The sequence below is a fragment of the Melozone crissalis genome, unplaced genomic scaffold (genome assembly GCF_028551555.1).
Source record: "Melozone crissalis strain CALT ecotype California unplaced genomic scaffold, PUWL_Pcris_2 ptg000042l_1, whole genome shotgun sequence".
Lineage (NCBI taxonomy): Eukaryota > Metazoa > Chordata > Aves > Passeriformes > Passerellidae > Melozone > Melozone crissalis.
In genome coordinates, this window is record NW_026535820.1 from 8134755 (window position 1) to 8206518 (window position 71764).

The 71764-nt window shown below is 39.8% G+C and overlaps 2 protein-coding genes across 2 annotated transcripts; one reads left to right on the forward strand and one right to left on the reverse strand.

Annotated features, from left to right (window-relative positions):
- The first annotated feature begins 1510 nt into the window (after positions 1–1510).
- Positions 1511–40591, forward strand: NSMAF (neutral sphingomyelinase activation associated factor). Its single transcript, XM_054284617.1, has 31 exons — positions 1511–1580; positions 11188–11277; positions 11376–11454; positions 11546–11613; positions 11699–11735; positions 14486–14536; positions 16975–17046; positions 17410–17457; positions 17583–17635; positions 18141–18270; positions 20064–20135; positions 20947–21055; positions 23106–23282; positions 24245–24324; positions 25709–25799; positions 25889–25952; positions 26073–26124; positions 27079–27199; positions 27467–27598; positions 29372–29414; positions 29852–30015; positions 31309–31417; positions 32764–32822; positions 33272–33339; positions 34945–35012; positions 35245–35368; positions 36105–36188; positions 37199–37349; positions 37737–37839; positions 38793–38902; positions 39851–40591. The coding sequence occupies exons 1-31, from the start codon at positions 1528–1530 to the stop codon at positions 39943–39945; spliced, it is 2757 nt and encodes a 918-aa protein (XP_054140592.1). The 5' UTR covers positions 1511–1527; the 3' UTR covers positions 39946–40591.
- Positions 40592–44054: 3463 nt separating this feature from the next.
- SDCBP (syndecan binding protein) lies at positions 44055–55007 on the reverse strand. The gene is made up of 8 exons (XM_054285304.1): positions 54905–55007; positions 51914–51992; positions 49289–49398; positions 48816–48974; positions 47647–47822; positions 46273–46444; positions 45625–45716; positions 44055–44769 (listed from the first exon to the last, which is right to left on the reverse strand). The coding sequence occupies exons 1-8, from the start codon at positions 54953–54955 to the stop codon at positions 44715–44717; spliced, it is 894 nt and encodes a 297-aa protein (XP_054141279.1). The 5' UTR covers positions 54956–55007; the 3' UTR covers positions 44055–44714.
- Positions 55008–71764: the final 16757 nt, after the last annotated feature.

The window sequence follows — 71764 nt, forward strand, 5'->3', positions numbered from 1 at the left end:
CAGACAATCTCCTGAGGTCTAGAAGCCAGTAATTCTTTTAATTCCTATGTGAAAAATTATATCCTCTCCATGAATCCATTTTTCTAACTTATGCAAAAAGCAAAATTTTTCTACTGCACAAGATATTGTGTCTGTAAATGCATAATAAATTGTTCAGATACAGTGGCAGTTTTATCAAGTGAAGGAGTTTTACATGAACTAAGAGATTTTACTTAACTCTTTGTGAAAAATGCATATTTTATGATTGACTGTTCACAAATATTGAAATGAATATTATATGTGTTGTGTTAGAAAGTAATGCTGTATTAATTCTCTTAAGTAGTGTGTTAAATATAGTTTTAGGTTATAAGAAATGTTAAAATAGAAACTGTGCTATGTACGATACATTTTTTTTAAGAAAGGACTTGCAGTGAGATAGCAGCCACAGGACACCTAAATCTTTCAGAGAAAAAGAATTTATTGACCTCTTATCGGAAGAAACGAACTTCTTCCCATCTCAAAGGCGCTGTTAGGATTCAGAGGAAGAAGTTGACGATGACCAGACAGAATCCTGTATTTGAATGGAATTTATGCATCATGTATGATGAGGTGTATGAATATGCAACAAGCCATTGTTTTTAAGGGTTAATCCTTTGTTAAGGATTTCGAGCTTGTGCTGCCCAGAAAATGGGTACCCAGACATCCATAACTCTTTGTTTCTACTGTCTCATATTGTCCTAATTCAAATTGTCCAAATTATTATTACTCTAATTGTATTACTATTTTTATAAGCATTTTATTACTATTAAATTTTTAAAATTAAAAAAAAAAAAAAAAGCGGTTGGCGTTTTTGACACTGCTCTTTCCATAAAGGCCTTTCTAGGCAGTGACAAGACTTGAACAAACGGCATGAAGCTGAGTCAGGGGAGGTTTCTCGGGTTGAGTATGAGGAAAAGGTTGTTTAGCCAGGGGGTGGCTGGGCACTGGAACAGGCTCCCCAAGGAAGCGGTCACAGCCTCAAGCCTGACAGAGCTCCAGAGGCGTTCGGACAATGCTCTCAGGGCAGGCTGTGACTCCTGGGAATGCCCTGTGCAGGGCAGGGAGCTGGATCCCTTCCAGCTCCGCACGTTCTGTGATTCCAGGCTTTGAACACACCTCCTGCCCGGACAGCTTCTGTCACACGCATTACGGGCACAATGATCTCACTGCAGTGGCACTACATTCAAAACTTTTATTTCAGTCCACGTAAGGAAGTTGTTTCACAATGTAATACAGCGTGCGCTTCCCTCCGTGCGCGCCGCGGAGGCCCCGAAGGCCCGCAGAGACTGTGCAGCCCGGGCGAGGGCGCAGAGCCCTCGGTGCCGATTCTCTCCGTTCACCCGGCCTTGTCCCTGTGCCGCCTCCCCCCGCCTCTCCGGCGGCACGAACGGGGCGGGCCGGGCTCCCCAGCCCGGCTGCGGCCGCGGCCGGCCCGCTCTCCCCGCCTCCCTGAGGCGCGGCCTGGCCCGGCCCGGCCTGCTGTGGCGGCGGCAGCGGCGGCTCGGCTCCATGGCCTTTATCCGCAGAAGGCGGCTGGAGCGGGAGCTGTACTCCAAGGAGAGGTGAGCGGCACTGCCCCACCGGCCCCGGCCGCCCCCGCTCGGCCCCGGCCCCTCGGAGGGCCCGGCGGAGCTGCGGGCGGCGGGGCCTCCGGAGAGGCCGCGGCGCCGGGAGCAGAGCCCGGGCGCTGTGCTGCCCTCGCTGTTGTCACTGTGGACGTCAGGTGGCTGATGGGTCCCCTGAGTTGAGGCTGAAAAGGGTGTAGAAGGGACCTGGAGAAACAGGAATGCTGCTTGCCTTGCATAAATTGCATGAAAAATAGCATCTTGTAAATTTTTGTTTATGAGTTTGTTCTCAGTTGCGCTTGTGGAGTAGAGCTGTGCTTCACTGTCGTTTGTTGTAGTTTGTTGTGATATTTTTTCCTTTTTTTTTTCCTGAACGCTATAGTCAGTGTACTGTCAGCCCTTGAATTACAGACTCTGTGTTGTCTCTTTAAAGCGTTAAATTCAATTTACGCGCTCCTGTTTGCTGACTGTAATCTTTGTTTTGTTCTGAACGTACAACAAAGGCTTATCACACATACTTGAGTGTATCCTAAATTTACTCTCTTATTTTTAGGTAGTGTCCTCCTTCCTTTTGCCTGCCTTCGCTGTATCTGTCTTGTCAAAAACTTTCAAAATCTTTTGCAAGCCTGACATTTCCACATAGGAAATCTCTGTGGGAGCAGTAGGTCGGCATGGGTCACACAGCAGGACACCACTTTCTATGGAGGGATCAGGGATCCCCAGGTGTCTCCTGCTGCAGGAGCCAGGGAAACAGCAGACTGGTCCCGGGTGAGCCCTGCGCAAATTCCTGCTGCAGGTCTCTGCTGGTTACACAGCACTGCTTATTGTTGATGAGAAAACCACATGATGAAGAGCTGGACTCACTCTGTCCATATAAATTCTGATTCATAGCTGTATAGCCTATGAAGCTACCACATCCTCTGAAGTGTTTTGTTGGATTTTTTTGCCTTTTTTTTTTTTTTTTTTTAAGTGCAGATGTGTTCTGGATCACGTTTTGTCTTCTTGTATATCTTTTATGTCTTGTTGCTTTGGGGGGGGCTGCTGTGGTTTCAGATGTGTGCAAAGGACTGCAGGCAGAAAGGACAAACTTCCGGTATTGAAGGAAAAGATAAATATTTTTAATTGTAAAGAAACCATCCTAAATGTAGGAAAACCAAGTAAAATGACTGTGTTAGCTGTGTTACGGATTTAATGTAAACAGCCTTTTTTGGGGTTTTTTTGGAAAGCTGAAAAAAAAAGGCCAAAAATCAGACTTGTCCCAAAGAACCTAAATAGGGTCCAAATCTCTTCTAAAAAGCCCTGAGAGCAAACTCAGCATATCAATGTCAGTATTACTGATCTACCGTTGTTGATGAGAACTTTTTTCTTTGCTCCTACTTGAAAGCATATCAGGATCTTATTATTTGAGCTTGTAATTTGAGCAGTTTATGAAAGGTCAGTCTTATTCTCATTTGCACTGGCAGCTTTTCCTGTATCTGCAAACCCATTTCTCTGTTTCTTTCCCTTACCTAACAATTGATATTAGTATAAAATCTAAGTAAATGTATAAGTTTTGTACCCTATACCACGTCACTCCCTCTCCCTCTTTTCCTGTGCTTTTCTCAATTAGGAAACCTTAAAAGCATTTAAGTGATTTAAAATATTTTGAACTTAGCATTATCAGATCAGAAACACTGTATATTTGTTACTTGTTGTCCTTATAGTTCTATCTTAAATCAGAAAAAAATAACTTGTTATGACTTAATTGAAGGGACAGGTTCTGAGAATTTTTTTACCTAGGTGCTGGGTAGCTGTTAGAGAGCTTTTCTGCTTGAAAGTTTGGCTTGATCTTTGTATCCTTGGGGCAGATATTTCTTAGTGAAATGAACAGGACTTCTGAAGTTTTGTGGCAAAAATTGATTTTCGATGCGTATTTTGGTTTGGGGTTTGTTGGGGTGTTTTCTTGTTGTTGTTTTTTACTTGTACATTGCTTTCTACGAAACTTTAAGCTGTAAAAGTTCCAGTTAAGAGTAGTGTGAAACTTGGTAAGTAAGAAGTTAATCTTCTTATGCACTTGCTTTGGAGGGAAGGAAGATCAGATTAGTTCTAAGTGATCTGAAAAAAAATATTTCTTCTTAACTCATTAGTCCACTTTAATATCTAGTTACATAAACCTTCTGAGTATATGCTATTTTCTAGAAGAAAACAAGAAAATGCTGAAATGTCCTGTGTCCAGGACAGTTTGTTTAATCCCCAAAATATTCATCCTTCATGAACAGCAATCCTTTTTTACAAACAATTGTAGTTACAAAACATCAAATTAGATGATGTGGTGTTTGGCTCAGGTCATCGCTTTCTTTATAAATTGCTTTCTCACTTCTGCTGGCAGCATGCCCAAGTGCAGACAAGTGCAAACACTTGGTATGGGGTCTCTCTGTGCAGTGCTGATGGTTTGTCTTGCACCCTGCTTGGCTTCCTAGGGGAGGGGTTCATCTCTTTGCTGGAAACATCACTCACATGAAGCAACCTCCTGGCAGCATGTAGGTGCTGCAGATGGATCTTTGGTGTGATGATTCCTTGGGCATTGGATTTTTATACATATATTTATTTTATTTTTAGTCAGTAGCCTTATCTTACTCTCTTGAGACAAAATATGCATAATGAAGGCTTTTAACCAAAGATCAGCAAATGAGTCCTACAGCTGGCCTACAGATAATTTGTTCTTGTTGGGAGGAGGTTTAATTTTAGAGTTGGTTTTGCATAGCTGTGTGCTGCTGCTAGATTGGGCTGCCCTGCTTTTTCATCCCTGACAATTTCCTTCTGTTATCAGGACTGTACTTCTAGTTTCAGGTTGAGTGATTGTGCAAGGTGTGTTGGATCAGCCACTTGAAACCCTTGTGTCCAAGTGGGTTTCCAGCATGTGCTTTTCTGATGAAAAGACAAAAATAGTAAGGCTTCAATCACAGATTATGAATTTAAAGCAGGATCAATGGGTACCTTTCCTGAGTGGTATAAACAAGATTTTGCCATGGCACTGGTCCCTGCATGGTCATTCCTGTGTCCAGTTTGAGTAAGTCCAGTGCTTCAGTTGGTAGGTAAAATTGGTTTATGAAATAAACTGTGGACTTGTTTTGTTTTCTTTTTTTTCCCCTCAGATGTTGTCGAATGTCTGAGTCTTTTGCAGACTGAAGTATAGAGGGACATGCACATCAAGCAGAGGGACAGTAAAATTCTCAAGTAGACTAAGCCTGATGCAGCACACTTTTGTTTGGAGAATATTTTGCAGCATCTTGGCAGGAGTTACAAACCCAGGTTGTAGTTTGTGAAGGGTGATCGGCTTCTTGGCTGCATACTCAGAACAATGCTAGGAATGTGTGGGTGCCTTTGGGTTCCCAAACCTTGTGTATTGGGAATGACATCATACAAGCTGAAGTCTTGCAAGTGTTTTCTTGTTACTTTGTGCATCTTGGGTGTGTTCTTGACTCATATTCCTCAGACCTTTTCTGAGTGGCAATTATATGCCAGCTCTTTGAAAAAGGAAGTAAGTTCTGTTTTTCTTGGCAAGATGGTTACCTTTTTCTTTTTTTTACCTGGAGCTGCTTCTCAAAGGAATACTGATTCCCTACATAAGAAAATACCTTCCCACTGACTGGAGTATGAATTTTTCAGTTATTCTTAATATAATCTTTCTGGGAGTACAAAAAAACCAGGAATTTGAAATAGGTCTTTAAGCTAAATTATGTTGGCATGCTTTAATTTGCCTCTCCCCTTAAGTATAGGTGCCTACCTTTTAAGCTCAAACAGCTCCTTATAGACTGTTAAAAAATTAACTCTTTACCAGATATTGTGTACTTTTACCACTGTGTGGACATTGAAGGTGTTCCAGCACAAAAGCTCTTAAAGCCTCCATTAAAGTTATCTGGGGGAAGGTAGAGATGTGTGTGTCTACACTGTACCAATCATCTCTTGCTGTAGCTCCCACTGCCCCAGCATATACCCTTGGACAGACAGGCACAACTGTGGCTGAAAATCTTTTTCCATTTTGGAACTGGGAGATTCCTTGTGTTATTTAAGTTGGTGGTGTTGGTTTTTCCAGCTGTGTGAGTTGTTATAATAAAAGATATTCCCTTATCTAGCATGTTCTTCTTTCTTCCTTCTCCAAGATGCTGCTGCTGTTGATTTTTGGATGCAGAACACCACACTGTTACACCTCAGGTTTAATGCAAGTGCCTTTCTACCCACTCTAAAACTCAAAGCTTTGCCATAGTGTAGTGGTGGCTGCCGATTTATTTTACACTGGAAAGGGAAACTACCTCGTTCCTAGCATCTCTTGATAGCAAGAAAATAGGCTGTGTGGGTTTGCTGCATTCCAAAAGGTAAATCTTCTTCCTGACCACCTTGTTCTTGTGCCTGACCCATTCTCATGGTACTGTTTCTGGTGTTTTGTGTACCCTTCCATGTATAAAACTATCCTGGGAAAACTCCACAGCTCTGAATAGAAGCTTACATTATGGACTGTCTGCTAATGTGATAACTTTTTAAGTCAAAATTGGCTGGTCTCCACAACTGGAAGTAGTTTTTAAAGCATTACAAGTGTGTGGGACCAGCAAAGCTACTGAAGCCTCTTTTTTTTTTTTCCTTCAATTTCCATTTTTCAAGTATTACATGTAGTAAGAAAATACAGTCATCTTGGAAGTTCTCTGGAGCTTTGTTTGCTGTTGGTGAGACATTGAGGATAAAGGCTGGGCTGTTAAGAGGCTATAGTATAAGGCATTGAACATCTTGCAGACTCTCAACTCTTACAGCTACTTCCATGGGGTTTGAACTTTTTTGAAAATCTTGTCTAATTTGTGTCTGTGTCATTTTCAAAAGATGTTGGCTTTTTTTTTTTTTTTTTTGTATAGCCTAGTATGTAAAGTTCATTGTAGAAGAAAAAAAAAGGTCAATGATCCCTGAAGACGTGTCTGTGGCTTGCTAACTTAATCAGTGTGTTGCAAACCATTGAATGCATAGTGGCCACAACATTTGAGGGCATAAACCTGTCTTTATTAGGGTGTAAGCATAAAAACATCCTGTAATAAACTTTAGGGTGTGAGTTTTATGGCTGGATTTCAAAGAATTTTGTGTCAACAGATTATTGAGTTGCTTTCCAAGCTATAGCATTACCTTTCTCTAAGTAGATTTTTAATAAAAAATCATTAATTATTTATACTTGGGAAGTTTTGTTTAACAACTGGGCTATTAATTTTGAAAATGAATCAAAATTACCACTTGCTGGTAATGAGAAAAATGTCTCAAACTGGATTCTTTTCTGTTTGTGATATTTGTTTGTTACTGTGTTAGAGGAATACAAAGTTTTAGAGCACCAGGCAAAGGTGTTTAGTAGAAACTTGAAGGGATCTCCTACGAATATGTAAGAACCCAAACTGGGCTTTGTTTGTTTATTGATTTATTTGTTGGGGTTTTTTTAGATGCTGCTTCTTGCAGATAATTTAAAAGTGGAAAAAAAAATCAAAACCCTTTTTCATTTGAGATACCAAAGCATTTTTGTACTTTACCAGTTAAAACTTTTGATTTGCCTGACTAACTGCTTAGATTGAGAGGTTTTTACGTCTTGGGATTGGACTTGAAGGCAAGGAAGGGTAGACTGGGGACAGACTTACTTATTGTTACTTGTGTTGGCATTGATTTTTTTGATCCAGGTTGCTATTCCAGGTCAGTGTGATAAAGTCATGGGCTTACCATTTGTGCTGTTAACTACACAGCACTGAGAACAGTACAGCTGCTCAGTGGCTGAAAACCAAAATATAGTTTTCAACTCTTACAGGTTTAACCAGTTTCTTATACAGGGTACCTCATGCATTCTCTGCCTACTGTTACTTGTTGATTTTTTTTTTAAATCTTCCTGTCTTGTGCAGAATTATGTAACTATTTTAAAAGTATGCTAAATTTTAATTTTAAATGTATGCATACAAATTCTTGTTGTAGGACCACACAGCAGTTGATAGTATATAAATTTGGTGTGCTGATCATCTTGATATCACAAGTGTCTTTGGAATACTTCCTTTAGCTCTTTGGAAGGCAGTCAGCCCAAAGGCCAGCTGCTTAGTTGCATGTTGAAGATCCCCATTGCTGTAATTTTATAGCTATTATGATTGATCTCCTATTTTTTCAGGCCTTCACAACACTGTTTGCCTACTTATGCAACATGCCAGAGTTGTGATCTGTGCCCTTGCTATCTGTAGATACTTGTTAAACCTCCTGGCAAGCCTGAAGCATCATTATGTGCAGTGATGGTTCTCCAGAGGGACCCTGTTGATACAATAACTATCAGTGGCTCTATTTATTTATGTGAAAGATACTACTTCTGTGAAGATAAAAAGCTCTGACTGTACTCTAGTAACATGTGATGAAACTTGACTTTTCTTTGACAGCTCTATGGATCATTAACACAGGCAAATTAAATTTAAATACTTGAGCAGTAAATACTAAAATGAATTGAAAAATTCCAGAGATCACACATCATAATTCTTTAGAGTTCATTAATAGCAGTAGCTTGAACTGGTCTACATTTGTTAGCCAGTAGTGGGATGCAAGTCTGAAAATTTTGCTTTCACTTATGGTATCATATTAATTTAAAAAGGGGCAGGTTTTGTGACATTTGTGGAGATTTGATATCTGGGCTCTGTCTGCCTGCAGAAGTGACTTGTTGCAGCCTGACAATATAGGAAAATGCAGTTGGAGTAAGTGGTCTTGCAAGTTGAGTAGCAGCAAACGTAGAAATGCCGGGAAGAGGCTTCAGAACTACATGAAAGGCTCTGCAGAGAGTGAGAGGGGGAGATAAATATGCAAAATGCACTTAGCCTGTATGATGGACAGTGTTTGAGGAAAAATGCTTTAACAGCTTCCAGCACAGCAATACAACCCATTTTCCAGACAGCAAAGCTGAGGTCAGTGGGCAGATCATTGCACAGGAGGTTGCTGGTCTCCAGCAAGAAGCTCTACAGCCATGCTGTCTCTGTAAGCATGGAGAATGAGTACTCATGTGGGAGAGACACAGAGAGAATAGCAGAAAGATAAACTGGATACTGCTAGCAAACATGGTATTTAAGAAGGAGTAAACCTGCAGTTTCCCCACTGTACCTATTTAGCCTACATAGATTTTTTTTTTTCCTTCTTGACACCATCTGGTTCAGCAGCAGTAAGTGTTATGCTGGGGAAAGCATATCTCAAATCCTTGCCTACAGCTTCTGGTTTTGGGGAGGTGAATTGATTTATAAAATGACAAGCATACAAAGATACAATAGTTTCATAGAGGTATTTATAAAGAAAAATTTCAAAGAGAACTCTCTTGTTTTATGTATTTTGGCTTATGTTGAGCATATTATAGTTACTGTGTATAACAGCCAATGTTTTGATATAAAAAACATGGTTTGTCTTGAATACATGAAGGATGCCTGCACTTACCAAAAACTTAAAAATATAGTAAATACCAGTGCTGTCAACAGGTGAATTTGGAAAGAATATAAAAATGTGAGGAGTTAGTTAAAAGAATAGGTGGAGATAAAAGAAAGAGACCAAGCATGAATAATTTCAGACATGAATTCTTATTAAACAGGCATTATAGTTTTCTTGGAAAAAAAAAATTTGGGACCATAAATGCCATTTCTCTGAAGCTCATGTCAATAGTGGTTGTTTCCTGATGAAAGAGGATAGACTTTTTCCAAACAAACCTGGATGCTACCTTTGTTCTTGACTTTTATATTTTTATTACTTAAATAATAATAATAATTATATGTATAGTATACATAGTGCGCTTATACATACTAGAAAGAAGAGCATTTTACTGGTGAATTGCTCTTTATACATCCTAACATAGCTTTGTTAAACAGCTTTAAAAATGTGATAGAACTTGCAAGATCTGAGTTTGCAAAATCAGAAATTCTAAGTTTGTCCTTGATGATTTCAATGGGATGCTATGTTGAAAATTTGGATATAATGGGATATGAAACATAGTAGCTTCCCCACAGTAACTGAGTATAATTCCATATGGCACAGAATAACCCTTGGTCAGTTGGGGTCAGCTGTCCTGGCTGTGTCCCCTGCCAACACCTTGTGCACCTTCACCTTCCTCGCTGGCAGAGTGGGCTGGAGCAGAAAAGGCCTTGACTCTGTTTAAACACACTCAGTGCTTAAGTCATTGAATTATCAACAGTTTTCAGCACAAATCCAAAACAAAGCCCCATACTGCAAAAGAAAACCACCATACCCCACACTGCAAAGAAAACCAAGCCAAGACCAGCAAAATGGGATCATAAAAAGATTGTTTTCAAGAAAGGAGAGTTAAGATAAGGCCATTTTAAAAAAGCAGCAGAGCAGTAAGACAAGGTATCTTGGAAACACAGTTTTGAGTATATAGAGCCACTGTTACTTGTAGTTGCAGTAAAACCTGTATTGTTATGTTCTGTTTAAGATAACAACCACAACACAATCTTTAAGTACACAAGATACATTTTCAATATTGTTATTTTTTCCATTGTGAAATCTGCTTTTTTAATGAACAGGCTGTTCGATTCACTCGGTTCATTTTGTGAACTCCTGACATATTTACTGCTGTTTGAATGCTGCTCTGGGGACACTTGGTGTTTATTAGTGTTTTCACAGGCATTTCTAGTGAAGCGTATCATGAACGAAGTACAAAAAGCTCAAAATGTGGGTGTAAATAAATACTAAGTACTTGTGCAGATCAGCACTTCACACAAACAAGTTGTACTTCCAACTGAGGTTGTTTTTGCTCCTCCTGCTGTGCCAGTATCCACAGGCATTCTCTACAGCTAAAACACTCAGTGACTGAGTGTTCACCCTGTTAGAAAATTGTTGAGTTTTGATCACTTGCAGCGGTTTTACTTAAGTTGGTAGAGAAAGCATTTCCATGTTCCCCCTAACCTGGCCTATTTGCATTTGCTTGGTACCAACACTGGCATTACTATGATCCTGCAATTAAATCTTTTCAAAGACTTCAGTTTCCTGTTTTTGGTTTGTTGTTGTTGAGGTTTGTTGTTAATCACATTAGTCCATGAAAAGGCTTCCTGGGGGCTGAACAGAGGTGTGGAGGAAGTACAAAATGTGGTTGGTGAGGAAGGTAATGCTTCCACAGAGGGCATCCATTGAGTGACTCACTCATGTTATAAAATCTATGCCAGTGTTTTCACTTAACATTTTAGACCAGTTTAATTTGGCTTTGCTTCAAAACAATCTTATTCCATCTCTTCTAAGTGATTAGTTCCTGCCCTACCTTTTTGTGTCATTGCATATTTTACCTGGCATACATTGATCAGGGCTAAAGCAGAAAGCCTGGTTATATTAGAATAGTTTCCATCTAAGACATCAGAATCAAATATCTAACTTTATATGTGTTGGAAGAGAATTTGTTGATCTTCTTCACATGTACACAAATTTCCATATAGGTTGTTATTTTAAAAAGTTAAATTAATTCATTATTGGGGTGTGGGATGCAGCAAAGAGATCAGAGAAAACTTTCCGAACACCTGAAATGTTTTATTAAGAGTACTAACTGTTATGGTATTTTCTCTTAGAATAAAAGATTTTTATTTTTTATTTGTAGGTTTTCGCTGCTTCTTCTGAACCTGGAAGAATATTACTTTGAACAGCACACAGCTAATCATATTATAAATAAAGATTGCAAAGATGAAAGGTACAAAACTCTTACATACCTTCACTTTTTGGAGTCGTTCTAGGCTCAAGTATCTTCAACGTATGCACAACTTTTTTTGTTTTTGTTGTTCCTTTCAGAAAATTCAGAGGCTCCCTAAAAATCTGTTCTAAATCAATTATTTTTGAACCAGATGACAATATCCAGCCTATTATCAAGGTAAGCAGTGCAAACTTAAATTTCTTGGTAACTAAAGATTCTCTTTAAAAAGCTTTTAAGAAAGACCATGTATTTTTATGACTTGCTGCAGATACCATTGCGGGATTGCAGTAGCATAAAAGCCCCAGAAGATAATGAAGCAAATAACCCTTTCACAAGGTAGGTAAATCTGGAATACTGTATGTATTTAACTTCCTTTAAAACCCAAATTCCCATAATTTCAAATATTTTATTTACATTTTAGGAATACACCTGGAGGGATTTCTGTTGTATGTAGCCAGGTAAGACATGCATATAATAGATTCTTGATGTATAAATGGGTGAGGTTACATAAATGAGCAAGCTTATGTTCCTTAATGGTATTTTTCCTCAAAGCTATAATCTAAGAGTGGGAAGTTAACTGAAAACCAAACTAATTAGTGTCAAAAACTTAGCATTAATGTGAAATTGTTGATGCTGGAAATTGCAAACAGTTAATGATTTAATTTAGTCATTAATTCAATAAACAGAACATTTTTGCGCTGTGCATTTTATAATGGAGCTTAGGGAAACCTTAGCATTTAATGAAAAAGAAGAATAGACTGTAATAAAACTTTATTGATCATCTTTAGTTTGATTTTTTTGCACTGCTTTCATCTACTTTCTGCAGCATTTTGGGGTAATGGCAAAGCTATCTTTGTCCCTGTGGTTCAGCTTTGTGAAAACTCTTGACTGTGCTGTGTGTCTACCAAATAGTTTTCAGAAGGTGTCCTGAAATATTGTCTTAAAGTTTCAGTCAAGAGTTGTGGTTGTGCATGTATTCATTCTTAGAGTTAACCAGGGGGATACACTTTAAATTTTGGCAAATTTCAGTTGATAAGTGTTCCAAAGCTGTAAAAGTTAAAAGAAAAAAAAAAAGTTTAAAAAAGTTCATGTGTTCCCTTCAGGATAGAACAGAGTTGAGGCAGGGAATACAATTTTAAATATTCTTGTTTATTTCTAAAATCTGTCTTTACCAATGCCCAAAATTGATAGCCTTGCTAAGTTATGTGCTGTTGCAGTCAAAAACAAACTGAAGCATTTAATACTGTCTACGCCAGTGAAGTTTGTGGCTTGTGTTGTAATAACCAGTATATTTAATTTCATTTTGAAACTGCTTCTATGAAAAATACTGTGTAATCTATTTTTTGAGTTGGCAGGTTTTCTATGTACTGAGTGATTTTTAAAAACGTATTTCTAACTCCTCCAGGCAATGCTTCCACCATACATCATTACTCTTGTAACAAGCCAGAAAAACAAGGGATTGTAAGAAACATTTTATAGGAAAGAGGAATTAAGTTTTAAGATGGGAAGTGTGGTTAGCACATCTCACTCCTCCATTTGTAGCTTGCCAGGCATCTTCCTATCTCTGAGGAAACGTTCTGAAGTACTTGGATGGCATCATAAATGCTGGTATTTTGTATAAAAGGCATATGGACTTCCAAGTGTCAAGTAGTCCCTAGTTGTAATTATGACAGATCATAATGTAATTAAAAATATGGGGGTTTTAAGTAGAATTTTGGCCTTGTAGGAAACCACACATAGGGAATAATTGGAAGATCTTAAACATCTTTGCCTTTTAGAATCAGAAAAAATTGTTAGTACATAGCTGGATAAGCAGCTTTTCCTTATGTAACAGACAACTTAGAACTAATGGTTTTAAAATATAGTAAATGGGAGTAATAATTTGGTATTATTTCAGTATTTATTCTTGAGATAAAACTGAGAGAAATCCTCCAAAGATAGGAAATTAATACAGTATGCTTAGGTTTTTGCTCAGCTTACAAGTAAAGAAAACCAAACCGTTGTGTCTACTTCTTATGTAATGTAGAGTACTCAGTGTAGTTATCCTGCAGAAGAGCAATGAATATGAAGCAGATTTCTCATTCTGATTCTTCCATGTCCTGATTCAGGTCTGTACATGATGATGTCAGATGAAAGGCACTAATTACCATTGTTTTTAATGTAGCACTTAGAGAGGCATGCTGAGTTTATGGGCTTCCAAGCCTGCCACTTGCTTTGCTCTAGCTGGATGTTTCTTGGAGCAGTCATGGGCTGAAGGTTGATTCCATTGTCAGCTGGGGGAAGGCTGTATGTAGCAGCCAGAAGGATTCTGAATGAATCTGGCAGTGTAGAACTGCAGGTGTGCTACCTATAGGAAGGGAACTGAGGCACTGGGAAGGGACCTGTGATCATCCAAGTTTCTTGGGCCCAGAGTAGAACACAGTAGGTTATGCAGTTAGCACCCCAGGACAGCAGTCCAGTGTATTTTGTTTGGTTCAGAACCAGTCCTGAGCTTAGGCCTGAGGTTTAGCAAATTTGAGCCTTCTCTACAGGCAGCAAAACCATAACTTATTTCTGGCTTGTTGCCCTTTAGATAGTGGATAGTAAGGCACAGCGTACAAATTAGTGTGTTACCAGTCAGGTCTTTTTATAGGAGTTGTGAGAATGTTCTGAAGAAGGAGAGTAGTTTTATGTGGGTTTTGGAAAGGAAAGGGGTTCTCAGAGATGAGGCTAGCACCAGAGAAATAAAACTGTTCAAAAGCATGGTATTGGATGAGGGAGGAAATGTGGTGTTCGTTGTGGTTGGAGCTGGAAGTGAAATGTTTAGCAGCAGAAGAAAGGCATTCATTTGAGAAAGTTTGCACAGGGTGTGTTGCATGCTGCCAGTCTGGAGTAATTCCTGTTTGGGCAGAACCTTGAGCCACTAAAAGAGGGAAAGGATCTGCCCCTCTGAATGTAGCTCCTTGAAGATCATATGATTAGGATAAAAGCCCACTAATCGACTGTATAAGTAAGCCTCTGAACAAAATTGGACTCTTGTCCTCCTTACAGTTAGCTGATGTGAAAGCTCATTGTTTTCCTGCAGTTTATTTGGGGTAGTTAAAGCAGGATATTACAACTCAGTGTTTTGCTTGCTCAAACAGTGTTCTTAGCTTTATATTTACCAGTACTTCTGATTAATTATATTATTTTTTAATGTGTGAATCTGTAATGTCTGTTATTCTTTCAGGTTTTTCTCATTAAAGAAAGAAATGTTATTGCACCCTATAAAACAGTAAGAGTAAGTATATATTTTTTGACCGCTTTTAGCAGAGTTTTGTAAGGATTTATGTTGTCATTTCTGAAAGAGTTAAGATAATTATCATTTGAGAAATATGACAGTGAAACTTTTCAAAAAAGTATTTTTAAAAAAATATTGAAAAAGCATGTCTGAATTCTTCTGTGATGGCTTTCTGATACTTCTTGGAGGACATGCTGCAGACCTGACACTTGCTATTTATCTTGATGTGCAGCTCTATGGGCTCAACAGCCAGAGCTGTCAGCTGAGTGCTCATGTACAGTGGACACTGCATCCTGGCTAAGTGGCATCTCCTCAGTTCTGCTCAGACTGAGATTGCTGAGTTTCTGCTCAGATGAGAGATTGTTAATTGATACTTCCCCAGCTGAGTGTTTCACAGCTCAAAGAAATGGTGGGTAAGGCTGCTCACAGCAGAAATTGGAGCTTGTTCCTCGCTGCTGTCTGCTGATAGGGTCGGTCTGCTCCAATTCTGAGCCTGGAGGATTCAAGGCATACAAGTAAGGGTTTTTGCTTAAATTGTGAGATTAGTTAAGACATAAATGAAAAACTTTTATTTTTCAGAGTTAATTCACTTTTTGCCCAAGAGTTGAAAAAGATAGAATTATATTTCTCAATGTTTTTGTTTAAGTAGGAAACTTCAAGAATGATGGAGTCTATAAATCTGTATTACTGTAGTGGACAGCAAAGAGACAAGAGAGGATCTCTGTTCTCTCAACAAGGGCTTTGGGTTGGTTTTGTGATTAGATCTGCCTCTGAACTAATACTTAAAAGCTTTTTTTCTTTGGTTTTTTTTTTATTCTGATAATTCTTCATGTGCTGAACCTGTTTTGTCTTCTTGTCCTTCTAAGATCTGTTTTGCAGACATGTACAAGATTTATTAAGTATCAGACAAATACCTTATCTCATTGCCAGCACAGTGGAAAAGGAAAGAATCAGAAGGGTTGTTTGGAAAGCTCTGCTCTTCATTTTCTTCTACGTTATGATTCATCCACAGCTAAACATTTCTGACAGTTAGCCGTCACAATTTAATCCGCTGAAGTGCAGTTTTTTCTCTGCATTTTAAAACAAGAAATCTAATTCACCTTCAATCTTTCCTGATTTTTTTTCTGTTGCTGCTAGATATCTTCTACTGGAATTGTTTCCAGTTCCACATGTCACTGAGTGCTGGAATTGAGTAATACTTTTTATCTTCCATGTCTTTCTTTGATTGTTTCAGATCAATTACAAAATACTGAGCTCTTGTCTTTGAATATGGCTGGAGAGCTACAGAAACTGCTCACATAAACTGTCACATTGTTGGCTGTAAGCAATACTTGTAGACCATTCACTAGGATTCCTGAGAGCTGTGTTTTTTTCGTGTTGAAGGAAAACAATGCTCTGGGTGAAATGTTGCAGGGCTTTTATCTAAATTGCTACGGAATTTAATGTCTCCCTATAATCCAGTTCCATTTGCTTTTTGAAGCATGCTTTCCTCTTTCATTGCTGTCAGTTCAGCTCAGATCACGTACATTACACTGAAGATCACCTAGATTTTCCTGTCTTCCTTCCTTCAGTTAAAATTAATCCAGTTGTATCTACTGACCGATGTCTTGCTTTAGTCTCACTGATCACTTTGTTGCTTTTTTAAAGTCTAGGCTGAGAAATCACAAAACGCTACAGAAACATGTTGATACAGTTTTATACTGCATTCAGGGGTCATGAAAGTATTCAACAACCTTTGCTAAATATGAGTTGTGAGTAAAGCTAGTGCCAGTTGATCCATACACATACTTTTAATATACTTAAGTAAAAGCAGGAATGTCTCCTATAAAATTACTCTTAAGAAAGCTGGGAAAACTTCGTAGGAGAAAAATGAGTGTGCCACGTACGCTGGTTGATGTGTTAGTGATGCTTTTGTGAATGACTAGTCAAAATAGACTGTGACTGGATTTGGGATCTTTTCAGCTCAAAACTACTTATGTAGATGAGAGTGACTAACTTTTTTAGCCTAGTCTTTAAAGATTTGATGGGCTGGTGTATTTGATCTATAAGAAATACAGTAGCTGTTTAAAATGTAACATGTCATTTGCTAGTTCTATATTTGCATGTGTTTAAAATAGATGTTAAAATAGGCAGAACAGGTACTACTTTTCATTTATTGATGTTTGCACTACATGAACTTATTCACTTCAGAGCTGTTGTGCTGTATTGTATTAAACAACACTGCACAGAGAGCTTTCCCCAGGGAAGATATATTTGTAAAGAAAAAAGATCAACATCTGCTTTTGCAATCTTTGACATATAACGCAATCTTTAATAGCATAGTTTTACTGGGTTTTAGAGTTTTATTATTTAGGGGTCTTTAGTTTTGTTTACTTTAATTTTTTTTCCACTGAGTTCTATTTGGAATTAATTAGTAGTAAATGTACTTTTAATTTTAGGGTAGAACAGAACATTTATTCCAACTGGATGTTGCTTGGAAAGTAGGAGATGTTGTACAAACTCTACATCAGGTATGTGGCTATTTGATATCCCTGCATAGTTCATCACAGCATCTTTTGGTTTTTAGTGTAGAATTTTATTTGTACTCAAGGTGAAAACCTTGGATTATCTATTTTTAAAATGTGGACTTCAACACAGCATCTAGTTCTGACAGCTGTTGTAAGTATCTCATATTAGCTCTCAGTGTGCAGGGTGGTGCTAAGCAAAGTAGTAACGTGGCAGTAGAAGTAAATAAATATTTCCTACTTTAAAAAGAAATCGTAATAGATCTTTTAGTATGCCATCACCAAGAAGACTAAAGCCCCTCCTATTTCGTTGACTTCTGAGCTGTGTGGGACATCTCTGTGCAATTTCACTTAATGCTGATTGTTTAGCTTTACAGGGCTTCTTGTCTAGATAAAATGGGAGATCAAGCTGCCATGGTGAGTATCTGATTATTTCTAATATCCCTGCTTAATAATGAAATTGTGATATCACTCTTTAATAATTAACTTCTCATTGCATTTGAATCAGATACCATATTAACTTTTCTTTCCTTCCACATTAGATAACTGCTATATTACAATCACGCTTGGCTAGAACTTCATTTGATAAATACAGGTACTTTTCTAATCACTTTCTACTGGGAATCATTTTCATCTTGTTGGTTGATTAGTCTACTGCACTGATAGTTAGATGGCTGGTTGAGTTAGTCTAAGTTCTCTATTCAGAGAGTTAGCTTCTTAGTATTTTGAAGCACCTGGAATGTACAGCAGGAAATTCTGTTGAGAAGATAAATGTGTTACGTTGTCTCAAAAATGTTTCATTTCTCTATGAATTTGTTGCAATTGGGCACCAGTATATGCCAAATAAAACTATAGTTCCAGAGAAGACAACTGGCTTACTGTCCTGAGACTGAAGCAGAATGTAGCAGTGTTCCTTTCTGGAATGCCTGTTAAAGTGGTGGTCCCAAAAAAGAACTTTATTCCTGTGTAAAATAGGCTTAGGGAAGTCCCCATTCTGATGTCCCAAAGCCATAAACTGACTAAAACCTTTCTAAGTAATTTAAGGGTGCCTCTACCAAAGTAAGAACTGGAGATAAACTTACTCCTTTCTTCACTTGTAGATTTCAAAGCATTTCTGAAACGCTACATATGGAGTGTAAAGCAGAAATGGTGACGCCACTGGTGACTAATCCAGGGCATGTGTGCGTTAGTGATGCTAACTTGTACTTCCAGCCTCTTAATGGATATCCTGTAAGTGCCTCATAGATGGTCTTGCTTACAATGTGAGCACGCTGCCCTGCTAGTGGACAGTTTTAATTCTCTGTACTTTTTCTCTGAAATGCACATAGAGCACATCTCCAAGGCGACTATTTTCAGTTATTTTTAGAAGGTCATTAGTTTTCCTTTGATCTCTGCTGCATTCAGTGTATCTCTCTCTCTGAGGCTCCATTCTGTGCTAACTTGCTTAAAGTTTACCTCCTACTGACAAAGCACAAAATGTCATTTGCTCATTCTCTATTAAATTCGAAGATCACTATTTGTTACATTTCATTTAAGATAAATTTCTCAATCTTAGTCTGATACCTTTCCAACATAGTGAGAGCTTTATATACATGTAGTTTACTTTGGGAGCTCTTAGTTAGCTTTTCTATTAAACTGACCATTCTTTCTCTGGAGGAAAACTGAGTGCGTGTTGCAGATGGATTATTGCTTTGGAACTCTGTCATAGAAACACAAGTGATTGTCTCAGCTGGCCACTGACTTAGCTATGATTCTGTGAAATAACTTTAATATGGACATGGGAGTAGCACAATCACCAGAAAACTTTAACTCTCAGATTAATTTTTTTTTTTCCAATTTACTTGTCAGCATGTGAGATTACATCAGCAGCCCTGGTGCTGCTCCAGCTGGGTATGACTGGTCCTGCAGGCTGCTGGAGCACAGTCTGGCCAGGGATGAAGTACCAAGCTAGACCCATCCTCTAATCCCAATGCTGAGCTGCCAGTTCCCTCCCCAGGGCTGAGGGCTGGAGCATTACTCTTGTGCTCTCATCCACTGGTACTCTGTGGGAAAAGAAAGGAATCTGCCTGATTTGAGTGTCCTAAGGACAAGGAAAAGACAAGCAGAAGATTCAGGGAGTCTGGGGACTCAGACACGGGGAAAATAAAGGGAAAGCTCTAAGTGCTCTGAAAGGAACACTGAATTAGAGAGATAAAGTATGTGACAAGAGGAAGGAATGTTTGGAGCTAGTACAGAGAAGGGAAAAGGGGATTGGAGAAAACATGTTTGACAAAGGAGCAGGAATTTGGGGGACAGACTTTATAGCAGGGCCTTTTGCTATAGGCCAACGTTAATAGTTTTAAACTAGAACAGGCTAGATTTTAACTAGGTAGAGGGAAAAAAAGGTTTTTACAATGGGGGTGGTAAAACACTGGCACAGGTTGTCCAGAGAGGTGGTGGATGCCCCATCCCTGGAAATATTCAAGGTTAGGTGGAACCACACTCAGGGTAACCTGGTGTAGTTAAAGATGTCCCTGCTCACTGCAGTGGGGTTGGACTCCGCAGCCTTTAAAGGTCCCTTCCTACCTGAATTACTCGGTGATTCGGCTGTGCTGGAAGTCCAAGCAAGGGAGTGGAGTTTCAGGAGTTTCAGGAGTTTACGGTGCCATTCTGGTTCCAGCCGCCAGGTGGCACCGTTGGCACGGTTTGCCCGCAGCCCAGTGGCTCCCTTGGACAGAGTCCGTCCTGTTCTGCTTCTGTGGTGCATGAGCGCTGCTGCTGGTGACAGACCCGGGACAATGCACTGCTGCTTACCTGTTCCTAAACTGCTCTGCTGCTCAGGCAAAAACCCACAGCAAAGACAAGCTTCCTTTTTCTAACATAACTGCTTAGCATCACTATTCCACTGCTACAATAACATGGATGGATATTATTTTCATATTGCTAATATCTGTAGTCAAGAAAAACTTCAGATTTTCTGAGGAGAGTTAGGTAGAAGAACAGAAACCTACTAGAATGTCTCCATCTTTTCTTCCCCGCCACAGAAACCAGTTTTACAAATTACACTGCAAAATGTGCGTCGCATCTATAAAAGAAGACATGGGCTGATGCCACTGGTAAGCTCAAGTATTTATTTTATTTTATTGTCTTGCTGTATATATGGTTTCTTAAGGAGACCAGCTGTAACAGTCTGCATTAGGTAAAAGCCATGTGTTCTTAAACTCTGTATTAAATAATGAACAGTACTCAATGATCCTTTCTGGTGTTCTTAAGTGTTTCCTTTTCCTGTGCTGTCAAAAAGATGAAAACAGAGTGGATTCTGACAAGGATGAGAAACTTCTTTCATAAGCAGTCAGCATAGGAGAAGGGAATACCGTTAGGGAGCAATTAATTCCATTTATCTCAAGCACCTATCACGGGACAGAATGGATTTCTCTCTCTTGGTGTATTTTCTTTGGATTGATTCATGGAGGAAGTTTTGTCACTGCTTCGTATTGAGACTAATGTGGAGTGATGATTCCTGCTATACATGACTGAGGAATGTCAGGAGCTCTGCAGTGAAATCTCAGTTATGTGCTTTCAGTGGTAGCACTGAAATTTCAATCTTGTAGAATTTTTTTGTCTCAAAACACATTTAAACCAAATATACTTTTTTTTTGCCTAAGTGAATGGAATGATGCAAAGAATTAAATGCCTATTACCTAGGCTTAATCAATCCAGACAGAGACAACCTATTGGCTCAGTGTAAACTGAATGCTCTTGTGATTTGTAATAGAAAATTTAGTATGTTAGATTTTGTGGGCAAAGCTGCTACCCAGTATAGAGTTATGAGACTTATTAGTAACTGGAACATTCTGTTAAAAACTACAAGTACTACAGCTTGTTAATGATTGCTCTCATTTGTTTTCTCCCCCTTTAACATTTCAGGGACTTGAAGTATTTTGCACAGAAAACGATCTGTGTTCTGACATCTACTTGAAATTCTACAGCTGTCAGGATCGAGATGAGGTCTATCGCCTTATTGCAAAATATATAGGTTTGGAGTATTTATTTATTAATGTAGTGTGTAGTACCTTGGGAAGGGAAATTTGCCTGGATTTTGCTCTATTGGTGCATGGGAAGAATGAGAAAAATAAACAGATATATAGGCTGTAACAATTTTTAATAGAAGTGAGCAAAGGTCAGAATGAATGTTGTGAAATGGCACCACTTTGGTTGTGTCTGAAGAGCTGAGTGTGAAAGCTGAGGAGGCATTATTGAGGCAAAACAAATTTTTTTAATTTGCAACTTGATATACACTGTCATTTAACATCCCCCTTCAGAAAAAAAAACCAAAACAAAACAAAAATCAAACAAATGAAACAAACAAACCCACAAAATACTATCTTCAAAATAAGGGATAAATAAGATCCACTCAGCTAAATTTTGTTTTGCTGAAAAAATATAGACTAGCTTGTGTGTGGATCCCCCAAGGCCTTAGTTAGGACCCTGTTGAGAAAACTTCCTGTAATAGGTGGGTTTCCAGTCTACACAAAAGTACCTGAAATTTTCTCAGTCTTAGGAGTGGTTGATGAAAATTACAGTTCTGAAACAGTTGAGTTCTCATTTCTATTAAATCTTGTATACATTAATTCCTAGAAAGTGATGGTTAATTTTTTGCAGATTGTAAACAGAAACTTCCTAAAACGTGTGTGTCCTGGAGAAAAAAGGGAGAAAAAGGCTGAGTTTTTCTGTAATTTGAAACATTGAAATACATATTTACTGCCAATATTGAAAATGTTTATGTAAATTTTGTGCTATTTTATTAATGTACCAGGACTCTCGTTCTGTTTCAATTAATTCACCTAAATATCAGTTGACATTTCCCTCCTGCTTCACAAAGAAAAATGGAAAGGCCACAAAGGAATGATAACTTTCTTTTAGAACTGTTTTAGTATTTTATATTTTTCTTTGGAAAGGAAATAGATTCTGATATCATTTTCTCTGTTGTTAAAATACTTGCATGCTGTTACCCTGCTTCAGACTTTTTCTGGATAATTTTCTAAGGTGAAATTTTAAGATGTAGATGAAAATGATGATGATGTTGGAGCTTAGAAATAAAAAATGGTGAGCCCTTTCCCTAGAAGTGTTTTTAGCACCTCGGTATCTCTCTGGCAGCAGAAGAGCCTCTCTTTGAATGTGCTAATGTTTTTCACTTTACTAGAATTTAAAGTCCTAAAGTGAAGGAAAGATTGGACTATGTCTTTCCAGTGAAGGAAAGATGGGAAAATGTCTTTCCATCCTATGCTGGAATAGAGGCTAAAATAGAGGCTTGCCATAATCTAATCCAAGTTTCTTTCTTTCCATCATGCCATGGATGCCGTCCTTCAGTTCTATTTCAGGCACTTGCCCAGGTGCTGTATACAGAATCAATGGAAGAAAGTTTAAAAGTAAATAAATTACCCAGTTTTCCAGCAGCATACCTTGACATTACAGCTAATAAGCAGGGTAGTGCAGTTTGAATGTACTGAACTCCTGCCTATACTTCAAAGAGAACTCCAGGTGCATAATTCTTAGTTTTTTGAGTTTGGGCCAATTTTCTTTTCCTCTACTCTGTTTCAGTGGATGTGAAATTAAATCCTGTTCATGTACATACATGACTTCTTTCCACAAGTAACTGATAGTGGGTGTCCTTGGTTACAGTAGGAAAATATATTTAATTTTTTTCTTGACTCAAGCAGAACTGCTTCTAGAAATTTGAAATCCTAAAGGTTACCAGCTTGGTGAGAAATGTTCATGGTCTGCAAATATTTTTCCATTCCTATGTAAATATTCATCCATTCTTACTGTGTTTGGTTTCAGCACTCCATCTTTATGATTTTTTTTTTGGCCAAATGCAATTGAGACCTATGTGCAGAGATATTAAAAAATGTGTGGAGTATGGTAGCTGTGGCAACACGAAGTTGCCAGTTAATTCTGACTTGTTCTTTTAAGAAACTGTGCCCTTAATTGTTTTACAGTATCTCGCATAATGTTAATTGCAGTATAACTTGGGGGCTAAACTCCAAACCTCCCAACTCTTAATGTTTTGTTTTATTTTATTTCAGAAAACCATATTGCAGAGCACACAGCTGAAAGTTACGTGTTGCAGTGGCAGCGAGGACATATATCAAATTACCAGTATCTTCTCCATCTCAACAATCTGGCTGATAGAAGCTGCAACGATCTCTCCCAGTATCCTGTATTTCCTTGGATCATAGCAGACTACTCTAGTTCAGTGTTAGGTATGTGTATATGGAAAAGCACCTTACTGCATCATGACCAACCTGAAATGTGGGGGGGGGCATTTACACTGCATAGACTTGATGTTACATCAAAATGAACCTGGCATTAGTGGTCTTGGGTGTTTTCTTGTGGCCTTGCCCCTCCCCTTTAGCTTAGGGGACAAAATATCTCACCTTTTTCTGTTAAGTATTGCACTCCTCAGATACAGAGTATGTACCAAACATCTGCTGGCTTGCTTTGCAGATCAGCAGTACTGAGCATTCAAAGACACTGTGATTCTTATAAATGGAAAAGAAGCAGTAAAATTACTTTTTTTTTTTTTTTAAACAAGTTAGATGCACTGAAATGTGTAGAATCCAGGTGTTCTTTTATGATTCTTAGCATTGCAGATTGAATGCAAGAGGCTGACAAGGCTTGTGCCTGAATAAGCTCCTTGATTAAGGGTCTTAGTGCAGTTTGTCTTGGGATTTTGTCCTTTTGAAGATTGTGTCCCTCTGCAAGACCCAGAATAGGGGAATCTTGTGGTATTCATCAGCACCTGCTCAAACACTTCAATCCAGTTGTATGGTGGGACTTAACTGTAGCCTGACAGAGTGGTTAATGAGTAGAAGAAGATGATACCAGCTGCTTTTGTTCCTTTGGTAGCAGTACCTTGATTAGATGATACTACTTGTAATAACTGCCCCATAGATTAACTATTAGTTCTTCAGCAAGAGGTTTGAGATTATTCATACTTGGAAGGAAGATGAGTAGCTATTCACAGTAAGACTTTATGAGATTGCAGCTATTAGGGAGGGAGAAAATTACTGGAGGGGTTCTGTGTTGGCTTTTGTTTGCTTTGTTGCTGCTTGGATAGGTTGGGGGTTTTTGGTTTGTTTTTAAATATTGATTAGAGTACATTAAAGTCTAGTAGAATGCTTGGAGTCTATAACCAAACATTTGGTTTTGTTTTTTTTTTGAGATCTGACAAAGCCTGAAACATTTCGTGACCTTAGTAAACCAATTGGTGCCCTGAATAAGGAAAGGCTGGATAGACTTGTGGTATGTATATCTTGGTATTCATATGCTGAACATTTTGTGCCTTGTACCTATTGGCACTAAAAGGAGCTTTGTCCAGCAAGCTTTGGAAATTATGTCTTAGGAGTTATTCTATCAAAAGTTAGCTATAAACTTTATCAAAAGCAAACATACCTGTAACCATTCCACATTTATTTTTTGGCTTAATTTAATCAGAACTGGTTTTGTCAGTACTAATTTAAAATTATTTTAATACATTTCCTCTCTCTTACTACCTTTTCATACATAAATACTTTTGAAAGTTTTGCCTTACTTTTAAAATAATATCCCAAAATACAGTTAATGTATATATGGTGGCACTGAGATGCTGTAAACATACATGAATTTATGAAACTTCAAAACCCATGGATTTAAGTATGTAATGTAAAACACATGTTTGAAAGAAATAAGAAAAAGTAGTAGAAATCTTAAGTATTTCCATTTAAGAAAAATACTGAATTTGAGGGAGAGAACTTTAAAGGGAGGAAATTTGGATCCATGGAGGTCAGAGCAGTAACTTGAAAATTCTATATACTTATAATAGTGTGCCAGGTTTTTCTATTTCTCAAGGCAGGCAGGCTTTCCTTTCATAAGCTGTCAAACCCATACTTAGAGACTTAGAAGGTTCTCAGTTATTTGGCTTTTAATTATTTGTGTAAAATTATTGTCTTCTATGGAAAGTTAATTATTGCAAAATAATTTACGGGACATTAGAAAAAAATACTGCCAGAATAACTCCATTATATTTATAAAAAAAGATTAAAATATTTCAAAATCATATAGCTTCCTAAGATTCTGGAAGGCAAGAGAATATGAACAATATTGTGTTTACAGTAACAGTAAATAAAGTCTCCCTTCTAAGATCTGACTTTCATCAAACTGTTATTAGCTTCATGCTTGCTGCAGTAAAAGTCATTCTGTTTGTATTATGCTACATTTTAGAGTAATGCATGGGAGCTTCAGACAGGAAGGAATCTCCCAGGTTGATGGAAGTCACTATGTTCCTCCATACTCTCATGAACCTTTATGTGAAGGACAAAAAGGAAGCACTTCTTTGTTTGCACTTCTTTGAATTTGAGTCACTGCAGTGCTAAAGTGAGAGAGGAGAAAAACACTGAAACCCTGATAGTTTTGGATGATCAATTATGACAACTATTTTGTTGTCATAAATAAATATTGATTTACTGCTCTGATTAAAGCTGCATGGATATTAGAACTTAAATGTTTATTTTATCATCGGAAGAAAAATTGAGGGTTGGTGGTCCTAATCTGTGCCTTTAAAAAGAAACAGTGTGTATGTGTTCAGAATTGAGGCAAAGCAGCAGTGCTGATTTGAAACAGACATTTCTTTCTTCTTCCTATGCTGCAGAAACGTTACCAGGAAATGCCAGAGCCCAAGTTCATGTATGGAAGCCATTATTCTTCGCCGGGTTATGTTTTGTTTTATCTCGTTAGAGTTGGTAAGGCACCTTTTATATGCTCTCTGAGCAGACACCTCCAAAGCAGACAAGGCTTGGAGCAAGCTGATGCTGTTTTTCCTTCTCCTTAGCTCCAGAATACATGCTCTGTCTGCAGAATGGAAAGTTTGATCATGCTGACAGAATGTTCAACAGGTTTGTTTACATTTTGTCTATAACTAGACTGGTTTTGTTTTCAAATATGCTTCAATGGGGAGTGCAAAGCCTTAAATTTTATTTTTTTTAACAAATGTGTGATTGATCTGTCTTATCTAGCATTGCAGAAACCTGGAAAAACTGTTTGGATGGTGCAACAGATTTCAAAGAGGTAAATAAATGGCTGGAAAATTATCCAAGTCTTCTCATCTGTGCTTAGCTTTCTCATGTACTGTTGATTTGAGAGTGTTTGATTGGAGTGTGTTAGGTTGTTTTTCGTTGTTGTTTCTGCTTTTCAGTTGCATGGGTTTGGTTTTTGGTTTTTTTTGGTTTTTTTGTAAGGCAGGTGACTGCATTTTATGAATCCTTTATTAACTGTATATTAATCCCATATCAACTCCATGTTTGCTCCTCTGTGCCTGATTTCTGGCGTTTAGTTTAACAGAAGTACAATGTGAATGTTAATGGAAATACATGGGAATTACTAGAGTGTGGATTAAGGCTGAAAAGAAAATTTTATGTATTGTCTGCTGGAATCTTGTAAGGATTGGCTATATTGCAGTGCTTCATCCAGAGAATGAAGAAGAAACTGTAGAAGTACTATCTTGGGTTTTTGAGCCCTGAGAAACCCTAACTTGTAGAATGTGTTGAGAAGAATAAACTGTCACATAGTAAATACTTTAAACTCCTTTATCAAAGAAACATTAATACAGTGATGCTTTTAAAAAAAATAGTCTAGAGTTAATGGTTAGATATGGTGGTATTTAAATAATTGGTTTAACCTCTGAAATTTGTCATAATTTTAGTTTTATTCTAGATTTTAGTCTTGACTCTTACTTGATGTCTTAAAAATGAGAACATAGCTATGCAGTAATTCTGAAGATACTCATAGATGTTATGGATTCATATGTCACACATTACTTGTTAAAATGTGTGCCACTCTGAATTTAGCAGTTTGGCTCAGAGAACTGTCTTGTAGGGAAAACCTGGAAAGTCTGCCCAACTTCAGGGCTTGACATATGAACTTTAATAACTTTCTTTCCACTGAATGATATGTTTAAGCGATGAAAGCTAAACTAATATCAAAACTTGGTTGGTTTTTTTTGTTTGTTTTTTAAAATTCCAGTTGATTCCAGAGTTTTATGAAAATGATTCCAGTTTTCTAGTAAATAGTTTGAAGTTGGACTTGGGAAAAAGGCAAGGTGGAAAGATGGTTGAAGATGTAGAGCTTCCACCTTGGGCATCAGGTAATAATAGTCAAACTTCTTGTATTATTAATTAAATTCAAGATTGTTGGAATCATTGTTCCTCCTCAAAAATGTCCATTCTGGTTTCTTCTAAATGAACTCTTTCTATAAAGCACTAACATAATAAATAGGTGCTTTTAATTTTTATAAGAAAATTGACATTTAGTGTGGGGTGTTTTGTTGGCTTTTTAAGAATGAGGAGGAAGAGAAATGGATGCCAATACTGAAAGGGATATTTTCTCCTTTAATTAACCTTTATCTTGTCAGGTCCTGATGACTTTCTTCAGAAGTGCCAAGAGGCTTTAGAAAGTCCATATGTATCAGAACATCTTCATGAATGGATTGACATCATATTTGGCTACAAGCAGAAAGGAAGTGAAGCAGTTGCAGCTCACAATGGTAAATACACATTCATAGAACTAGCAAAAATAGGGGATGCCTCAATTAGGCAGGAGGGGTAAATCACAACATATCTGTGATGCTTATTTTGTTTTGAGTGTTCAGAACTGTGCTTTGAATGCTTGATCCTTACTGGAAATAGTGACTTACCTGGCAGTATTGCCTTCATGGTGATTTGCATCTTTGAAGATGTGCTTCAGAGGGTGGACAAGATGATTGTGTAGCATTGCTGGGAATTGCTTGCACATCATGGTGTGGCAATATAGTATGGAATTAGTGTTTCCCAATTAAAAATGGAAGCCTGCAGGGTCTCCAGATAAACATGGATTTAGCCTTCCTCCAGTGTAATTTCAGTGGGAGAATTTCAATACAATTTCCCCCTACTTCTGAGAGAATTGGCAAGGAAAAGACTGGGCTAATGGGCTCCAAGTCTTTGGAGAAAGAATGAAGGAAAAAGTGTGTGTTGATTCTGAAATGTCTAACTGCATGTGAGACATTTCAGTGTTTGCAACCTTACTCTGAACATGTATCTAGCGACTATGGGGATCCCCTTTACAAAGGGGGATGTTGTTATGTTACTGCTGTGTAAATGTGTTTATTTACACCTAATAGTATTACCAATGATTAACTTATTCATTCAGTCTGGTATTTTAGCTGTGTATATAACTACCCAATAAGAAAGTGCCCTCTTTAAAAAAAAGTAGCAGATCCGATTTTTAGGGTGTTTATTCCAAAAACCCCGGTCCTTTTGACAGATTTCTAGTAACAGAAAATGTTGAGATAGTTTGCACTTAAAGATGTAATAAGTTCAGAAAGAAAACCTTCCTACAACAGTGGTGAGGGTAGGAATAAGCAACATTTTGATGCTTGGCACTAATTCCAGGGAAAGATAGTTTCTAATTTCTAGTTCCAGGGAAAGATAGTTGAGATAGCAAGGATTGTTTTGCTGGGGCTTGTTTTGGTTTTGGGGTTTTTTTGCTGTTTGGTTGGAGACGGGTTGAGTTGTTTTCCTGCTGTTCATTTCTTTCCAGTGCACTTTCTCTACATGTCCTTAACATATGATTGGCTATATTTTAGAGCTGTAGGGTTTGGCATTCAGTCATACTGTGAGGATAAGTGTCAATTACAATGTACCACAGACTTTAAATACAGTAAATCAGCATGTAAATTATGGCATCTATATTTTTACATCTCAAAAGAGACCACTAATGAGAGCACTTTTTATGCATAATGCTGCTTCTGATGCAGTATGGATTTTTATTACCATAATGAATTGCAGACATTTAAGTAGATAAGAGAGTCAGAAGGGATCTGTGTATGAATGAACTTTGGTCAAAGTAAATATTCTTAAGCAGAGGCCTCAAAGTCATTTGCGTCACGGCAATTCACTTGGAAAGGTGAATACACAGATCTTTCTGATCATTCTTTATTGCTTTCTGTTCCCTGTCTGAAAATTAACCAAGGATCCAGTTATGCAACTGTGCTTGCTTTCTTATTTATCTGTTTATATATTTATTTATTGGGGGTAGGTATTGAAGCTTTAGGAAGCAATCCTTCCTCTATGAAAGTACTAATTCCTTCTGAAACTTTCTGAAAATCTCTTGGAAGTCCTAAGATTTTTCAGGTAAAAAACCAGGATTAAAATGTAAGACCTCAAACTCTAATGCCTGCTGAAATAGCTTATTTGTGAGTAAAAATGCAGCCTTGTTTGTAGGAAGACAAACAAAATAAGCCTTGTATATCCACATTGTACAAATAAACTTTTTTTTCCAGTGTTTCACCCATTAACTTATGAAGGAGGAGTGGATTTAAACAGGTAATTAACAAGAATCTGAATGTTTTTGTTAAAGCAGTTAGCTAAGTTTCTCAGTATCTCTCCAGGCTCTCTGCCAGCTGTAAAAGGGCTCTGTACATGAATGGTGTTGCTCTTCCATTTTATACTCCCAAATATGCAGAGAACCAGCATCGTATTCTCAGTTTTAGCTTGCATTGAAAGACTGTTTCTTAAGCATTTCTTCAGTCTGGCTTTTCTGGAAGTGCTTCATTTTATCAGTCATTGAGAATATTGTTATTTTACATAAACAAAGTTATGAAGCTGTTATGATTGTAAATCTTCAGTAAATCAGTTCTGTAAGAATATGTGATGGCCTGTAGTGCTGTAGTAACTGCACACACAGTTCCATGCTTTTGGGGAAGGGGAAGGGAAAAAAGCACTTGCCTCCATGGCTTAATTATATATCTTGCTTTGTAAAGTATTATGGACCCCAATGAAAAAGTAGCTCTGCTGACACAAATCCTGGAGTTTGGACAGACGCCAAAACAGTTGTTTACAACCCCTCATCCTCAAAGGAAAATTCAGAAATTGAAAAGCTTGTCTCGAACATCTAGTCACAGCACTTCCATAGCTGAGTCTCCAGGTAAATGTTTAATAGATAAACTAACAATGTGAAGGATTTGTAATTTTGAGTAGTTTCTTTCTCCCACAGGATCTCATTATACTACTCTCTTGGCTACTTTCCCTGTAAGCCAACTCAAGATAAATCCATGAACTAAATATTAAAGAAAAACAAAACCAGACCAGTTTCAAATTTCAATATACAGGTGTTGCCCTGTATTTTGCCTTCTCTTCCAGTGGTCTCCTCTGGGACTGTTGCACCTCTGCTTCAAATTCTGGCACTTCAAATTCAAGCTGATGTGATGGCAGTTTCAATGGCCATATCTGCAGGCATTCTAAATGATGCAAAGATTTGTTTGGGTTTTTAACAGGAATGTCTTAGGGGGGTAATTAATTAATTAGCTTGATCAAAGTAAACCTTAAGAACTTAAATTAAGCATCTGAATTTTTTCTCCTTTTCTGTGACTTGTATGAAAATCTGAAAGGACATATTTTTCCCCCTATACTGTAGGGATGGAGTTGATTGAGTAACTTTCTTCTAGAAAAGGATTGTAATGCCTTCACAGGCATTACAGTTGCCATTCAAGGCAGGACTTAAACCACTTCTCCAAAACTAAGATGCTGTTGTCTTCATAAATTATATATTGATTTAACTATAAATTGGGCTGAAGATTCAGCCCAGGTATCACTTGGAAAGATCTTTCTCATTTGATTGTCTTCAATTCACTTACCATTTGATGGCCTTGACTTTGAAGCAGAGGAGTGACAATGAGGGCTACTTAGCATGGCAACCTGTAGCATCCAATGGCAAGAGGAGCTTTGAGAGTTGCATGGGATGATAGTAATGGTCATGTATTAAATAGATTTGCTGCCTAAGTCATTATTTCATTCATTCATCAATGTTTTCTCTTGAGTTTGACCATTTTATAATTGACATCTAATTATCTCAAATTTTGTTACATTTTTAATCCCTTAACTTTTGCAACAGTGAAATGAAGTTGTGACACTCTTAACATAATGCAATAGAATAATAAAAGCATATACTTCATTGTAGCAGTAAATGGCTTCTCTCATTCTTTTCCATCTGGAAAGGCCTTTGACGTTTCAAAGGACATCAAAACATTGCTGCAGAGTTTTTAGGTTTCCATTTTTTGTTTGTTTGTTTTCCATTTCCTTTGGATTAGTCTAACAGTCTTATTCCTGAAGCTCTGCATGATTTCTGTAATTTCATATTTATGTCAGCTACCTAGGTATTTGAAATATGTCTTTTTATTTTCTATTTGTGATGGAACTTTATTGTGGCATTTTATTGCAGTTTCTCCAAATGAAGAATCATTTGAAGATTTGACAGAAGAAAGTATAACACTTGCCTGGAACAATATTGCCAAACTAAAATTAGATACACAGTGTAAAATTCACAAAGAGTAGGTACTATTCTTTCCAGTCAAAATTCTTCCACTGAATTGGGAGGAGGGGTGGGAATCTCTGTGTCAGTCTGAAAGATGGGTTAGGGTTTAAGGTAAATACTTTTCTTTTGGAGATGACTCAGTGATTTGATTATGCAAGATGAACTTGAGTATAGGATGGGTTATGAATCCAGCGAAGGTATTTGTCAGCTTGATTTTTGCTATTGTTTTTCCTTGACTCTAGATCTGTATAAGTTCATTATCATTTTAGTACCTGAAGCAGATATTGATTATTCTTCTCTAAAACTGATAACAGCAGCCAGATAAAGACTCCAATTTATTTTTTTTATAATGTCAGGAGCACAAACTTCATCCCATCAGATTTGAAAGATTAAACACTTAAGTTGTTCCACTGTACACCTCAAGCTGTTGCTGCATGAGCAGTTTGCCAAGTCTCCAGCTGTAGGTTTTTAGTTTATCTGGGTACCAAACTACTGTTCTGGTGGATTCCTAGGGATTCAAGGGTCAGTAGGGGCTCTTTTCAGGTGAACTTTGAAAATATCTAATAATGAACAACATCAGCTATGTGTTAAACAGCAGGTTTTCCTTTGCCCCCATCTCTTGTGCTAGTGACTGGGCTGGTTAGGAGGATTTCTTACTACCTTGAATCCAGCTACTTTCTTGGTGACTGTAATCGAATCTAGGAAAACATTATCATGTCCCTAAAACAGGGTAATATTTGTAGTGAGAAATCTGTTACCAGATTGTTAGCATTAAAAAAATCTTGGTCCTGAAAAGAGAGTCAAATTTCAGCTTCAGATTATTATTTTTTTTTTCTGAAGACTGCTGAGAAATAATGAGACACAGAACTGTGTAACAGAACTTTGGCTGTGCAGTATGCTCTGTGCTTTCTAATTCCCTGACATAAGCTTTGTCTAAAGTTCTTCCTATGGTGACTTTGCCAGTGTCAAATTAAAAGAGGAAAAAATGTGCAAGTTCCAATTCCCGACACTTGAGGTTTTCAGTATCTGCTTGTAGGCAGCTTCCTGATTATTTGTAGCTAATCCAGAACTGGAAAAACTAAATGTGAAACCATTTATCTTCTCACATGGGCAAGTCCCTTCTGATGCAGATAGAGTTCTTACAGAACACTATAGGGATCCTGTCCTGGTGTTTCACATTTTATGCCAAGGTATATTTTTGTCTCTAGGCAGGAAACACACCACTGTAGTGTTTTTAATCTCCTTGAATGTCTTAGCTCTTACAGAGCTCAAGTAACAGGTTTCAGCTGTAGTCTATTTACAGTATGGTGGTTCAGTTTCAAAATCTATGAAGTCACCCACAAGCTTACTTGTATTAAACAGGGCAATTACTGGAATAGCAGTCACTTGCAATGGGTCTTCTGTTTTCACTACATCCCAGGGTAAGTATTGCACAGGTATTTACCACAACCTGCAGGGTAAATGCAGGTTAATGTTGTTTTTTTAACAAAATGGCATGAAACTGAAGTATACATCTGATGTAATTGAATAGCTTAACTATATGAATTTGCTTAGTTTTAGATGATTTTGACTCAAGCATTTCAGTATTATCTAGGCTCAGAAGATAATTTCAGTGATAATAATAATGGAAGTTTGTCCAGTTACATACCAGAGTTCTCTTAGAGTTTGATGAGCATGTGGTAGTCCATATGTAACTGGTACAAAACTGGGTAGTTCCAGGCCCAAGTCACAAGCCTTATAAAGAGTTTCTCAGAGACTATGAGAAACCTGTGTCTGCTTTTCATACTAAGATATTCAAGCAGGAGCAAAATTATTAGCTTCCAGAATATAAAATAGTCTTTTTGTTTTCTATTTTGTCCCTTATCCCCAGATTCAACTTTGAAGATGTTTTCCAGAGACTCGAAAACCATCCAGAGAAGTGTGTCCTTTTCAAACATGGTAGGCTGCTGTCAAAATAAGAATGAGATTATTGGGAATCCTCTGAAAGCTGCTCAGTGAGATGGCTCTTAGCATCCATCAATGCATCTTTTCTTTCCCCTGCCTACTCAGTTGTATTATGTGTGAATAATTTAGCAGAGTGAATTGAGACTCTCTCAGGCCACCAGACAGACCACATTCTGCAAATGCAGAAGAAGCATTAAATGGTTACACTGTCTCTGTTCTGAGTTGCCCTGCTATCCAGGGAAGAGCTTGTGGTAGACAGTCTGGCATGAGCAGGGATATCTTCCTGAGCAACCTTGAACTGCCATTGGGACCAGAATTTCAAAGTTTAAATTCCACCACGTGCTCACATCAGCATTGCCTTACTGCACCCAAGTGTTTGAAGCCTGTGAGTCAGCCAGCAGAGAAAAACCAAGCACAGAGAGTGGAATGTGCTGGGTGAAAATGGGCCATCCTTCTTCCATGAGCAATGACCTCAGCAACTTGTGAACAACACTTTCCCCCTGCTCCTAAAAGAGCTGGGAAAGAGATTCTGAATTTGATTTTCTGTGCTTGAACACTGTGACCAGACCTGGGTTACAAAGATACACTCCCAGTTGCCATATTCAGTCTTTTATTGGTGCAAGACACCAAGATACATCAGTTTTCTGTCTATCACCATCTCTAGGGGGAACAAGAATGGCAAATGTGTTGCCCAGACAGAAGCCATAACATGCTCTGGCTGGTCCCCAAGTAAGCTGCAGGATCAAGACCCTATGGTCTGCCATGGGGCACACTAGCAGGTGAATCTAGACACATCAATTCTGATCTTCAGCAAAGGGAAATTTGGGAACATTGCTTCTTGGCACTGTGAAAAGGGAGCTCTTTGACTCCTAAGCCAAAAGTCTGTTTTTCATGAGGAGACTGTGTATACTCTTATTCTTTTCCCCTGTAGTTTTAGTGCTGATCTAAACACTTCAAGCAATGTTAAAAGGAGTAGTGTTTACAGTCCAGCAGGTTATTGTTTTTCAAACAGACCTAAAACATGACCAGTAATGACAGCAGGTAGAAGCACTGGGCTGATTGTTGGTTTTTTCCTTGCCATTCCTAGTGACAGTAATGTAACTGAGCAGGTAACTGTAAATAATGTTTCTTGTTCAGAGTAGTAGGAATCAGACAGTTGTATTTCTTCTTTGAAAGACCTGAGCTTTAGGTACTGAGATAAGTACCTGTGATGGAGAACAAACATCAAAAGAATCTGCATTTTTAGTTTCTGTTAGCCATTTGTCTCTAGAATTTAGAGCAGCTTACAAGATGGAGAGCTGACCCACTTACTTCTGAGTGAGGAATTACATACCATGTGCTTGAAATACCAGATTCTTTAGAAAGATTTATTAGTTCTGCATGTATTTCTGAATGTTTCTGCTACCTTTATTTAATAGAGATTAAGTATTCTTGATGTTCAGTGTCCAGCCTCTAAGGTTTTTCTTGATCAGTGTTCATATAACATCTGCATGTTATTTTTATAGAAGATTAAAATGCTTCTTGTTCTCCAAAAGCATGTTAATGCACTTGAACTGGATTTGGGGTAAGAAATTGAGTATTTTTTTTTCTTTCTTGCAGGCTTTATCATCTTGTCTAATCTTACCAGGAGATACCACTGTCATAAGTTCTTCATGGGACAATCATATGTGTGTATTTACTTCCTGTTGACTTTATTTAATTTCATGGAGTGCCTTGGCTGCTATGTTTATGGTTTTAGATAATGATACAGAAAACCATCACATTTTTGAAACACAGTCTGTATTTCTGTTTTTTCCCGCTAGATTTCTGTTAGAAACCACAGAAACAAAGTTACTTTATTTAAAAGAAAAACCCTTAAGTTTTACAAAATGTAATGCTTTTATAACCTTTCTCTGTTAGATATTTTTATTCAATTGCATTTGGAAGACAGCAAGATGTCCTACTGGGCCATGATGATGCAGTCAGCAAGATCTGTTGGCATGATGGGCGCTTATTTTCTGCATCTTGGGATTCCACTGTGAAGGTTTGTAGGTGGGACTGTTACAGTTACATGACTATTTATAGCCAGCACCTTGTAATATGCAGCCTGCCAAATGCTTTGAGGTGTTTGTACCTGTTGTACTAGAGTAATAACCTGGCTAGTATCACAGTAAGTTTATTTCCAGAGCTCATTCTTCATTTAGCTTTAGCTCAACTGTTTCAAAGCCAAAGTGTTTTTTTCAGAAAATTTCATTCATTATAACTCACTGTAAAAAATTAGGATTCTGAAGACAAACTGTATTTGTTGGAGAAACTGGAATGTTTTGTGACTTTGGCAGTTCTGTTTCTTGGGTGGAATAGATTTCTAAAATGTTTAATAATTTTGTAGTTTACATTCTTCAGCTAAGAGAAGCAGAAACTTGCTAATCTAAAGAGCATGCCTACAGTTAGGTGGAAAGATAATTTGGAAGCTAGAGACAGGAAAAACTTTCCCGAAGCCTGCTGTGTATGATTTTTTTGGTAAGTACACATTTAGTGCAGTGATATACCCACTTTTAGGTAGGCTCTGTAGGGGATCTGGAGTGAGCAGAGTTGTGTTCACCATGGGGCTGTGCTTAGGGTAGAGGAGTTCAGGTGCCATTGCTGTACTCTGCCACGTAGGCAAGGCCCACAGTGAACACAAGCAGCCCCCCCTTGTAATGTGAGAGTTCAGCACTGAAGGAACCCATCTGGGGTTATATTACTGCTTGCTTGAACAAACACAACTATCTGTGTTGTAGGTGTGGCACTGTGTTCCTGGAGAGACCTTGAGCAATAAAAAACACCACTTTGAACTGCTTGCACACTTAGAACATGATGTCAGTGTAAGTATGTTGATGCAGTGTCTGAGAACAAGAAAATTAATTGATGATTTAAATCATGATCTAGTGGTAAAGCACAAAGATTGGGTTAGGGGCTGAGGGGTGGGAAATGTGTGTAGGGGCTTTTTGTTTTGTTCTGGGATTTTCACTGTCTGATAATTCTGCACCAGTGTTTCAGGCTTCCTGGGTTGAAAGATCCATTTCTTGGGACTGAAGTACCATTATAGACAGAGGTTTCTTCATTTGTCTTGCTCAGCTTGAATGCACAGAATTCCTAGGGGAGGCAGGAAGGATTGGATGGTTTTGTTTGCCTCTTTGCTTTTGAAAACAGATTAATCTTTTTTCAAGTGTTTTGATTGTTAGTTTCCTCTTAATGTAAGGCAAGCCAATGAAAAAGAAATCCTGAATTGTTTACCATGTCGTCATGGTAAATATCTTAATGAATTTCACTGTAAATATACAAACACATTGTGTGCAATGCATCAGAAATGTGTAACTGCATACTTTTGTTTATGGCCTCTAACATCAGTCTGTGAAGATATTTAAAATGACTATGTTCTAAACCTTCCTAAGAGTTAGTTTTTTAATAGATCACAACGTTGGCAAATACTGAAATGGTTCTGATAGCATTTAAGAACTGTACCCAAGAGAACTGGAAACAGCTGATGGGTAGGAAGTTTTTTAAAAGTTAAAAATTTTACCCTTAAGGGTAGAGTCTAGCAGTTAGATGGAGAGTATTGGCACTAAAAGCAATCTGAAATGTCACTTAGCATTTCTGATTCTGCAAAGCAAAAGCTTTTTAAAAGGTATTTAAAGTGACCTATTTTTTCCTCTTATAGTTTGGATTTTTCATACTTGTACCTAATTAAGGGTGTTGAGAATTAAATTCAAGGCTTTTCATAAATAAAATCTCCTCTTAGGGATAATGGGCTTGTTTTGTGTATGTTTAAAACCTGTCTCAAGATGGCTCACATGAAAGAAGAGGAGGAGTCATGGGATGTTTAACTTCCTAGGTAAATACAATGGACCTTAATGCTGCAAATACCATCCTGGCATCTGGAACCAAAGAGGGTACCATTAGTGTTTGGGATGTTACTACAGCAACAGTGTTGCACCAATTGCCACATCATTCTGGGACTGTATTTCATGCTGCTTTTAGTCCTGGTACGTTGGATTTCAGTTTTTACTGTGCACTCTTGGGAGTTTCAGAGGGAATCTTATTCTTAATACTATGTAATATATCTTTCTTATTGGAATTACTGCTTTAAGGGGGATGGTGAGATGTTTTGGATTGTCACACATCTCCTCTGTAAAAAATTTAATTGTACATAAGGCCATGCTAGGCTGCAGACCAGCCATCTAGACTCTAAACCAATCTTGTTTATCTTTACTTGCTTAGAGACTTAATTTCCAGTAAATTATTTATAGATACGTAGGTGAGGTAATGTCACATCCAACATGCTGATCACAGAGTGCTTTGACAACTGGAACTGAACGTCTGAACATGATTTTTCTTGTTGTTTCTTTTATTTGCTTCCTTCTTTTGTACAGACAGCAGACATCTACTGAGCACAGGGGAGGACTGTTGTTTTAAAGTAATAGATGTACAAACTGGAATGCTTGTATCTTCTGTGAGCACTGAAGAGCCACAGAGGTAATGCTGAGAATGTGCAGGTTATGGAGCTGGCTGGAGATGGCTGGTGATGGCAGAGTGGGAAGGGCCGTAATACTGGGAACTTTGTTTTATTGAATCACTTTTTAGAGTGAAAAGACTGACATTCTAGCATTATGATCAAGCTTTCCAAACTGGGGCAAAATCAAACAGCTCTCTAAGTAAACAACTTTTCAACAACTGTCATGTCTCTTAAAGATGATGACAGCTGTAGGTAACCAGCTCTTCCAGCAGCTGAGCTACTGAAATGTCTAACAAGTTGAGTTTTCTTATTTAAATTATCTGTCACTAATACTGATTTTTTGGGTTTGTTGTGGAGGTTTTGTTTTAATGTTTTCTTTTTTTGATAGTCTTAAAAAAGATTGGCTTTTAAAATCAAAGACCAATCACCTTTTTCCACCAATTGAAAAGTATGCAGTTATTTATGGTTTATCAGATAAACAGATGGAATGCTTACTCAGTTACTGGAGTAAAAATATAGCAGATATACATGGAATACACTTCCTTTTTTTTTGTGGGTATACATAATTATATATGCTTGTTCACATATATTTTCACTAGTTATTTACCTGAAAGTCATCTTTGCTTTTTAAGTGATGGTTTCAGGAATATAGTGGCAGAAGTGAAAGTGGTGGTTCATGAGAGCACTGGGATATCACACACATGCATAGCTGACTGGGCCCTCTTCTGTTATGGGATTATTTCATGCTCTGCCAGGGGAAGGCCTGGCTTGGGTCTAGGGCAGTCACAGAACCAAGACTGGGTCATGGACCTTTAAAATAATTTGGGAATAATCTTTCCAGAAAGACTGTGTTAAAAGGTAGTTTCCTTTGGTTTCATATCTCTATGTCCAGTTCTTTTTTGACCTAGTTTGGAAATGTCTGGCTGTCATCATGCAAAAGCTTGACAGGAACTAATCTCAGATTTACTTGCAGGTGCTTCAAATGGGATGGAAATACCATCTTATCAGGATCTCAATCTGGTGAATTACTGGTTTGGGACCTTCTTGGAGGAAAAGTTACTGAAAGAATCAAAGGACATACAGGTATGCCTGAACTATTCCCATTCTCAAACTGAATGTGAGATTCCTATTTTCCAGCTCTTTTAGTACTGAAAAGTTAAAGAGTCATCTGCTCAGCCAGCTTGCTGTTCCTGATGTCAGCTTTACCTGAAACACCAGAATTAGAAGTAGGTCCATGTAAGCCTCCTAGGAAATCAAGTAAGAATGGAGGAATATTGCTTTGTAGAAGACTGGCCAAAGGGAAATGACTTTCAATTTTTCTAATTACCACAACATTGCAAAAGTCAACATTTTTCTACCTGTTGGCCCTCAAATATAGTATAGACTGTACTGTATTCTTTGCCACAATCTGTCCAGGCTGAGTCTAACAACATTAGGTAAAGTTCTCTAGTAAATTCGTTTTGGATGGGGATTTATAGGCAGATTAAATGTATCTATATAGTCTCAGTATATCAGCAACCAGGATATGTGGGGAAAACTACCTAAGTTTTACTAAGTCAAGTTTTTAAGGCTATTTAACTAAGAACAGTTGTTTCAAACTTCCCTGCTATAAGTTTTACACTGGAACTTGACCTGTGGAGAGATCATTCTGTAGTTGGGGATTTTTCACAAGTGGGCTTCTGAGGCATATGCTGCAAGATGTGAATACACTTTTACCATGAAAATTCCAAATGTCAGTGAAAAAGCTCATTCTTCATGAATGCTTTCCATAGTTGCCATCTGCATTCTACATAGCAGTGATGTCCCTCTAGTACCAAAAGTCAGCTGAGGCAATGGAGCATGAGATCCTTACTATGAATAAGAGCAGCTACCTAGGACCCTGCTAAAATTCCTCTTAGCATATATGGTGTCAGTGTAACCCAATGCTCAGACTATGCTAAACTCTCTCAAAGAAAGATCTGTGCTGTCATCTCAAGTACCACACTTACTTGCATTTGGCTTTATTTACTTGTTTGTGATTTTGTTTCCCAGGTGCTGTAATGTCCATGTGGATGAATGAACAGTGCAACAGTGTTATTACAGGAGGGGAAGACAAACAAATCATGTTCTGGAAACTGCAATATTAAGTGCCTTTCCCTCCAGTCATTTAAATGAACTCTAATTTTAAACCAAACCTTTTAAAGGAACTTAACTCTGTGCAATGATGGCTGCTGAAGTTCAACCAGATAGGAAGCTTTGTTCAACCACAACTTTCTATGTTATGTTGACTTCACTGAGAGCTCTTAACTTCCATAGAGTATGCATTTGTTTTTCATGGACTATCATATTGAAATTGCTTGTGTAAAATGATATGAAATAAAAGACTTATTTTTCTGTAATTAAAGAGCTCATATTTTGCAGTCATTGTTGGATTTACATGGAATGTATCATAGCTTGATGTTTGAACTGCTTTGAAAGAAGAAGCAGCATTTGCATTCTTAATTTAAGCCTTTTAGGGTGTGTGGAGCTTAATGCTGTCTGTCATGTGCAGTCAACATTTCTTCTTAGTGGAGATGCATGTAAATCCTGCTTTGAACACTGCAGCAGCTGTCCCTAGTCTGGGCTCCTGACAGTCCTTAGCTGTGGCTATTTGCAAAGGCATACAGCACAGTAAGAACAAATTCTCTCTGGCTTTTTCTTACTTAAAACCAACACTAATGTATTGGTCTGAAAAGAAAACAAGCATAAAACTGATCGTCTAACAGACCACATACACATATATGTGTTGGGATAAATATTCCCCTAATCCTGTGCCTGAAGTTGGAGCATAAATGACTATCACTCCTGCTTTTCCTCATTTTTATTACTATCCTTTTCTCTTATTCTTCAGTATTTTCATGTTTTGTTTAGTGTTCCCAACCTTCTTTAACTCAAATCTCCTTTGAGATGGAATTTCAGTATGGCATTTAAACAGAGCTCCATTTCCTGGGTTTATCCAAGCCCCCAGCTGTCTTAACCCAGGAACAAAGCAGTGTTGCACAAGGATTACTTTCTCTATAGGACTTCAGGATATCTTTTCCTGGGAGGAGCTGTTCTGAAGTGAAAGACTTGAAATATTTAAATTGTTTAGGTGAAGTATTTAATGGTTTATTTATAGCAATAAGCATTTGCATTTGTAATGCTGCCTGAGTATGACTGAGGATCTATTTATTTCTCTGCTGGTCTTCCCTACTGCTGGTGTTGAGGTGTCCTGGCACTGTGTCCAGGGGAAGTGTTCTACTGAACTGTGTTCAGTCAGATACCCTGCCTTGGGTTTGACACCCAATGCCTATTCCAAGACACAGCTGTTTCTTGGTATAGTGAAACAATCAGCTTGTGGTTAGGTGCTGCTCTCTCATTGCCCCAGTCTTCTATTCTATTATGCCAGAGTGTGAGCTTATTCTTCAGTAAGGTAAGGCTATTAAACCAAAGTGGTATTTATTTCAGCTGCACTACTCTCTTGGCTTAGCAGACAACTGTTTTTATGTAATCAGTGAGTGTGTGTGGTGAAGCCACACATGGTGAAAGGCTAAGCCATACCATGCATGCCTGCTGTACCAGTCTTAATCTTGCAGGAGAATGTTTGGGGTCTGCCCTGTTTCTTCACCTTTAGATTTATTTATTTCCCAAACATATCTGTGTGTATGCAAACAGGATAGAATGTGATTCTTGTACACTTCCTGGAAATGGCTTGGGTGAATTCAGGATTGTCCTTTGTCACTAGGGGGCCTCCTGCTGAGCTAAACCAGATGAAAATAACTCAAACCTGAGGAAGAAGCAGAAGCTTCAGGGTCAAACTCACTGAGAGATCATATTCTTTTGATTAAATATGGATGCATGGTATGCATAGCTCTTGAGTGCAGCTGAGGTTACCTCGTGCCGTAAAGCATGCTCACAAAACAGAGCCCTCACCCTGCTCCATTGCCTAAAGCAACCATAGCTTTTTAAAGGGGAAAAATCAAGTTAACCCTGTTGACTGGATACTTCCTTCCAGTTTCTCTGAATTTATGTATATGCATATATGTATATTTAATCATAAGTTACTCTCCAGTGCTAGCTAATTTCTGCCTTAAAACAGGAGCTTTTTGATTATCCTTTTACTTCTGGTTGCTATCTGCTATAGCTGGAAGTTCTTGTACTGACAGTCTACCACTGTTTTTTCCAGTGGATTGCCCCAGTAGTTCCAGCAATCTGGCTGATAACAAAAAAAAAGTATTGTCATCTTACATTCCTCCAACATATTGTTGTCTTGGTTTACTCTTTTTTTTCGGTTTTAGTTTTAGCGTGATTTCTTTATTAGGGAGTCACAAGATTTAAGTAACCAAATGCCACTTGTTAAGCTGTAAACAGAGTTTTAAAGCCCAATTACATCTATAATCAGCCCTTGCTGACTCATCTGCTCCTAAGTTAAAACTGGTTAGAAGCAGAGATCAGTGTCTGGGCTCCAGGGATTTCACAGCTAAGCAGAGGAGCTTGGCAAAGCCCTCAGAGATAACTGCAGGCACAGGGCTAGGCCCATGAGGCTGAATTATACCAATGCTACATGAAGCCACCAATTACTGCCAGTGTAGGCTTGCCACAGTGGTTCCAGAGACCATCATTTAGTAACCAAACAGTCCCATTAAATTGGCTTGCAGGATGAATTTGGTCACCTCTCCAGCCTGAAGTGCTGTAATGGTTTTCTCTGGGTTACCATAACAGAGAAATTCATTTGAGATACAGCAAGCTACATGCCAAGACACTTCTTCACTGCTGAACTTGAGTCCTTCCTGGAAGAGCAGGTCTCCCAACCCAGGAAAAGCTACAATTAACTACACATGCTAATGAGGAAGTGGTAGATGAGACTTTGTTTATTGCAGACTGCCAAGCTCTGAAATGTTTCATTTTCTTTTTGGTGTCATCTCTTAGAATCTTTTGCATATGTCCCTTAAATGGACAAAGAAATAATTGAGATGCCACCACCACCCCCAGACCAATTCTTGATCCAAGTAAATTCTGAAGGAATAGCTACAGTGATTCCCCAAATATATCTTTACAAAATAATACCTCTACTGAACTCAACTTCTTTGCTTTGACTTCATGCTGTTGCCAACTATGAGGAAACCTGAAGTTCAGTAATCCTAGATTTCATAGCTGTAACCTGGAACAGAGCAGAGGGGGAAAAAATAGTAAAAAAATCACTAAACTTCAAGTCTCAGTTGAACATGCCCCTGACCTGTTGTGGTGGGCTGATCCCAATGATCAGCTTTTCACTCACCCTACCCCATAGCAAGAGGGAAAAGAGACTCAAAAGTGCAAAAGCTACAAGAATTTACGGATTGCAATGGATAGGAGAACTAAACAAAGGTAAAACAGAAACTGGGGAAGAAAAAAGAAGTGATGCAAAGGTAATCATACCCTTATTCCCACAGCAGACTGATGCCCAGACCAACAACTGCCTTGGAAAGATTCCCCCCTAATTATTGCTGAGCTTAATGGTGTTGAATTTTCCTTTGGTCAGTTTGGATCAGTGGCCTCAGCTGTGCTCCCTCTCTCCCTCTGGGAACAGGGGACAGGAGGAGCAGAAGAAGCCTTGACACTGTGCACATTCAACTCAGGAAACACCCTGCTGTGTTATCAGCCCTGCTTTGGTCACAGGCCTCTAACACAGCCCCACACCTGCTTCTACAAAAAAATTAAATTCAACTCCTACTTCATTACCTTCATTAACCCAGCCAGACCCAGCACACCCAGCAAGCTGTAGGCCATTTTACACTGAAATTGCAACTTTATAATTAGTACATCTTGTACAACAGCTGGCTGCTATTCCATGTTAAGCTTAAGGTGGAAAGAGAGTTAGAATCATTAGAGGGCTTGGGTTGGAAGGGATTTAAAGATCACCTACTTCCCAGCTCCCAGCCATGGGCAGGGACACCTTCCACTTGACCAGGCTGCTGGGGTCCCATCCAGCCTGGCCTTAAACACTTTGAGGGATGGGGCATCCACAGCTTCTCTGGGTAACCTGTTCCAGTGCCTCACCACCCTCACAGTGAAAATTTTTTCCTTCAACACATCTTGCTTAAAGTAGTCCAGAGCTACCCCTTCTGAAACATTTCAATGTTAAAAGGAGTAAGATTTTTAAAATATTTTACACTGCATTTCCTATCTTCGTTGTTAGCTGAAACTGACCTCAATAAAATAAGCCTGTTTTACCTGAAGTAGGTACATACACAGGATGTAAAGTTTTGGTCATTTATTTGGTTATGTCTAAATCCTTAAAATAACATGGTTAAGGCGAGAGAGAAGCATATTTGTTACAATTCATATAACAAGTAATAAAAAGATTTGAGTATCTGTACACTACTTTAATTAATGCTTACTGATGCCTTTAGCTATATTCAGCTAAGTGGCATTTTTGTGTAAACAGTATTTACTAGAACAAAAAATTAATTAGTACTAGCCTTACTTCTAATATGCTATTTCAAATCTACTCTTGCAAACAAAAAGCAGTAAAAATACTCATTCTTTTTAGACATACAAAGCACAGCATTGTCCTGGGTAACAACATGTAGCTTTGCAAGTGATACCTGGTTCCTTTAGTTGCAATGGCTTATAGTAGTAGTAAGCTAAATAAAAGACCTACAAAAAGAAGTCATAACACAATTGGAATTTCACATTGTCAAGCATGTAAGGCTGCAAGTTTTACAGTGTGTGAATACACGAGATATGTTGAACGGTGACATTCCCAGCCATTATAGATGCAAATGCTTGATGCAGCATATCTTCTCTCAGCCTCCAGAAAGGCTCATGTGCAGAAGAAAGAGATCACTGAGTAGAATAGCCCAAGTTTAGTGGAATCATCATTTTATATATGTACACACACATCCATCGGGCAAGTTTAGACTTCAGGAACAGAGTGATCCATCAGGCTCTTCATGATGCTAGTTGCCATCCTAAGGAAAAGGAAAAGGCATTCAGGTTTGTAAGATAACTATAGAAGACCACTCAAGCCTCTGCTCATAGTAGCTTTGTCATGGCCAGTCCTTCAATACAAACCAGAAGCTGGACTTCCACTCCACTATTTTTGACAAGTTGCTACAGACAGCTCATGAAACTGCACCCTGAGACTGAAGAGAAGCTCACAGTGTTCAACACTTCTATTAGCACCTGAGCTGTGTGGTTGGTATCTTTTAGGGTATGGACATGTGGCAAGCAGAGTACAAGCACAAGGGAAGGAGAGCAGAGGGAAAAGGTGGCTGTTAGACTGAAAACTGCTCTGTAGAAAGAGGATACCAAGCCAAGGGCATATCTTTTGCTTTACCTGAAAAAAAGACTCAATTACACCTGAAGCATTATTAATGTCTACTAACTTCAAAAAGTATTTATGCAGGACAGATTTACTTGTAGAAAGCCATTGTTTCCAAAGGATTAGGAAGAAACCCAAAACCATCCTGCCCAGAATAACTTTTAAGCCACAGGAATTACTTGCAGTACAAACAACATTTTAGTTAAAAGGTAACAAATACTTGTAGTAGTCACTTCTTAGAAATTCAGGCTTAGTCAAAAGAAGTTTAGAAAAGGCTTTTTCCAGAGAGGAAAAGGCAAAGGATCATCACAAACACAGAATAGGTTAAAAACAGTACCAACACACACCAATTTAACCAAAACATCAGATTAAACAAATTTTCAGACATCTCCACCCACCCTTTACAGTCTTCAAGTTTGTAATGACATCTTATCACGAGTACACTTTCTAGTCACTGTCCACTGGATTATAAATAACACCATGGCTGCTCTGTATTACCTACCTCTTTATTATATAGTCATAAATACTGGAAGGCATGACAGTGATGGTCACTACGTTTCCAGCTGTTGCCAAGATGTCTGCAACCTGCGAGTCCTGTCAGAAACAAGAAGTCATATGAGCAACACAACTCAAGCTGACTGTGAAAGCAGTGGTTCAAGAGCTTCTTCTAGACACATTTCATGTGGCTTTGAGACCTCCCCAACTCCTTGTTTGGAGTATTCAACCATCAGGACAAATCACTGAAACTGCAATGCCACTTCACAGATGTTTCGTTTTGAGTATCTTGCATGAACTGACTAGAGAAGGGACACAGATGTCATACACAATTCCTGCTAAAATTTGATGCAGGTTGGAAGGAGGAAGCTGACCCTTTCTTTTGCCAGCAAGGTTGGACTACAGGTAAAAACAGAGGGCCAGCCTTGCCAGGTAGAGACAGAGAGGATGAGAATGAGCTGCCCTGACAACCAACACAAAACTGCATAGAGGCCTAAAACATCTATGTCTTTCCAGTCAAGTTACATCATGACTGAAGTTTATATTTTATGAACACTGAACAATATATTACAACCTTTTTTGTCTCTCCAAAACACACTACACAAACATAAAAAGCTCACAGCATTCCCTACCCCACACATAGTGGTTATTTTACCTTCAACCCAATTACATTCTGGCCATTAATTTCACAGATGTTGTGCTCTGTCAGAAGTCCATTTCTTGCAGCAGAACTGTCTTTCACTATTGAGGTTATTTTTCCGTTCTTAAATATGAAACCAACATGTCCTGTGCTGTCCTTATGCATGGTAATAATTCGTTCAAAAGGTCTAAAAAGACATTTAAAATAAAAATCTTCAGTCTACTAAACCACAGAAAAACCACATTCTATTTTAGCATCTTTAGCTTATAAAAAGTAATTGTACTCTAAGGGACTCATATTTTCTATAATGAAAAGTTGTTTGCTTTAACTTAATTTTGTTAATATTGTTGTATTAAAATATACTTGTTTATAAACCTTACATGTTGTCCCTGTTTTACAGATATTTCACCATCTGGATTAATAATAATACAAAAATCCCAAACAACATCCACCCACCTACCACCCCAACCAAACAAACATCCACTAAAGGTAAAGTTTTCTACAAACATTACAAGGTCAATAAAACAGTGCAGGCAGTTTTAACAATTGTAGGTAGATTACAGGATTCTGAAAGCACAAGGCTTCCCAACAACATTTCAACTGCTTTGGGAACAATAAACCTTTAAATTGTGTCTTAAAAAGGCAGTAGATATAGGAAGAGGGTACCATGTTGGGCACAGAAGTGGTAGACAGAGCAGGGAATCTACTGGCACAATATTTTAATTCAGTGTTTGAAGTAACTGCCCCCAATCAAAGCAGCTGCCCTCCACTGAGTCAGGCTTGGTTCTTAAGCAGGAAAGAGCATGGAAAAAGCTTTGAGGCATACACTTAGTCACATGAAGTATCATCTGTCTTCTTGCAGCCTACAAGCCTTATGTTGAATCTGACCTGTGGTTACTACATACAGCTAGCTACAAGATCATTATTTAAAAAACATATTGGGTCATCAAGCATGCTATTAGTAAAATCTGCATTAATTTCTATGTAAGCAACACAATTCACAAGAAAAGATATCATGCTACATAAAATGCAAATCTATTAATACAGCAAGCATTTTGTTACTTTTACTGTTGACTTTCACTTAACTAAATTAAAAAATTGTATCTGAAAAAAAGCACAGAACTCTTCAGAGTTTAAATTTAACTTGTGGCATCTCTCACTCACTAGTTTATCTTGGAAAAATGTTACGCCTCATCATGCCCAGGAAGTTTACAATTTAGGAACCATTTTGATTGCTCCCCACAAAAGGGACCATTTCTGAAGATCTTTACTACTGAAGCACATGCACAATGAGATTTTGTTAAACCTGCACAAGCAAGGGGAGACCCAAACCCCTCAGAATTACTCAGTGATGGATTATGGCAAATCCATATCTGCAGCTGGCTTTACCTGTCCCGAATGATCATTGAAATCCTTTCTGCAGAAGCCTGTTTCAGAACTTTGTGTGCTTTATCAGAACTCCATCCTGCACAGTTTTCACCATTGATCTGCAGAACTTGGTCCCCAAACCGCAGACCAGCAAGGGATGCTGGAGAGTTTGCCTGAACTAACTGGACAAATATACCCTACAAAAGAGGGGAAAAAAGGGGAGGGGAGGAGAAAGGGAAGTTCTTGGTTAAAGATGAAGACCAGTCACAGAACACACAGCCCCTGAGGTTTGCCATTTTACACAATATCAGCCAAACAGACAAGACAAAAGGACCAGCTAATTATCTCTTCATAAAGGGCAATTTTGAAATTTTAGTCTGTTTCTAGATGTATTTAAAAGTCTGACAGATACTTAATGCAAGAACAAAGTTCAAAACCAAGCAAATCTATCTAGATCGCTAAATATTAAAAATTAAAAAAAACATTAGCATAACATTAAAGTCTTAAGCAAAGGGGTAAATACTTGTCTGTTTTAATAGGTGTTAAAAAACTATTTCTAGTGAAACTACCCCTAAATCAAAGTAAAGCATATCAAAGCAAATTATAAATAATACCTTGGGAGAGAGGGGTGTTAAAAAAAACATCACCCCATGCTACTCTACGAAAATCCCATTTTCTGCACTGGAAGTACTACAGAAAAGTATTTTAACCCTATATGCTACCTGCAGTACAAATTTTTTTGAAACATTCAGATTAAATGACTTAAATTGTTTAAGCATCTTTTACAAAAAAGGAGATACTTGTAAACAGTGGGCAGTTATTACATACTGCTGAACATTAAGTACCACCCAGTATTTGCACAAAGGTAAAGACAAGCAGTTCTGAACTGATAAAAAGTATCACAGCAACTATGCAAGGACAAGTTCCCACTCTAAAGTGAAACAAAAAATATTTTATGTATTTTTCAGATCTTATAAAGCACAAGGCATTAAACTGCAGCTGTAAATTCAGTTTCTAGTCCAGAAAGCTGGAAATCTAATTAGAAGTCTAATGAAGGACTTTAAAATTCCAGTTACAGATAAGAAGCCGTTATACAGAAGACTATTTTATGACCAGACCGCATCCTAACTTCACTGCTAATATAGTCCAGCAATAAAATCTCTGGAGGCAAAAGCAACTTCTACACTTACATTATCAACAGACTTAAGGCGAAGTCCAATTCTGCCATCCTGATCTTTACACAGAATTGCTTCACGGATGCCTTGCTTAATTTCTGCTCTGCGAATTCCAATATCATTTCCAGTCACTGGAGCTACCATGTAATTAGTAGAAGGTCGTGTTACCAGTTGCTGATTAAAACAAAACAGCCAGACAACTTAGTTTCAACTTTTAAGAACAGTTATATGTCAGTTTGCATTAAGTGATATTTAAAAAAAAAACCACACAAAATAAGCCACAACACCAAGTCTCCCCCATCCCCTCCCAGCATTGGAAATGGACTGCTCAGTTTCAGAACAGATTAAAATAGACACTGCAACTTAAATAATTCACCTCTCAGTCAAGTATGGTACTTCAGGCAAATAATAATCTGCTCTCTAGAATGCTAGATAAACATTTAGTCTTTACACTTTTGTTTTCTAGAATATGCATGACTGGTACCTACACCCTGTGGCTGAGCAGCTGCTGCCACTGCTAAGTTTCTCTGCACCTCTTCCTCATTGAGGCTCAGACCCATATACTGAGAAAGTTCTGGATACAATCTGGGGTACAAGCCTAGAGGAGAAAAACAAAACAAAAAATCAATACAACAGTTGGTTTAAAAGAAGGAGCAGTTAACTGCTTTCACAGAAACAATTACTTCAACAAATCTTGTGCTTTTGTAATTATTTAACTGGAAAATTATGGCAGAAGACTCACTTGAATCAGAATTGTTCTTCTGGCCTGGTTCAGAAGAGTAACCAGACAAGCAGCACTTCTGAGACAAAGAACTTAAAGGAGAACTTTCAGTTTCACTTACTCTATCCACCCTTTACAACACAAAGAACAACAGACACACGGTGACGTTCCAAAACCAACACTGTGCTGCATTGCATAAGGACACGCCCTTCAACTCCAGAACTTCTGGGCAATTAGTGGAGAACGGCTCCCCTCCCCACCCCCAAACCAGGTGTGCTGAAGAACACACACACACACCTTCTACCAAGTTCAAAAACAGCAAGAGGCATTCACACCAAGGATATTCCAGATCTGAGGCATGGGAAGGTTTCTGCAGAACCCTCCTGGTTCTAAGGTTCACACTACAGTCTGCTGTGAGTCTTCATGAGAAAGCAGCTGTCAGTTTGTCACAGCTTCAAACTGGAGGGGCTTTACACATGCCTCTCAACAAGACAAAACACACACAGCCTTTAAAACAACCCTCTATACCCAAGCAGAGGGAGGCACAAGGAGTGGGAGGAAAGGAAGTTGAACTGACAGACCTTGAGCTGAACAACTCTGGAAATAACCTTGATATTGCTCTTGACATTCCACAGATCATTAACTGGTGCCATCTCACAAGTGCCAGTTATGAGAACTCTTAAGAGTCTCCCTGATATCCTCACTAAATGAGTGGGGACAGAAAAAGCTGCTTGGAGAGAGAGAGGCAGTGGAAAGAAGGGCTTCAGAAGCAACCAGACTCTCCCCAGTACACAGGCTTAGGTTTCTAGTGTTCATTTATGGGTAAAAATGTATAAAACCAGCTACTTTAAGAATCCATGTCTGACCAGCAACAGTAAGTAACTTTTCTGGGAAGGAGCAAAGGTCAATGCCAGGTGAATGCCAATATAAACAAGAGATTTTTTTGCTCTTTAATATGCTTTGCATGAGAGCAGTCTGATCATATTTCTGGACTAACCCAGAAGCTTATAATTCACCAATATTGATTAAAAAGCTTTTGATGAATAACTTTTCTATTTTTGCTTGCTTTTTCAAGCAAGCCCCTAGGATTATGCACAACACAGCACAAGATTTCTGCAGCTACACAATTCCTCTGTTTTGTTCTTTACTACACCAGATGCATTCTTTGCTGGCTGAATCAAATTCTCATTTAAAACAGAGAGTGCTCCAAATAATGGAACTCATAGCAGAAGACAAAACTCTTGATGTTGTACAGTCTCCTGTTTCTGTCAGAACCGAAGCAATTCCAGTGGGTCTGGCACATCCTATAGGTGATGTAAGGCCTTCTTTCATTTGGGATATATTGGGAATATTGGGAATGATTGATCATTCTTCAGTCACAGAATTCCAGAGCAATTCACGCACAACTGATGTCAAAATTATGTTTTGGTTCCTGCCTGCTGAACACATGCAGGAGAATTCAAACTATGGACAGCAGAGCTGCCAAGACTGCTGAAGCAATCTCAAATCTGGTCTGGTGAGGTTAGGCCAGGGAAGTACCTAATCCAGATAGGATCTACCAGAGGCAACTCTGGTGAGCTATGCAAACATCTGCCTTAAAGTCATCTTAGACACAGAAGCACCCAGAGGAGAACTGGAGACAAAGTTCTATCCACCAGCCTTTAATATCTGAGCAATTCCTGACCACCATTCCAGCACTGCTGCTGGTCTTGCTGGTCACAAGGCTTTAGGCCTTTTAGACTTAAATTTACTAAAGCAGAGCTCTAACCTCAAACATACCTGTGCACCTTTGTGGATGTACATGCGCATGGAAGAAAAGAAGGAGAAAGTACAAGTACAAATCATTCAGCTTTAGATCTGATGGATTTCCCACCACAAATCTGATTCCAAAATCTGCTGCAAGCTTTATGTTGGTTGCACAACAAGATTAAGTGCCAGCTTCCTGGGCAATTGTTGACAGAGATTTGTCTTTGTCCCAGAGCAAACTCAGTGTAGAGCAAAGACTGACTCACACTGTCCTCTAAAGCTTACAAATACACATGTGATAAATAAGGACAACTAAGTGTCTGAGGTAAGAGCTAACAGAGCCCAAAGGCACCAACATCAAATTTTGTTATGGTAGGCTCACTTGGAAAAGGTTGCAAAAAGAGAAGGGTGACTGCTTGCCACAACTTCCTTTTATAAGCAAACACTGTTTTTTGACTCCTATAGCACCTTACCAAGGTGGGTGTTAGCATTTCCAAAATGGAAATGTAAACAGGGTAACATTTATTTCCCTTTGTAAATAGGGTAACATATTTATAGCTATTTTTTACTGTACTGTTAACTTTAGGATTTCATAACTGCTTTCTACTACATCATCCATAGGATACTATGCAGTACATGAGCTTACCTCCATCACAAGGAATTGGAGCAGAAGCTTCAGACAAGATTGCTGGATTAGCCGGATTTGAAGAAAAGGCAGTCTGAGCCTAAAAGCAAAGAAACTCACATATGTTATCTTGCAGAAGAAAAAATAAATCTTAATTATGCAGGCAGGAGACTCAGTATTTTCTTTTTTTCTTGTACATGCTAATTACTATTCATCTTGAAGTAATGAAGTCAAACTTTTATGTGAAATAAATAGCTTCAATACAACATGCTGTAATAGTATCAGAGCTACTTTGGCAGATCAACTCATATCTTCCTGAGAGAAAGAGCTACAATGATAATGCAAAAAGGGTTTCCTGTCAACCTGTTCTATTTACATCATTAAGCAAGTCAAAAAGCCTTAAAGGAAACATTACCTTTGTCCAAAAAAGCTTAACAAATAAGTTTTAAGGTGTGACCTTTAGCAGAGTGTTTTGCAATTTCTTTTTTCAGCCAGAGAGCAGCAGGTTTACTTCTTCACACCATTTATAGACACTGTTAAGTGAGATCCATAGTTCTTTTCAGGTGTCAAGTTCCACACAATCCAGTGCTACTAGTATGTCCTCTGAAAGAATCAGACCTTTCAAGATGATTTTTCTACAGCTACTACAGTGAAGACATTAAGCTTTATTTCTGTATTGCTGACTGGCTTACTTTATTAACTTCTCTTGTATTTGTGAGTCAGTTTCCTTCCTTCTCAATACCTCAGCTCTATTTTTTGGCCTTGTGTGTTCATGACCAGTGAAAAATACAGCCTTAGAGAGGCCTCCTAAACATGATGGAAATAGCTATTCCAGTAACTTTCCTGAGGTTGAATGTCAGAGGTGGGGGGGCAGGGGGAGGAAGTACTCAATGCATACTGAAACGTTACCCTGAACGGGACACATAAATTTTCTAACGCAACATGACAGTCAAATTACTTCATGATGTTAAGGAAACGCTTGAAAATAGAAAACTTCTCAGTCCTGTTCACTCCAGGAAGTTGTCTTTAAAAAAAGGTTTCACAGCAAGAATGAGTCATTATTTAGCAATATCACATGTATTTAGAAGCACAGGCTCCAACTCAAATGAGGGACAAAAAGAGCAGGTTAGAATAATATTTAATGTAACAAGTCTGTTTGTTTTAGCCAGCAGTCATTTGAATCTTAGTCACTCATTGCAGATACAGACATCTTTCAGCACTCTGCCCCCTCTTCTCCTAAAAATGCCCTCAGACTTACTTAAAGAGACAGTATTTTTATAATGCATTCTTTGGGAGAAGGAAATAATTTAGCCTTTGATACCAGCAGGTCAAGGGAGGTGATTCTGCCTCTCTACTCAGCCCTTGTGAGACCCCACCTGGAGTGCTGTGTCCAGCTCTGGGACCCCCAGCACAGGAAAGACATGAACCTTCTGGAGCAGGCCCCAAAGAAATTATCACAGAAGTAATCAAATCAGAAGATGGAACACCTCTCCAATGAGAAAAGGCTGCCAGAGCTGGGATGTTGAGCCTGGAGAAGAGACGCCTACAGCAGCCTTTGTCAGCCTTCTTATGAGCCTAAAGGGGGCTCATAAGAAAGATGCTGACAAAACCCTTTAGCAGGGCCTGTTGCAAGAGGACAAGGGATACAGGTTTTAAACTAACAGAGGGTTAGATTTAGATTTAGACCAGATATGAGAAACAAGTTTTTCAAAATGAGGGTGGTGAAGCACTGGAATAGGCTATCCAGAGAGGCACTAGATGCCCCATCCTTGAAGACATTTAAGGTCAGGTTGGGACATTTAAGGCTCTGAGCAAAGTGATGGAGTTGAATATGTCCCTGCTTGTTGCAGAGGACTTTTACCCAAACTATTCAGTGATTCTATGAAAAGTATCAGTGAAAGTGTTATGGCTTACTGATTACATTTATGAAAATTTTCAACTGTAATATATAAACTCTAGCAGTTGGTCAATAAAAGGCCAAAGGAGCCTGTTCTTGGCTCCAGGCTACTCAATTTTTGGTTCAGCTTTACGAGACTGTAGATAAAGGACTGTGGTTACATAAGAAGAATGGAGTGGGAGGACACAACAAGGAGCAATCCCAACACAGCACCCACAACTGCAAAAGCCCCACCCCACACATACAAACACAGATGAGACAGGGCACTGCATTTTGGGATAGCACAGGAGAGTTAAGAAGCTGTTCTAGTAGTTTGCTTGATGGCTTCCCAATGAAAACAGCAAGGACAGAAGTATCAGCCACCTTAAAACACACTATAACTTCTTGCTGTTGTTTAAACCAGGAAGGAATGCAGGTTAAGTTCAGGAAGAGATAAAATGTTGAAGAAAGTAAGGAAACTCCTTGTGAAATACATCCACATCAAACTTCTCATAGACTTGTTAATCCATTCAAGTGTTTTTCATTATTTTGTTTCACAGATATGTTTTAGTCCTCATCACGTCTAATAATAAAACTACCAATATTCTTACAAATAAAGGATTTTGCACAAAGGTGACAAACTTGGATGTACTGTAAGAACTGGTGACTACCATGAAACAGCCAGAGGACAAGTCTGATTCCAGATGGAATTAAGACAGCCAGTGCTACTTTTTTTGTTGGGTTTTTTTTTTTTTTTTTTTTTACTCCAATGACCACAAAAACTTTCTGCCACAGATTTGGACACTGGGAATGAGATGAAGCAGATTTATTAGTTTAGTCATCAAGTCAGAGCTGAAGTATGTGAAGACACTGACTATATTTGTCTACTTAAGACCATGTATCTATACCTAAAAAACCCCAAACATGTTAAAGACAAATGAACACAAATGAATAGATAAAGCAAAATAAATATATCCAGGTGGCAAAATAAGCATTAATCATATTAGATAAAGCTACAAAGTAAACAGGTTGTCTTTTCCAACAAGCTCTCAACTACAATAAGTCTCCCCATTCCTGGATTAAATATCAGATAAGTTATTGTCATCAAAACTCATCTTTTTTAAAGTCCACCATACCTGAATAACTTTGTCCACCTTCAGATCTTCTAGGGAAGGATAGAGAGACATTTTGATGAAGTCCTACCGGGCAAAGGCAGACTAGAAAAAAAATCAAATGGGAAAGCAAACAAACAAGAGGATTAGCTTTCAGATATTTATGGAGTTTAACTCCTTAATTTTTTTTCTTTTAAATAAATTAACCAGACTAAGTGCTAAACAAGTGTTCTGTGACCTGCCAGTCAGCAGTAAAGATATCTGGCACTACAGATGAATTCCATTAAGACTACCCATTTAATCTGTTATCAACAGCAGCCTTTGGCTAATAGGCTTTATTTAATATACTTAGCACTGTCAAAGTTTAGGTCTCAATGAAGAGAAAACCTACACAGAGCAAAACATTTTGCAGGAAGCAAAGAAAGACTTTAGGAGGCCAAGAAGCAATTACAATGAGCTTTAGGAGGAAAAACCTAATCACTCCTGTCCCAACAGGGACAGCATTTTACATTCAACTGTGGAAGCTTCCGCTCTGCTGTCTAAAATATTTAAACACTTTCAACACTTCTAATATTCCACTGACCTGCTTTTGGCTGGGATAGAGCTAATGTTCCTCCTAGTGCTGCATTTTGGATTTAGGATGAGAATATTAATAACACACTAGTTGTTTCAGTTGTTGCTAAAAAGTGTTTGTACTAAGTCAAGGGCTTTTCAGTTTCCCATGCCCTGCCAGTGAGAAGGCTGCAGAGGCACAAAGAGCTGGGAGGGGACACAGCCAGGACAGCTGACCCAAACTGGCCAAAGGGACACCATGTGGCATCCTGCTCAGTATATAAACTGGGGGAAAACCTGGCCAAAGGCACAGGCATTGGTCAGCAAGTGGTGGGCAGTGGCAACGTGCATCACTCATTTTATATATTCCAATGATTTAATTTTTTTTCTTCCTTTTCTGTCACAATAAACTATTTAATTACATCAACCCATGACTTCTCACTTGACTCTTCTGATTCTCTCCCCCCATCCTGCTGGGGCAGGGGGAATCAGGAAGCAATTTTGTGGTGCTCAGTTTTAGGCTGGAGCTAAATCATGAGATCCAGCAAGAGGCCTCTAGATAGACCTTGGTTTCCATCTGCAACACATTAATTGAGCAAGAGACCTGTAAAAACTAGGAAGATTCAGTCAGTGATGAGTTTCAAAACACAGAAATTCCAGGCTGGCTGTCATGTGATGTTCAGAGAGCCCCTGTGACAACTTACCAGGAAGTAATAAAAAAAAAAAAAAGGAAAAAACCCCCAAACCTAAAGCAAAACCCCCACAAAAAACTAAACCACTTCACATGGTACTCTAAGGCACCGTGCTGACATCCAGCTCTCCTAGAACCAGTCACCTGAGGCTTCAGGAAATCCCATTTTTCCAGAGCTTCTTAACTCACACTCTCACTGAGATCAGCTGAACTTTTGAAACCCACAATAAAATATTCCACATCAGTACATGGGAACATTTTAGTGAGAGGGAGGGGAGGGACATAACCAGAAGACAACAAAATGTGATACAGTTTTGCAAGTCACAGAAGGTACTGAAAACATAGTTAATACACAAGTTTTACTAAAGGTTTTTGGTTTGGGGATTCATTTTCTCATTCAAAGTAAAGAGGTTCTTATTAAAGTAGCAATTTAGCAAAAATTTCAGACTAAAAGTGACCATTTCATAAATCCTTGAGCGATTGCTTCCTTAAGTGCAGACACAGTCTATTTCTAAATGAACACCACGCACACAGATGCCTAATGTGATACTGCAGTAACACAATAGACATCTCTTCATATTACACTAAATTCATCAACAGCTTTTATGTTTGCTCAGCAGTGCCCAACAGCTCCAGTATCATGTCAAACTGCAATTAAAACTTCAAAAAAGCATGCTCTCAATGTGACAGAGGTCTAAACTGTAAACACGTGGTCTTTATATTACAATAATTAATTGCCACTGACGTTTTTGATTAATTGTTGCAACTCTCCCAAACATAGTTAAAACCTGGAAGCTATAACACATGCATTTAGGGTCAGTTTGAAGTTCTGTTTTAATCCAGTGGCCACCTGAAACAATGAAATGCTTTTGCTCATCTGAAATGGCTAATGGCAAATGTAAGCCAAAGCTCTTGGTCAGGAAAGTGGTTCCCGTATGCTCCACTCTGCTGCTCACACCAGCCAAGGCACACACAGCATCAGGGTCAGCATGTCCTTCTGTGCCACAGCAGCTCTGGTAGGTTCAGGTGCTGGTCCCAGCACTGGCACATGTTCAGAGCCAGCACACCCCAGCAGCAGGAGAGGGCAGGCCAAGGACAGCGTGTTCCCAAAGGAGTCACCCCATGGCAGGGTGAGGAGAGGCACAACAGCAGCACTTTGCAGGTGATGATCGTGGCATCCACAGGGCTGCAGAGCACAGCACAGGCCGTGCCAGGTCCCCTGCCCCAGTGACCAACTTCCGTGGAACACCCTGGCCAGCTTTATTTCTCCTCCACAGACCAGTCTCGGCACACAGTTACTTGATTACCAGAAAACCCCAACCTTCCACTAGTTTATAAAGAGGAGCCCAGTGCTTTCTGCAGAAAAGCATTAGCAAAGCTAAACAAATACTAGTGCTCAGATTACATAAGACAACATTCCAGAAGTTTATCCTGCCCCTTGACAACCCCCTCAGCCTTCCCTCCCCAGCCAAGGGTTAACAAACTCAAGTGTTTGTCACAAAGGCTGGCTGGCTAGGCTGGCTCCCTCGCCATAAACTCACTGGTTCCTGGTTTTGGTTTTCCAACTAAATAGCCAGAGGAACAGTCACCACTGTAACTGCACTGAGTGAGCTCATAACTTTGCATATGGTAACACAAATACTCCATGTTAGATAACGTGAGAGCCACAAGAATATTGCATTTAGTTTAAAAAAGGATTGTTAAGTAATAATTGCCACCGTCAGGGACCACCAGTAACTGCAGGAAGAACTTGTCCACGACTTCTGTACAGTGTTATTCACAGTATAAACATGAATTTCAGCTGGTGCTCTAACGGCTTTAGGCACTAGGGAGTGGATACCACAAAACGTGAGTCACTACAACCTCCTCTCCTCTCTTAAAAATCTATACCAACATTAGAATCATTTCCATACTGTGAGGAGACTAAGTGTTTAGGGACGTAGAAATGAAAACAAAAGGGAATGCATGGGGCAGGAGCTGTAACTCAGCTGGCGACCCGCAAAAGCTGGCAGTAAAGACCTCGCCGCCCTCTTCAGTACACTTGGCTGGACAGTCTGACTGCCCCTGCCAGCACGTCCCACCAAGGAGATCCTGTTTGCCAAAGGGAAGTACCGGGCCACCGACGGGAGAGGCATGAAAGGCGTCACTGTGACACCCCGAGCCTGCCAGCAGGAAGTCTCCAAGGTGGGAGTGATCCCGAGCTGCTTTCGGCGGCCTGGCTGGGAGGAGACGGGCTTCTCGACGCATTGTTCAGGTCGGAAAGCACGAACAAAGCACAGCAGGATGGTCCTGGGAAACCCCAACCTGGCCAGTCTGCAGTGGCTGCTGTCTTTGAAAGAGCCAGCAGCCAAAACTGTGGGAGGGGGAAAAAAAAACAAAACAAAAACCGCCCCCACCCATATGTCTTCCTCCTGTAGCCTGTGGAAAAAGTACAGCAGGCCACAATGTCGGCACCTACAGTGGAACACTGGTTCCCACTTCCAGAAACTAGAAGCTTATGAGCCCCGAAATTCATCTTTAGAGCAGACCGAGGGCAACACTTCCCGAAGGTCAGGCTGAGACATCACGAACCGAGGAACGGTTTCGTAAGACGCGTTCTCTACTAATAACTCAGTATTTCCCTTCTGATACACATCTAATTAGCCTGGGAGCAATTGCCCTCATTATGCGCTCAGCTCCGAAACCTGCTGCCTCCATTTCAGACCTGAAGCAGGGCTCGCCTGCCTGAAAAGGCCCGTCGTATCAGTCCATTGCTGCAGCACCTTCCAGCCCGTCACAAGAGAATCAATTCAAATGCCCGAGCCTCCGCCGTGCAGTGGCCGCGGAGCCCCAAAGAGGGGCCAGAAGGCGCTCCCAAACCCCAGGGCCGGGCACAGGCAGTCACACAGGGCCTTATCCAGGCGCTGCTTTCCCTGTCCGCGGGCGGAGGAGCCCCCCGGGCCGGCAGCGCCCCGAGCCCGGCTGAAACCTTCCCCCGGCCGGCTGCGGGGAGAGGCGGCCCCGCAGGAGCACGACACGGCTCCGCAGCTGGAGCGGGCACCCACACCGCCCTCGCAAGCGGCACAGCGGGGCCGCCCCGGCGCCGGCCGCCCCCTCCCCGCTCCGCCATGCCCGGCCCGCAGCCCCCCGTCCGTCCGCCCGCCCCGAGAAGCGCACAAAGGGCCACGGGGAGGGGGCCCGCCCGCCGGCCCCTCGCTTACCTCCGGCCCAGGGGTTGTTTGCTGCCGTCGTCAGGGCCCGCAGTACGGAGAGGGGCGGCGGGAGTGGCTCCCCTGGATCCCGGCAGCGCCGCTAGGAACGGAGCGGAGCGGGAGCGGGAGCGGGGGCGGCGGCGGCGGCGGCGGCGGCGGCGGAACTGGCCCGGCCCCGCGCATGCTCCGGCGGCGGCGGGGAAGGGGCCGGGGCCGGGGCCGGGGCCGTGGCTGGGTTTGGCTGCTGGCGGCTGTGGAGCGGAGGGCGGCGAACGGGGTGGCGGTGGCCTCACTCCCCTCAGGCTCCTTGTTTCACGCAGAATCTTGGCATCATCAAGGTTGGAAGAGATCTTCAACATCATCCAGTCCATCCGTCTACCTGACATTACCGCTGTAACCACTGAACCACATCACCCAGCGCCAGATCCAGACGCCTCTTAACACCTCCAGGGATGGTGACTCCATCACCTTCCTGGACAACCTATTCCAGTGCTTGACCACTCTTACAGTGAAACAATTTTTATAATACCTAATCTGAGTCTTCTCTGTTTCAGTTTAAGGCCATTTGCTCTGGTCCCCTCACTGCAGGCATGGCAGAGTCCGGCCTCCACCTCAGCATAACCTCTAGTCAGGGAACTGTAGATTCAGGCCTTAGACTCGTTCGTGTGCCTTTATTGGTTGATAGCTGCCGTTTTCGTGGAGAAAAAGTACGATTTTCTGCTCATTTTCCTACTTTTTTCTGCTGTAATGAAGCACACTCCATTAACGGCCTCGTGTGTGCCTTGTTTTGTATGTCTGCCGTGGATGGGCAAGCTGTGACACATCAGAGCCCGAGTGACCACATCACCTGTCCCACAGTCCAACAGCTGCCTGAGCCTTCTCCTACAGGCAGGCATCAGCTTTTATCCTGGAGAGGCTGCCCTGAAGAAACCATGATGCAAAGTGTACCAGCAACAGAGAAACCCCAGAACAAGCTCAGAAAGACACTTTCATAAGGCAATTACCATAATTACCTGTCTTTGCCTTATTTAGAGTATGCACTTCTCTAGCATCAATTTTTTAGTCTTCCCTTCTTCATTACAATTCTTTGCCTGATGTCAAATATTGTTCATCACACAAATACTTAAATGTGCTGAATGCCCTAGAGCTTCTCTTCACCTAAGAAGAACATTCAGTAGGAGGTTGAGCGTTCAGGAGTTGAGCAGTCCTCCAGCATCCAGGAAGGAGGTCTGCTCCCACCTACAGTCTCTTTCTCCTGCCCTCAGCCAGTCCCAGCATTTGCCCAGCTCTTCTGAGAGAAAGCTTAACTCATTGCCCCAGGAGAAATCAAATCCACCAAAAAACACGGTGGTTGGAGCCATACTAGCAATAAAAGGCTCTCTCAAACACAAGCATGAGCCAAAGCAAGGGAATGTGTGGCTGGAAACAGGAGAAAGGAGGAAGCAGAAGGAGAAATGGGAATGAGAGGGAAGGTTGTTTCGCTTCACTCTGGCACTAACAGGCTGTTTCATCATTTGAGCTGTCTGCACAACCATAACCTTAGTCAAGCTAAACAGAAATTTTGTGGCAATATATACTTTTCTGTTGTTGTTGCAGTGTGTTTTCCAGTTCTTGATTCTCTCCAGTTGCCAGCATCCAAGGGTCTGGGGTAGCAGCCACAGCAGTGCTGAATGCAGAGGAACAGCAACTCTTTGGCAGCTCAGGAGGCTTCTGTTTCTATATCCAATAATCAGCCAGACCTGGAACCTTCCTGCATGCCACTACCTGAACCATTGGCTGCTGAGTCGTGTAACTACGGGTCATTAAATATATATGAAGTGAAATCTTGAGCTCAGGTATCACAGGCTTCACAAAAATCCTATATTGTGAGTCTTCTGGGCCAGGAGGAAGGGAGGGAATCTAGCTTTAGTTTAATAATGACTGATGATTGCTGCTTTAGAAATGCTAAATTTTCTGTGTAGCCGAAGGAGATTTTAACATAAGTGCAGTGAAAGTTTTAAAACTGTGCTCAGACAAAGTGTGCCACTCTTCATCCTGGAATGAGCTCAGGGCAGTGAAGCCCTGGACCCACCCTGTAGAATGAAGAGCACTGTAGTGTTCATGTAGCATGGAAATTGCAGGTGTGTGATTGAGAGTTTTCCAGTGCAATTCTGCTGGGTGCCAGTGTTGACAGCTGAAGGATGATGTTTTCTTTTGGTTTGATGTTGAATGCTCCTCTCATTGCAAAGACCTTTCTTCTCTCTAGAAAGCTAGGCTGTTATTTGCTGTCTTCTGCATTACTCTATCTCCTTGTGGTCTTTCAAGACAGCCTGCTGTTATGCAGGGAGCAGCCTTTTCTAGTGGGTATCCGACTTGCACTGTCAATGCACCCTCCCTGATTTTAGCCACAAGACTGTAATGGATGTTCATTTTCTTTATGACGATGTCCTAGCCCAAAAACTTGGCTCCATGTGGTTTATTTCTCGTTGAGCATACCACCTGTGTACTATTGCAGATACATAATCTAAGAGCAAGCAAAGTCCAGGTTATGGGCAGTAGCTCTGGCACCACGTCCACCTGCAGGACATCCATCTTGGTATCACAAGTGAATCCTATCATCCTCATCTCCCAGTATATTGTGAAACATAATTTCAGTAAAGATTTTGAAAATCTGCATAAAGGTGTTCCTTCTTGCTTAAGAACAGCTGTTGGAGAGAGAAAGAATACACTTTTGAGAAATTGTTCATTTAAATGTAGGAACAAAACAATAGACCAGAAAGACAATTGATGAAAATTGGGTATGTCTAATCTGTGCAACCAGTGCAGTTTGGCATGTCTCAGGGTCCTCATCCTTTAAACACACAGACCAAAGACAATTCCAGCTGCTGGTCTGGTCTTGTTTCTTTCCCAAGGAAACCAAATTTTGGAAGGAGGTAGCAGTCAGAGTCTTGGTGTCTCAGTCATTCTGTGAGATGAACTGAGCACCTGGGACAAGGGAGATACTTCTGTGTCCTGGAGTTTGGAGGGAGACAGAAGAAGGGCCAGGCCATATCTTTCTAAGAACTCCACTGAGACCGGGGAGCTCTAAGGAGCCAAAGGTGAATTGCCCAAGATTAGTTCCTAAGGTATGTGCATCTATTGTTTGAAAGAAGTAGAACAAAGAGCCAAGTTATTAGAGTTTGCTTGCTTTAGTTAGAATACCCATGGGCAAGTGTGATAACTTTCCATCATCAGTGTACTATTTGTGGGTTTTTTGCTGGCCTAGTGCCAACTTTCAAAGAATAATAGAAACCACCCACTGATTGGTATCAGTCTCAGCTGTTGAAAAAATTCTTAACAAAATAATACGTAATTATTGCTGAAAAATTCACATTTCTCCTTTGAAGCTGAAAACAGGTTGTGCTTTTGTTTGTAAGGAAGCTCTCCACCCACTCCACAATTAGTGGTTGCTCAAAACATGTACCAATTGTGCAAGACAGCACCCTGTCAGCACTGGAAACAGAATAATTGTATTAAGGTGGTTCCATACCTGGGGTAGTTATGAGGGAGTTAACGGGTCCTGCTCTAAGCCAGCTGAAAGGAGTGTCCAAACGTGTTGTTTGTATTTCTAGAACAAGCTTTCCCCAAACCAGCTTAATTGTGGGGCTGCATTGCACTTGAACTGTACCTGTAGACTTCATCTACCAGAATTTTTGTACTTTCCATGTGGAAATAAGATTTTTCAGCAAAAACCCCTGTTATGCAGAAGAGATTACATTACAGGAGCTTTGCCCCAGTAATGTACTTAGCATTAGATACTGCTAGGTCACTTTTTTCCTCATTCCCTGTTCATATTTTTTTGATCTTGCCTTTTAAGGGCATTATAACATTACTTTCATATTATTGCATATTACTTTTAAGGGTGTAACACCCATGGGGTGGATGGCACTCAGTGAGTTATTTTCCACTGCTCAGTTGGCAGTTTCATGCCTGATTTCCTGTCTACTATTCAAACTCCACTCTAAAGATGGAAATACTAATGTTGTCCCCATCCTTACTAAGTAATGCTCTAAGTGCTGTGCAAACAGTTGCTCATTTATTTCCCATCATAATTCCTGGGGTACAGACAAGGCATTCAGGCACTCAAGCTGAATATGCTCATAATGCATTATTCTGAGCTCTCAGTTCTACAAACTCATGTCTCACGTTTGTGGTAATACAGGAGATATTTTGTTAAATCCCCACCTTCCTGACTTCACTCATGATTGAGTGTGCTCAACACTTCTGCAGATTAGACCTAGAGCCTCTGTGGGGCAGAGGCATCCAACTGACAGCAGCATCCAACTCCACTGCCTGACAGTCTAGGGTGTGAGCAATATGTTCCTCTGTCCTCCTCATTCCTCAGACACCTTGTAGCCTTTGCAACAGATGAAGAAGAGGTCCTGCAGACAACAAGCTCCTTCATGATCCTGAGCCAGTCCTAGGAGACAGGAGACAGGAAAGAGAGCCAAGGAAGGGGTGGATTTGAACTCTATGCAGGCAAGCGGGAGGAGTGACTGTGCTCTTCCTGTGCCTTATCCACAAGTGGGATTTTGCTGGAAAGGACTTAAATAACCCAAACAGTTCTTTCCTACCTCTGACATACGCAATTCAGGGTTTAAAAATCTATATTCTTTGTTTTCATATTGTAAAGACTACATAGACATGGCAGAAATAAGGTGTATATTTCACAGTAGCTGTAATATTTTGTGTTTTACTGTTTTTCCAGAGATTCAATGTCTTTTCCTTTCTCCTGGGATCTCTGAATTAACATTTTATACCTTCATGTTAGATATGGTCTAGTTCAGGCCAAGGCTGTCATTTAATATAGGTGGTGTTCCATAGTCTAGATGAAGCATGAAGCAAGACAAAAGGACAGATCCCTCTGCCCTCATAGAATCATAGAATCACAGAAGAGTTTGGGTCGGAAGAGACCTTAGAGATCATATAATTCCAAACCCCTGCCATAGATAGGAATACCTTCCACTAGACCAGGTTTCTGGTCCAACCATTCAACCTATCCTGGGCACAAGTGCTTGTGGCGAGTACAGCATGAGGAATCATGAGGTCTGATGCCTGGCTCTTTGTCTTAAAATGCCTCCAAGGATAAATTTGAGCAGACATCTGCCTCTGGGATGGGGTGGTGGGACAGAGGTGGGCAGTCCTTTTGCTCTGCTCTGGCTATTGGGGCTGTAACCTCTGGAAGAGGCAAAGGAGGCCAGAGGCCAAGAGCAGCTGCTCCAGCAAGGCTCACTAGTGGCACCTGTTGGAGAATTTTTCTGGTACCTTCGAGGTGAATTAAACACACCCTTGTGCTTCATTACAAAATAAGCTAATGAACAATGCATTGGGCAGAGTCCCCATCACAATATGTGCCTCTACTGGAATCTGCAAAGATGCATCACAAACAGATACCTTATGTACACAGCACCAATCCAAGATTATTTGCATGGGGCACCTCACCCTGTGGATCCACCCTTCACCCAGCTCTGCTGCTCTGAGTTTCGCTTGGTTCCCTGAGCACTCTCATTCCAGGATGGCTACAAGACAAAGCTGAGACTGTTTCTTATCTCATCACCAAGGGAAACTTCACTCCCTTGGAAGGAGTCTGTTCTGGCTCTGGCATTCCTGCTTCCAGCCAGTTTAATCCCTCCTTGCCCTCCATGCCAGATTATTCCTCAGTTACAAATTACCACTGCTGAGCAGTTATAATTAGAATTTCGCTTATATGTCTGTCACCACCGGAAGTCTTTGGACCGAGCCAAAAATTTTGGGGGAGACTGTCATGGGAACTTGAATTGCTGTGAGCAATCAGGAGATGGCTCATCCAAAGGCATGTGTTGGTGTTGGCACAGTGCCCTTACTTTTCTGGGGAGCTGTCTCCATGCTGACTCAGCAAGTCAAATGCTTCCCTTAGCTCAGGAGTGGTTTTTGGCAGCCTGCCACTGCATTTGTGACCACACCAAACCTGTTTAACTTATGAGACCAGTCTTGAGCTATATAACTACTGGAGCACCAATGTTTGTCTATTTGTTAAAAAAGCAATAATTGTCCCCGTCTGTAAACTAACCAGCTGTTTAAATCCTTTTATCTTTTACCTTGTGTTTTATCTTTATTTTCCTGTTCTCTGTGACATCTACCTGTCACCCTTCTTCCATCAGCTTCTTTCTTCCTGTTACCCTGTTCTTTTTGTGTTTTTCTGTTTTAATTTTTGTCTTTCTACCTGTAGTTTGTGTTTGTGTTTTCAACTGCAAAGCAAAGCTGTAAGAGGTAGATCTCTGATCTTTGCCTATTTAAGTAAAAAATAATATAGAAACATATAGAAATAAACAGGCCACATGCAATATTACAGCAGCTCTGGTAGTGAAAATTAATATTACTTTTCCAAATTAGTAATCTGCATTCAGTTGCAATTCAGTTTGCCTAAGCCAGAAGGCTGATTCACATGTAAAACCAGTGGGCTGTGCTTTGGACAGTTTATTTAGTCCCATATTCATATCTTTTTAATCTAATCTGAGTAGTTGAACAGCCTTACATTCTGAAGTTGGTTTCATATTATGTCTGTGACACCACCATGCCTTATTTTTCCTTTCATTTGCACAATGAAGACATTGTTCACTGCCACAGTTTGCTTTCTCAAAAAAAAAAAAAAAAAAGAAAAAAAGAAAAAAAAAGAAAACCAAAGAAGCTTTGGCTCACAGAAGTATGATCATGAAGAGGAATGCATCACAGAAAAGAATTGAAGTGATGACTGGCAGATTTCTTCTGTAATATAGAAAGGCACTCACTCTTCAATCTTGGCTTGTATCTTCCAAGAAATATTGTATTATAAAAAGTAGAATTTAGCTATAGGAAAAAGAAATCTTTACTTAAATCTAGTAGTAGAAGAATGTGAATTTTCCCTTGGAAGAGTAAAATGTGGCCCAGTTGCATAACTGTGTGCCCCACACTTCTATTCTACTTCTTTGCATTTTGCACAGTCCAGTGAAGCTCAGATCTCCATTAAAAACCATATTTATATACAACCATTCTTGGCAAAATTTTCCATACCTAGGCAACAGGCTTGCATAAATCCACCAGGGATGCTCTCAGAGGATGATTCCTGTGTTCATGTGTAAATGCAAAAGAAAAGTAAAAATATTCTGAAACCAAAGAAAAACTGTTTAAGGAAAGCTGTGCTGATGACACCCATCATTTTCAGGCTGTGGATCCTTTCCAGCTGCACTGTTAGTCCAGCTTCTCCATTTTCCCTAAACTTCTGGAGACTTCTAAAATCCCAAAGGGGCCTAATAGCTGCTGAAATCACCATCAAGGGGAAGTTGCTGGTGGTTTCCAGCAGCTATCAGCCTCTGTCTCCCTTAGAACTGTAGTGGCCATAGCTGAAATAAAAAGTCCCCACTGTGACTACAGGTGCCAAGCTGGCTCCCAGGCAGATTGCCTCTTGCCAGTAAGGTGGTGGGCCTTCTGATTTCCTTTCACCCTGGAGCAATGGATGTTTTCCTTGCACAGGTGGTCACTTCAGGAGGTAAAGGAGCATGAAGCCAACCCCACAGCAACCTGATGTGAGGTTTGTCAAAGGGACCCAAATCCAGACTGCAGGACTAGAGCAACACCAGCACTTGCATAGAGAAGATGGAAAAAGCTGTAAACAACAGAGAGGTTCTTAAGATGCCACCCTTCTTACAGAATAGTCTTGGAGTCTCCATGGCTTCTAAATGCAGATGTAGAGTGAATTGTGAGTGTGAAGAAGGAGGGGATGAAATAAGTGCTACACTTAATGGATGCCAAACTCAGGCAGTGAGTCATATAATCATAGAATGGTTTGGATTGGAAGTGAACCTTAAAGAACATCTAGTTCCAACTCTCTGCCATGGGCAGGAACACCTTCCACTGGGCTGCTCAGAGTCCCATCCACCCTGATCTTGAACACCTCCAGGGATGGAAAGTCTACAATGTCTCTGGGCAACCTGTTCCAGTGCCTCATCATCCTCACAGTAAAGATTTTCTTCCTCATATCTAATCTAAATCTACCTTCTTTTGTTTTAAAACCTGTACCACTTGTCTGATCACTACGTTTGTGCAAAAAGTTCCTTTCCACACTTCTTGTAAGCCCCCTTTACATACTGCAGAACTGACAGCTAAAAAGCAGCTAAGAAGCTACAGGGTAGTGCAGCTCTTTAAAAGGGGGCGAGGGAAGGAGGGAGGGAGGGAGGAAGGAAGGAAGGAAGGAAGGAAGGAAGGAAGGAAGGAAGGAAGGAAGGAAGGAAGGAAGGAAGGAAAAGAGCATCAGCAGAGGAAAAGCTAAGACAAGCAAAGTGAGGCAGAAGGTGCCGTTGCATTCCCTGCTCCATCTGCTGGAGCAGCCCAGAACTGCTTGTAGTGTTCACCCAGACAATTGGATTGCTGCAATCTTCTCCTGGCTTGCTACCTAACTACCTTTCTTCAAATAATTATTTTGTAGCAGTGAGCTGCATCATTTTTATAATCACATCTGAGATTTTATTTCTCCCTATTAAGTGTTTTGAGCACCTGCAATTGCACATTTAGATGTAACAGGATAATGTAGAAGCTTCTGTTTTGTTATGAAATTGTACAACTCAACTCCAGGGTTTTAAAAAAGAAAAAACTGCTTTAAGAAGATGCAGTTTGCTGCACTGGATGAATGGTAATAACTCCTCGTGGTTTATTTTACAGCCATTTCCTTTTCCTGTTTGGGTTCCCGTATGAGTTCTCTTTTGTCTCCACTTTCATAATTGCTCTCTTTACAGCTTCTCCTCTGCAATACTTAGAAAAAGGTAACTTTCATAAATCTTAATATTCTCAATTGTTACTTTAATCATATGTTTAATAGTTTCCTTTCCTTTTTTTTCTACTAAAATTCAAGTGAAGGATGGTGTTTCTGATTGAGATTTAGTTTCTAATGCTTGATATTAAAGGGAAGATAGTGGCATTGTAAATCCCAGGTCTGACAGGAAGGTTGCCAAACTTTCAACTGACATTCCTAAAAAACAAAGAAAATCCCAGAGAGAAAATAAACTGATATGGTGCAAGTAAATCAAGTTGATTATCTGATATATAAGCACATTCAGAAGATACTCTGAGATAAATATGGAAATATTAATTTGGTCATTAGAGGAAATATCTGTCCTTACTATTGTTAAAATGCTCAGGGCAATTGTTCTGAAACAGGATGCGAGTTCCCAAGCCTGTCTAATTTTATAGCCCATCAATGTTGGTTATCCTAATGTAAATACAAGGCATTGTCTGTGCAGAGTGCTTCATCATGAAAAAAATGACAGGGTCAAATATATCAAATATATATGTATTGTAATATATACAATGATATCAGATTACAAAAGAGTTGTACCTCTGCAGTTGACATACAATCAGCAGGAAGAAAAAAAAAAGATGATTTTGATGATGATTTTTTAAAAATTTTATTTTTAATTTCTTTTTTTAAGGAAACAGGAACATGCTATTTTGCTGGAGTAAGATGACTCACAAATTCTGCAGAAGGCAGAGTATAATGTAGGCAAAGTCTGCCCTCTTAACAACCATGACAGTTGCTAACATAGATCTGTGGAGTGATATTGTAATAGCATGAATTTATTTTAGGTTGTGTAGATCATTAAATAATTAAATATGGCATTATTCTTTAAAGTGTATTTACTGTAATTTCACTCATATTCTTTTAGATAGTCTGTTATAATTTAGGTATACAAGATTTCCACCTATTCCATTGACCCAGGAAAACTAGGGGAAAAAGGTGAATCTAGCTAGGGATCTGTTGGAACTATATCTGTAATTACAGTCTCTCTGGGGAAGATACTGTGTTTCTGACATGATCCCTTGGTAACAGCAGCTGGTCTATGAGGGCAGGCTGGGCAGTGTTGTGCCATGGTGTGCCATGGTGTGTCAGGTCTGTTGTTGTGAGGGGACACGGCAGCCAGTGTTCTCTTCCCTGTGCCCAGGGCATTGCTGATGCCTTTCAGCTTGCAGACATATGTGGCTGTGCCAAGTCAACACTGATGCTGCACAAGGACCTTCAATTTCTGGACTGTCCCCAGTACAGGACCCTGTGTGCTGACAGCCATCATTCCTCTCGAAAAATAGATGTTTCTTGTGGCTGGTGAGGAGTAAAGCCTTATTTCTTGTTCTGTTTAACATCTTCAGTGATCCCAAAAAAGCCAGGTCTTCAGCTTGGCCCTCAGAAACCTCAGTGATCTTACCCAGCATATCTCCATATCTTCATGAAAGTGATACTTGATGTAAATGCAAAGAAAAATATATAGACCCATGGAAGAAATACCATTTTTGGTGTATGGAAACAAGAAACAAATATTGACTCGCCAAGTTCAGTGGCTGCTGTAAAACACAAGTGCCACACAAGGAGGTTACCAGTAGGTGGTGACATATAATTATTTATTAGCTATTTTCTGGCTGCAAAGGTTCTGAGCTACAAGCAGCTTCACTGTGCAACTTCTTATTTAAGCTTTCCTTTTGTATTGCTCCACCTTTCTGAGATGTCTTTTACAAGTTTCACAGGTGCAGACGTGTTTCCTAGCTGCAATTGCATCTTCTGGCTGTAGCATGTCAGCCTGCTCGTGTTCTGTGAACTGCAGGGCTGCCTTCCCACTGCTGGGCAAAATGCTTGGTTTGTGTGGTTTCAGGGATTTTTGTCTGTTGATGGAAGAAAATAAACGAGTTCTCACAACACGTGCATGAGAAAAAAATGCCAATCCTTTCTTTGTACAGTGTATCTCTTATTTACTTCCCATGAATAAACAAGTTATAGAGTTGGCTGTGTGGAAATCTGTGTGGAAATCTGCTATTTACTGCCAAATGTAATCAGCAGCCTCTCCTAAGTCCAGCACACCCCTTCTGCACATCAGTGCTCCCAGGTTATGAAGCCATTAGTAACCCTGGAAAAGCATTATTCTCCTCAGCTTGGTCTATCTATTATTTTCTGTTAATTTAAATACCATGTATGGATTGTGACTAATAAAAGCCGTATAGCTACAGCATATGAGATAAAGTTCAGGTTTGGATAGTGAGCAGTTTTGGGGCAGCAGGAGGAAACAAGCCTAAAGGCTTCTCTTAGGCTTCAGGAATCACCGCAGAAGTGAGTTGTTTTCTGGGAAGGGTACTGGCTCCATGAAGGCCGTGCTCAACTTGGCAGGCTGGAGCAGCGGTGATAGATAAGAGTGCTCCTGGCAGCCTCTGCCCACAGCCAGTGGGTGTATCTGGGTGAAAAGTGCCCTTTGGGGGAAAGTGGTGCAATCTAACCATGCAGCAGTCTCACCACAGTTCCTGGCCCTGAAGACACGAGCAGACCTTGTGCAGGCACGGCTGCCCCCGAGCCCGTGTGGGCAGCCAGGCTGGGCTGGAAGCGCTGCTAAATGCGCGGTACTGGGTGAAATGTCAGCATGCCTGCATCCACGTGCTCTTGAGCTGGACTTTCTGAACTGGTTCTAGCTCAGTGCTCATTAGGGCTTGACCAAAACATCCTATTACAGTTCTTAAAAGGTTTTGCATTTTCTACCTACTATTTGGTACCTTGCTGAGTTTTTGATGAACACCCATGCTCAAACCTGCAGTGACAAAGGCTTATACATTCAAACATATGCAGTGCTTTATTCCTGATGCTGTCACTGGCCTGAGTTGAGTCTTGAACCCAAGTTTTGACAGTTTTTCACATTCATATTTTTCTTACCATTTACACGAGGAGTTTTCTTCACTGAGCCAGATCAGTACATTTTTTCTGACTGCGCCCATAACTCTTGTGGGTCATCCCCTTGGGCTGGGGCAAGACAGCCAAGCTCACACACAACACACAAAGGGTTGCAGAAAATGTACTCTCTGTCAATCAGTAGGACCACATGGTGCCTTTAATCCCTGCTGTACAGACTGGCAACTGCCTGAGCTTTGTCTGTGGGAAATAGTGTATTTGTCTGAAGAGCACCAAAATACCACACCCAGAACATCAGGGCACTCCACTGGTGCTGCTGAAAAATCAGGAAAGCCTAATGCCCACTAATATAAATGGAAGGAGATTCACACCTATCATCTGCTAAATTTGGTGGAGTATCTGTGGCAGACAAGGCTCCTGCTTGCCTTTATCACAAGGACATAAGTCACAGCCTGCAGCCTGTTGTAATACAGGCTGGCTTTGGGACTGTAGATTGGCCTATTTAAGACTTTCCTGATAGAAAAAGAAATTATTTCAAGTAAGTTGCCAGGGAGCTCCTGTGGTCTGCTATTTTAGAGCTATTATATATGTACAAAGCAAAAAGTGAAAGAAGGTGGGCAGCTTTAGAGAAGTTACTGCTGCTGTTTGCTGACAGCAGGATGCCATTTATAAATTATGTTATCATCGCTTTGCAGCACAACAACCCAAAACACAGAGAGAAGAGGCAACTGTGATGGCAGCTCTACCTAGTGCAACACAAGATA

Bases quoted from the DNA above. Each gene is read 5' to 3' on its own strand.
- NSMAF (XM_054284617.1), top strand. From the start codon at position 1,528: ATGGCCTTTATCCGCAGAAGGCGGCTGGAGCGGGAGCTGTACTCCAAG. The intron at 11,736-14,485 runs GTAAGACATGCA...TTATTCTTTCAG, and splicing joins TTTCTGTTGTATGTAGCCAG to GTTTTTCTCATTAAAGAAAG. The intron at 24,325-25,708 runs GTATGTATATCT...CCTATGCTGCAG, and splicing joins AAAGGCTGGATAGACTTGTG to AAACGTTACCAGGAAATGCC.
- SDCBP (XM_054285304.1), bottom strand. From the start codon at position 54,955: ATGTCTCTCTATCCTTCCCTAGAAGATCTGAAGGTGGACAAAGTTATT. The intron at 49,399-51,913 runs GTAAGCTCATGT...TTTCTCCTCTAG, and splicing joins TCCAATTCCTTGTGATGGAG to GCTTGTACCCCAGATTGTAT. The intron at 48,975-49,288 runs GTAGGTACCAGT...TGTTTTAATCAG, and splicing joins CAGCTGCTCAGCCACAGGGT to CAACTGGTAACACGACCTTC.